General features: G+C 37.7%; 1 pseudogene; it reads right to left on the reverse strand.

Annotated features, from left to right (window-relative positions):
• Positions 1 to 5,839: 5,839 nt before the first annotated feature.
• Positions 5,840 to 21,727, reverse strand: LOC144256104 (solute carrier family 35 member E1 pseudogene; annotated as a pseudogene).
• Positions 21,728 to 72,089: the final 50,362 nt, after the last annotated feature.

A 72,089-nucleotide genomic window follows, 5' to 3' on the forward strand; every position in this document is an offset into this window, starting at 1 on the left:
CCATCACATATTTAGTGAACAGAACTGCTGCAGTCCAGCTGCAGCAAAATAACCGGGAGGGGGGTGGGTGGATGACGAACAACATGTGTAGGTTGATACAGCAGGAGTGGGAGCAGTTTATTGTAGGACCAGAGCGGTATTTATACATTCCACATAGTTTATCTTAATTAGCATAAACTAGATACATCGGTCAACCAATAAGAAATCTCCACACTTAATGGCTCCCTGGCCTTACTTCACAAACCACTCCCTCTGGCATTTTGCCAGGCGCCATCCAGACTTGTTTACAGACTCTAATATTCCCCTGGCAAAATGCCAGGCACCATCCTGACTTGTTTACAGACTCTAACATTTGTTTACAGACTCTAACACAGAACACCATACTCAAATGTATGATTTAAATTACTCTGTGATCAGGAGAAATATGATTTCATTGATAATGCAAAATAAATTCTGGAAAGGACAGCAAAACTACCAATGGCACTTAGTGGAGACAATTCTTACATTACAGATGAATGGCAGAGGCAGAAGAAACATTTTTAATTTGGGAAATGTGAAAAGGATTCTGATTTTCCTCCACTGAGTCACTCAGTGGAGGAAAATCAGAATCCTTTTGGGAGAAAGAGGAATGATTGTTACTCACATAAATCTATGTTTACAGGGAAGAGTCTATTTTAGTTATTGGACTTAAATGCTGAGTAGCCATTATCATTTCTTTCCAATATAGGGCATTGGATTCAGGAACACTTTATTACTGATCTATATCCTTAGTCCTTTTTAATTTTATTTTTTCTTTAATTTTGAGAAAGTGTCTTGCCAAGTTGCTGAAGATCTTGCAGACATAATAAGACTGGCCATGAATTTGCAACCCTCCTGGCTCAGCCCCATTAAATTACTAAGCATCATTGAACTCAGCAGCTATTATCATTATTATTGTATGAACAAATGTATCCATTTGGTTATGTATTAGTGCTTGCTGTATGCTTCTTTTTTTCCTCACCATGAGACACTAACAAACAGAATACATTGAAGTCTCTCTGTGTCCTCACATAATTCTATCCTAGCTGAGGTACAAAGAAAATAAATAAATGTGTCAGGTAATGATAAGTGATGTTCCAAAAAACAAAACTAGAGAAAAGGATAGAGAATAAGATAGAGTAATGCTTTATTTTGGATTAGATACTCAGCAAGGATATCATGGAAACTCAATGTGAATATAAATCTAAATGTATAAGTGAGTGTAATATATGAATACCTCTATAAAATCCTAGCTGAGGGAGAAGCAAGTGCTGAAAATGTGAGAGGTATTTGCATAACAAAAAGATTGATATGACCAGAGCAGATTGATCAAAGGAAAACAAGATAGAAAATCAAGTTGCAGTGGAAGGGTATCGCTTTTGCTAGCAAATGAAAATAGAAAGAAAAATGTCAAAGTCAGTTTTAAAACATGTAACAGTTGCACAGCAACAATGGTTATGTTGAAAGCATGGAATGAACTGTTACAGATACAAATTCTACAAAGTGAATGACAGGAAATGTAAAGACTACTGTCAGTTAATAGTCCCATCTGATAGGAGAAATGAAAACTAGATTCCAACTTGTCTTCCCCATAATCTCAAATGCTGGTTTTGAAGGGTGAATTTCTTGTGGTTTTTCAGTCTTGCTCTGTGCAGTCCTTTTTACTCAACATCTTCAGCCTGTAGATTCTTTAAGTTAGTCTTCAGGTAAGAAATTTCAATATAAAAATAGCCATTGGGTTTCTAACTCTGGTAGATAAGACTGTATTATTGCCTTCCTATTCTTCCTGCAAAACAGTGAAGATCTGTGTAAATATATCTAAACTGAGCAAAGCTATAATACAGAAAGGACTCTGATATGTGCAGAAACTCAGGCAGGCAGGAAACTGAAAAGCAGGACACCCATTAGCACCATAATATCCATTTACTTCAGTTTTAAAATCATTTTTATGTATTAATTTTATAACAATAGCAAAAGCAGTTCAAAATTTTAAAATGCAAATTAAATGTAATACAGAATATCCCAATGAAATAAAATTTATCTAAAGAGATGGTAGTAAGAGTAACAGATGTGTGCATTTTAGCCTTAAAATGTGTTAATAAATTTATAAATTTAAGGAGAGATAGGTTAAGGTGTTAGTTCTCAGTAGTTTAAATATAAAATGTTAACAGAAAGAACAGATGTTGCTAATATTTCATAGATAATATTGTAGACAAGTTTGCAATGCACATAAAATAAGTCAACAGACAACACACCTCAAAACATTTTAAAATTTTAATAATTTTTGTAAGAACAGAATAACTCGGGGCTAGGGTTATGGCTCAGTGGTAGGACGCTCGCCTAGCACATGCAAGGCCCTGGTTCCGATTCTCAGTACCACATAAAAATAAGTAAGCAAAATAAAGGTATTGTCCAACCACAATTAAAAAATAAATTATAAATTAAAAAAGAACAGAACATCTCTAACTTTCTACTTTTCTTTATAAATTTATATATCAAAATCTATTTTATATCTTGGGTTTTGTAATATTTGATTTATTACTAGCACTAAGATTTTCCTATAAAAATAACAATAACAAAAACAAGCCACCCAAGGAGGTAAAGTTAGAAAGAGCTCTCAAAGTGCCCTGTAATCTTATTATGTCCTCCATGATATAGCCATGAATCCAAGATGTAGACATCCTGACCATTTCAGCATATCCTTTTCTGTTTGAAATTCCATCTGCTCTCACCTCTTACAGGCATCTCTTCTCATATTCTCTTTTTTTAAATTGAGCACTGAGGAGATCATCTCTTTTCTTTTGACCCCCCCTCCCCGCAATTAGTATCAAGCATACCCTATATTATTTAATTCAATATGTAAAATATCTTTCCTTCAATATTTAAAACACAATGCTTATATCTATAATCATAGACACCTGACATAGGATGAGAATACTCCTTGGACAGGGATGTGTAGAATTGTTTGAATGGAGCCTCAGACAGCCATTTTTTTAGTGTCACATCTAGTTTATAAATGATTGAACTGAGGCTTAATGAGTTAAAGACAAATGGCCAAGATCTGATAACTAGGTAATGGTAACTCTCAAGTTTGTGTATCTCACTATGAAGTTAAGCTTCCTTTTATATCACTTGAAAAATATATGTGCACTACTTGGGAGAGATAATTACAATATCCTCACTTAACAAAATATTTGTAGTTACATAGAAATGATGCTAACATCTAAAAGCCTTCCTGAATAAATTACTCTCAAATGAGTATATTAATGATTCAAATATAAAACCTGCTGTAAAAGAAAGATCAATTTATAAACAATTTTTCAAAGGTAAAATCATCATTCTTAATAGAGTATTAAATTTTAAAATTCTCATTAAACATTTAAAAGTTATAAAGTGAAAATAATTCTCTCTTAGAAAATTGAAAATATATATCAGAGATAACTTGCAGAATCAAATAAAATGAGAAATTATAAAGAGTTAACTAATTCATTAACAGATAAACATTTTTTTAAAATTTCACATTTTTTTACAGAATTAAATATCCCATTTGTTAATTTATAAACCATAATAAAACTAGACAGTCATTTCCTCTCACCAGCATGTCTTGCTTTGGAAAAGGAAAACATTTTAATAGGCAAATTTCAGTAACATCAGAAATTTCATTAAACCCAAACAGAGGCATAATTCATTTTGGAATTCAATGATATGTTTGAGGAATCACTTAACTATAACCATAAACTACCACCATACACCTTTGCAATGCAAAACTGCATTCACCAGTGAGAACAATTCAACCACAGATCCACAGCTTCTGGTGAAGGCACTCAGCAAGATCTTTTCATAAATAACACCATCAGGATTGTGTCTTCCTATTTTACCCAGCAATTGTCTCAAAACCTGGGATCAAAATACTATTAAGCAATGAACAACAGACGGACAAACAGGGATTCTCCTGAGGCTTCTGATGAGTAACCTCGGCAAGGAGCAAAGTGGCCCATTCATAAGCAGACGAAAACCAAACCCTTCAATACAAAATTCCAATTACCAAAGCAGAAAACAAAACAAAACAAAACCCGGAATGCAGCAGAAACAGTGTTGCTTCCTCTCAGAGTGGGGAAACACTGCATTCAACAGGAGATAAAGGGCAAACTGGTGTCCTATCTATGATTCACTGTCCCCACATGTAGCTGGAAGTTGAGGACAGTGCTGAAGAAACAAGAGCAGATATCACCAAAGACCCCAGAAGCCAAGCCAGTGGTCCCCTCCTTGAGGGAAAGGTCCCTTCACAATGCCAGAAGACTAAGGCCACAACTGGAACCCTGCCACCCTGGGGCCCTATAATTTTCCTGATATGATTCTACCCAAACCCAAACTTCTTTTTCTCTTTTTTTGAGGCAGGGTCTCACCTTGTTGCCCAGGATGGCCTTAAACTTCTGGGATTAGGGGATTCTCCTGCTTCAGCTTCCCCAGTAGCTGGGACCATCAGTATGTGCCACTGTGCCCAGCTCATAAACCATTATTGACCAAAGAATCTGATTTGGCAAACAAAATTTTAGCTTGGTGCTTCCCCTTCTTCCCTTATCCAGGAGACTATTCATCCTTACATGCAACACAAACTTCACAGACGCAAAACACTGGTGCTGTTGATTACACCAGACACTGAGATAATCTGGATTCCTTCCATTTTCAGTGATCGTGGTCATCAAGAGAAAAGCTTCAGAACTTCATTGCTTCTTACTTCTTACTTATTACCAAACTAGTCAGATAGGCATCACCAGTAGGAACTTTTCTTCTTTTTAAACATTTAGAAATGATGGTTTCTGATCCAAAGCCAATTTTGCTGTGTCCTCTAATGGGGACCATGGCATAAAAACACACATGACTATAAAATTCTCTAGAAAAATGCAAGATCCTCATAAAATCAAGATCTCCCCACCAAACAGCCTTCCAAGTCATCACTGAAGTGGCCAAGACTCATCTAAAAAGAATAAGTACTACAGAAAAACAGCTTGAACACAACATGATTTCCTACAGATCCTGTGTGCTGCCTACAGAGGGGACGTGCCCTGCTCTGGCAAGGGAAGAGAAAGGTGGACGAGGATTTCCCTTTTCCTGGACTTAGGTGGATGCCAACTCCAACCTGCAAGTCAAAGACACAAGCTCCAGGAGTCCAGTGCCAACTGCGAGGCTCGCTCTCTGCAGCGCATGCCAGTAACTGCAGACAGCCTCGGGACAGACTGGGAGACTGGGTCCACCTCTGTGGTTGCGGTGTCCCCAGCGACTCTCACAGGCTACTGGCCCACATGATGCCCACCTGGTCCTATGCATATCTGAGCAGTGAAATTAAAGCAGCTAGTCTGTCATTCTCAAGCACCACCCCACAATCCTCTCCTCGACCCCCCAGGAAATCAGCTCTTGATCACTCCAGGTCTGTATCCATAGGGATTCCCCTTCTCTGGTCTGGGATGTCACCTGGAAAGCTGAGTAAGAAGTGTGACATACACTGCTTGAGGAAGAACTCCACATGGAAAGGTGTAATTTGGTCAAGAGCTCCATAGGGTCATGGCCCCTGACGATGGACTCCGGGAAGAAAGAGCTTGCCTGGTCTCCATGTGGATCTCCCTCTGCCCAGAGCCCATCGCCATCCACGTGGCAGTCACACCCGCTTCTGCCCACTCGGGGCCAGGAGCCCCTGGGTCTTGCGGTGGTAAGTCACCCACCGTTCTCTGGCAGGGCTGTACATTCACTGCTTGTCAGAGTCTCTGACACTGCTGGGGGCTGAGGGAGGGAGTCCAGGGAGGCCCTGCCCTAGCTCTAGGCTCTATACATCATAGCACTTCAAAGTGTACGAGTTTGGGTGGCTCTGCCGGCTGTACTGAAAGTGGTCTGTCAGTGTGTTGTTGCGGCCATACTGATAGTCCCCATACTGGGGGAAGAGGATGTCATTGTGGGGCTTCTCCAGTGGGCTCCCATGGCGCTCCTTGCTGCTCACATCTGTGGTGCCGACTGGAAGGAGGTACTTCCTGGCTTGCTGGTTTGCATCATACTTGGTCTTGTTGTACAGGAAGACCCCCAGGATGGCCGTCATCATGCCCAGGACATTGGTGCTGGTGACTGGGTTGCGCAGCGTGATCAGGGACACTGTGATGACCATGATTCTCTTTGTGGCATTAGCCACAGAGTAGCTCAGGGGGCTGATGAAGTTGAGGATGCTGAAGGCAATGACATTCTGGGAAAGTTACAGAAGCCACTCACAGCCAGGAGCAGGTGTGTCCAGGGCCACTGGGAGACAGGTCAAGTCACTGCTGACCAGGAAAGCTGAGAGGTCCACCAGCACCCATGTGGGGATCATAAAGAAGACAGCGTGGCAGCCCAGGATGTTCAGCAGGCAGAGATGGTGGATCCGTGAATCTCTCAATACCTTTTTGGAGAATATGTTCTGAAGCGAGAAGCACAGAGTGGCAGCAAGGGCACTGACAAGTCCCCACATGTCAAATGACAATTCGATGACGGTGGCCATCAGGACGCCGCTGATGATAGGGATGAGTGACAAGTACACCTTGGTGCTCTGCTTCTCCTTCAGGATGATCCAGGACAGGAGGACCACCCAGATGGGCATGGTGGCCTTGACAGTGTGCGCCGTAGGACACCGTCACTTTCCAGATGCTGACGTGCGCTGACACGGATGCGAAATACTTGTCAAAGGCGAGTGGCAGCATGTAGCCAGGGTAGAAGCATGGCTGCAGCAGCGGGCCAGCCAATGGATGCAGGCCGGCCCGGGACCGAGACTGGCGGGGGAGGGGGGGGCGGGGCAGGCGCGCAGGAGCGGCGGGAGTCCGGCGCACAGTGCCAGGATGAGGCACAGCGACACAGTCACTGGGAAGGCGCTAAGAATAACCTTGTTGACCATGTTTCCGCCGGCACTCAAGGCGTACCACAGCAGGCTTTGTTGTTTTTTTTTTTTGTTGTTGTTATCTGTTTTGTTGTTTTTTTGTTGTTGTTATCTGCTAATGATTTTTATTGATTACATTTCACAATTGAAGAATTACTTTCAATTTTTTTCTTTTTAATTTATTTCTTACATGACAATACTGGAGTGCATTACATTCATAATTATCCATTCACAGCACAATTTTTGTAACTCTGTATATAAAGTATGTTCACGCCAAATTATGTCACTATACATGAGCTCTCTTATTTTTTGCATTCAATTCTTAATATATCTTTATACCACCATTTATCATATCTCTGTTTGTATATAAGGTATGCTGACACCAAATTTACATCATCATACATGTATTTTGTATAATGATGAGGGTCTCCTTCCATCATCCTAGCTATTCCCCTTCTTCCTCCTAATTGTGTAATGAATGAACTGTTGTTAATTTTGTAGAAACAGAAAAGTATTGGAAAATCTAGTGAACATTTTCAGTTTTCAATTTATACCAGGTATCAAGATATGAATATTAATTTATTAGGGATGCAATTGGCAAATAATATTTAATTTAAAAACTGTTCCATGATGTCAAGTCACTGTTCTTTTTCACAGAAAGCAAAACCAAATTGCATTTATATGAAAAAGCGCTCAAGTCATATCTAATAAATGATGTAGCAAGCCTGCAAAAATCAGCAGATTCTTATCTGAAAATTTTCTCCACCACTTTTTATGAAGACTACCTTGAGCATGTTGCCTCCCATCTCTGTGCCTTGGTTTGCTCATTAATTGAATAGATTTCAGTAATTATTAAAAGGATACCATGAAGATGTAATAATATAAGAAGTAGAAATCTTCTGGTGCAGGCTCCAAAACGTTGTTTTGGTTCAATAAATATCAGCTATGATACTCATAAAAATATAAAATTTATATAATCTTGTACTAGACAGTTAATTAAAACAAATAAATAAATAATAGTAAATATATTCAAACTTCTTGAAACAAAGTTATATCTGTTTCCAACATAGAAAATAATTCCTGGTGACTTTTTTATCTTAGGACAATGAATTTCCATTTTTGAGATGGTCCCTGTAGACTTAATTCAGAACAGTGATTTCTGGTTCTAGAGTTAACTGTGTAGTCCCTACCTTCATATTATTTAAACATTTTAGTCATTTTAGACAGAGTGCCGAGATAACAACTCTGCTATATTTCTTAAACATGCTTGATGCTCATAAAAATCATGACCTTGGACAAGCAAAACAAGCCATGGTAGTTTTTCTTTTTTACTTTAATTTTTATTTTTTAAAACAAATATAATATCAATAGGTGATTATACTGTAATAAATATGCTATTGCACAAGGTAGAAATGTATTTAATTCCATCCTGTTAGCCACAGTCATACATTTAGTTGGGCCAGTGTAATGGGAGATTGATGTCTTCCATTACCATGAAAAATGTAAAGCTTAAGCATTGGGGACACTCAATTGCCTGGACCTTCAGTTCACAGCCTTGAGATCTACTTCTGTAAATTTTCAAATCAGGTAAGATAATGAAATTTATTAAGACCATTAATTTTCCTTTTTTCTTTTGGGCTTTATTCCACATGGAAGAAAACAATTTTGAGGATTTCTCTTAAAGGAGAATTTCACTGAGTTAAATTTAGTTGTGGTTTGGAGGAAAGTAGCCATATGGTTTGCAGTCAATGACACTGTGATTGCTTTATTGCTAGCCTTATTACTTTAGAAATTCTCCTCTCTTTGCCTTCACTCTCTCAAACTCTGCCAACTCACATGGCATCATAGTAAAACTCTACCAACTCACAATTTTATTGCTAAAATAGTTTGAATACTGATACTTCTGCATCATATAACTCATGTAGAAAAAAATTACAGAAGCTTTCCAATTTGACAAAAAAACAGATTTATGACAAAAACAAAATTGTAAATTATTGAAAATTGGAATAAAAATCTTTCATTTATCTCTATAGAAAGCATGCAAAGAAATAATTTGAACAATTAATCAATGAATCTGTTCACTTTATGATCAAATGAAATCAGTACATTAAGCAATTCAATCTGTATCACCAATCAGTCTTATAAATTGAAGAACACACACAGCAAAACTTTTTATTTGAGGACACAAACATTACATGCACTTCATGAAAAATTATTTTAAGGAGAAAGGTAATGCAGTACTGGAAATGCTACATAGAATTTCTAATGCCTGAATTCATCCATCATAACATCATTTTCTTCTCCATTTTTATTCCAATTTCTTTCTTATCCCTTTTGTGGGGGGTAGTATAGTGTAATCTTACTGGGTTAGTGCTGCTATAACAAACCACCTGAGACTGTGTAATTAATTTTCAAAAGAAATTTATTTCTTCATAGTTCTAAAGGCTTGAACCCCAAGGTCAAGGTGCAAGCACGTTCAGTGTCTGCTGAAGGCCTATTCTCTGGTTCCAGGATGGTTCTTGAACACTGTCTTTACAAGTCAGAAGAGCAGAAGAGCAATGAAGGTCCGAGGTCATTGTTTAGAGCATTTTCATAAGGTGTTAACCTTTCCATAAACTGTAAATCTGTCATGGCATAATCACTTCCCCCAAAGTTGTAACTTCTCAATACCACCACACAGGGGATTGTGTTGCAACTGATTTAAGAGGCACACAATAAAATCATAGCAATAAGTGAGCTCAGTGGTTTTCAAAATAACCCTATCACTGTCATCTGATAATACATGTCTAAAATGCCAGGGCTGAATTTAAGAACTAGTGAGCTAGTATCTTTTCTAATACAGCCAAGAAAAAAAAATCTTTGAAAGAGAAATTGAGGGGTTTATTAGATAAAAATGTTTTGAAAACCAGTGACTTAAACAATGGTACATGTGAAGTGTAAGAGTCACAGGTATCCAATAGACACAAATTCTCCATAAAAGTTGTCATTTTGACATTGAGTAAAACTTTGAAAATCACTCAATAAATAGTTGGTCTAGAGAATGTTTGGATTAATGTCTTCAGTCATAGACAAATCGGCAAAAATTCTACCAAAGTAAAAAAAAAGAAACAAAAAACAAACTTTTAAAAACCAAGTATATCTATATCTATAATACAGATAACCTTAACATACCCAAAATAGAAATCTAAATTATATATACACACAAACACACACATGCACATTGCACATAAATATATATATATATATATATATATATATATATATCATTTATAATTTCTAATAAAGTAAATTACCATCATGCATGCCAGAATTTAGAAGCATAATCTGTCCCTGTATTTGACTATAAAGTTCAAAATTTATTTCCCAAGATAAGGAAATGAATATACAATATGTTTTAAGCAAATTGAACATTAGGTTTGAAATTATATTTTAAAATACACATGGAATCTTATATTTATAAATATGCATTTATGTCAAACTAGTTGTAGGAATAGTGGTAATATTGGTGTTAGTATTATATATTGAGTTGGTTAGAGTTAGGCTTACTAAAAGAATATGTGTATCAAATATGTACATTTATAAGAATGTACATGTGAAAACATGTATGAAAACACATGGACATATATGTTCTAAAACAGAAAATTAAATAAAGTGAATCATATGAATATAATTTTTTTCACTTGGGGAGAGTGGATGTATCATAAAGTGAATATATAATAATTTAAATGCTAATAAACCATTCCTAATTGAAAATATAAGTCAAAGAACACATCACATCTCATATGAATATACATGCACTTATCTTAAATTAGGTACAGTTAAAATAGTCACATTAAGGTTAATAATAAATACTGAAGGATTTAGGGTTAATGTGAGGGAATAAATGTATACATCAGGAAATATGAATATTTCTAAGATGTTCTTGCAGTCTCTCATACTTCCAGCACACATTTCTGTTTTCCCTCATGGTAGTCCAGGGAGGATATAAAACAAGTTAGCAACCATAACTCATAGAGATGATAGAACTCACTAAAACCAGATTTTATAGAAGAGCTTAAATCAATCAAATGTAAACAGTTTTGAATTGAACAAGTGTTTGTATTTTTAAGATGTCCCTCTATAAACTTCCACACAAGAATTCTGCCTGTATCCTCACCTCACCTACTCTTTAGCTTTTCTCCCCTCACCTTCTTCATCCTTCTCTTGTATACTCCCTTTTTGGGAGTGAAACATAAAATTTCTATAATTTTCTTATTATGGGAATAACCTCCTCTTTTTATAGACTACAGAAGCAAGCAGGAGTTTCCATCTTCATATCAAATAAAATAGACTCCAAGCTAAAGTTAATTAAAAGGGATAAAGAAGGACATTACATACTGCTCAAGGAAACCACACACTGACAAGACATAGCAATCATAAATATATACGCCCCAAACAATGATTCAGCTATGTTCATTAAACAAACTCTTCCCAAGTTCCAGAGTCAAATTGGCCACAACATAATAATTTAAGTTATGTAACATACCTCTTTCACCATTGGATAGATCTTTCAAACAAACCTGAACAAAAAACTATAGAACTCAATAACACAACTAATAACTTAGACTTAACTGAAATACATAGAATATTTCATCCTTCAATAAGAAAATATGCTTCTCAGTAGCACATGGATCCTTCTCTAAAAGAGACCATATATTGTTCCACAAAGCAACTCTTAGCAAATACAAAAAAGTAGAGACAATACCTTGCATTCTATCAGATAATAATGGAATAAAACTAGAAATCAATGATAAAATAAATAAAAGTGACTCCAACACCTGGAGACTAAATAATATGCTACTGAATGAATAATGGGTTGCAAAAACTTCAAGGAGAGAACTAAAAATTCTTTGAGATAAATGAGAACATTGATACAACATATTGAAATCTCTGGGACACTATGGCAGTATGAAGAAGAAGGTTCAACATTAAATTTTGATTTAATGATTAAGAGTAAGTTTAGTCAGTAAATATTGGTACTGGGAAACATGAATAATCATAAGAATGCGTGAAAATATATATGAAAACATATATAAGTATATAAGTTCTTAAACATATATAAATATATAAGTTCTGAAATATATAAGTTCTGAGCATAGGGTTCATAATTTGAATACATACTTTTTACCTCCAGAGTGCATGGATGTTTCATATAAATGAATATATGATGACACTTGCAAGTATACCATTGGTAATTGAATGTATAAGTCAAAATACTCTTAAATATGCATAGTATGTAGCCTTTCATTTTACTTTAGATTTAGGAATAAGACTGAGTTTAGGATTAGTATTAATTTTTTTCTTTTTGGCAATAGAGTTTGTGTTAAATAGTGAATATGAGTGTCAGCAAATATAAATATTCATAGGAATGTACTTATGTAAATATGCATAAAAATTAATATAAATATTTATGTTATGAGATAGAAATAGTATAATGTGAGTCATATGATTCCAAATACTTTTAATTTACGGATGAATATATAACTTTATGGACTCATAAAATATGTTTGCTGGGCCTGGGGTTGTTGCTCAGTTGCAGAATGCTTGCCTAGCATGTGTGAAGCACTGGGTTTGATTCTCAGCACCACACATAAATAAACAAAATAAAGGTCCATTGACAATTAAAAACTATTTAAAAAGACAACAAAAATATGTATGCAAAAATACTATTGAAAATGTAATGTAATAGTCAATGTATACACAAATCTTCATAATAATACATGCTTTTTAAACAATAAGGCTTAGGTATAAATGTAAGGTCAGGATTAGTATTAAATTTTGTATTCAGTAATGTTAGTTTTAGGAAATAAATATGTATGTTAAATAACATGAGTGTTTATTGCATAGTACTTGTGAAAACATTTATGAAAACCTATAAAGTAATGTTTATGAATAGAAAGACATATACCGTGAGTTTTATGAATACATATTTTTATCTTGGTGATGCATAAATATAGTATATAATGAAAATATAATAACTTTATGCAAAGTTAACTTTGAAGTTTGAAATTATATTTTAAAATACACATGGAATCTAACATTTATATACATACAGTTGTGTCAAACTTGGTATAGGTATAGCAGTAACATTAGAGTCAGTATTATATATTGAGATGGTTAGGGTCAGGCTTAGGGAATGAATATATACATTGAAAAGTATGTATGTTTATTAGAAAGATCATTTGAAAATGTGTATGAAAACAGATATGAATAAATATAATCTGAAATGGAAATGATATAATGTGAATCGTAGGAATAAAAGTTTTTTAACTAGAGGATGAATGGATATGACATGTAATGAATATGAACTAAGTTATACCTCAATACACCATTGATTATTGAAAATATAAATGAATATACACATAACATCTCATAGGAATATACAGGCATTTATCTTAAATTAGGTATAGTTAAGTGGTAATTTTAGGGTTAGTATTCTATATTGAATGGAGTTAACGTAGGTTGAGGTAATCAATGCATACATCTGAAAATATGAATTCCTGAAAATGTACTTGTGAACATTGTATGAAAATCCATATAAATGTAAATTTACAGACTGAAGTAAGAGTATAATGTGACTCATGTATTTTGTAATTGGGGGATGTAAGAATATACCATATACATGATATTTAGTAATATATGTGCAAATATGAAATTGATAATAAAATATATAATTCACAATACACACAAATATTCATTTAAATGTACATACTTTATGTAAAACTTTGTTTATCTATAGAGGTCACTTTAAGTTGAATTTTCAGTTCAGATATCATTTAGGGTTAGTGTTCTGTTTAGGGAATTAAATTTTATATTCTAAAATCCAGGTATTCATAAGAATGTACTTGTAACCGTCTATAAGACATTACATATTCATTTAAAAATACATGTTCTGAAACAGGGTTGATTGCAATGTGATTCATGTAATTATACCTTTCTAAAAGTTGGGGATTCATGGATATGTATGATAATGTATATATGACAAGTCATATAGCATATACCATTGATAATTGAAAATGCAAGTCAAAATACACACTATTCTAATTGCATTTACTTTATATTAGATTTAGATTTAGCATTAATATTAGGGATAGTAGTAAATATTGAGTAAGGTTTGATTTACAGTTAGATTAAATATGTAGATCAAGAAATATGAAAATTTACAGAATGTACCTGCAAATATATGTTGCCCTAAAATACTTACAAATACCATCATAACTAATATGATATAATTCCCTTCACAAAAATTAAAATAGACAATTCTAGAGAGAAGAGGAAGGATATCTGATGAGTTATCTGGCATTGGTAATGATCAGGAGCTCACAATGTTGCAGGTGGCATAGAGGACTATAAAAATAGGACCAAGGGAAAAATTTTCTAGTAGTCATGGAAGTGTGCTGACCTATTAGTTTTTTCACCAATGCCTCTAACCTTTTGGTGCCTGAAATTTATGTGGCTTCCAAGAATGTTGGCTCTCTTTGGAGTGAGACAATTGCAGAGGATGTCCATCTATGTGAACTGGAAGACATTGTTTAATACCCTTGGACATGCTTGCAGAAGCAAAGCTGAATCCTCTTCTTGGAGGTGGCCAAATGTCTCCCTGTGAGGGTTGTAAAGCCATTGAGCCATCCTCCAGGTTTCATGGCTGTTATTGCTCCATCACAGGGAATTTGGTATTATGCTGCAAGAAATACAAGAAGTAAAATAGGACATAGTGCTGGAGGCTGTTCTATCCTGGATGGTGATTCAAGGCCTCAGGAGAAAACTAATTTAGCCTCTCCAAAATTCTGAGTTGAAACCTGACTCTGAGCATATTCCCACCCCACTCCCCATAACAAGATGCCTTCCCATACTAGGGTCCATCGGCTGCATGATGTCAGTACCATGTGATTTGGAATATAAAAAGAGATTCTGGTGGCATTGGCAATGATTTCTCTGCACACACCTATAGTCATCTTTCCTAGGCCCCACCATCAGAAGGCTCAGATTCACTGGTATCTGTATTCTCCAGTATTTTAATGAGTTCTGGCCACTGAAGTTTATCTCTGATTCAGTCGTGGAGAGAAACAAGGAGTTCCTAAAGAGCTCCAGTTGTTCATGGTTCCAGAGATTTTAAAAATTTCTGGATAGAGATATAGCCATATTTCATCTGAGACCTCATGCAGGTGGGCTTTCCAAAGAGTGCAGAAGCAGGGAAAATGATTCTAAAATGTGAGGAACATGTGTGTTTCAGGCTCTTAACTTTGGCTGACAAGGCTCTACAGAGAAAATTGTGTGAAATCCTGGCCGAGATTTCTAATGTTGTGAAGAAATCCACACTGGGCCTAGGTCTAAGTTCCCAAAGACACCTCTGATGCTTGGATACCCAAAATCTCAACACAAATCACTGTGATCCTTCTATGAAGTAAGCCCCAAAACTCAGGCCACTGATCAGATTCACACAAGGGTAGAGCCTGTGGTTTATTCAGACATCCATTACAACAATCACACAAATACCCACATTTAAAACAGGAGTCCTCCCTTATGGCACAAAGTCCACTCATTTTTTTTTCCTTGTATGTACTTCTCTTCAACATTTGGTTGGAGGGTTCCATACTTAGAGAAATCCAGGATTGTGTCAAGTGAAGCATCCTGTTCCCCTCACCTGTCTAAAGACATGGTGCTCCTGACTCACTTCTTGAGAACAATGGAAACTAAGGTGGGCTTAGAGTTATGACTGTGCTAATTCCCAAATTATAGGCCAAGTTTCTGCCAATGGTAAGTTCTTTATGTGTATTTGACTCAAAAATAAACTCAATCACCTATATCCTAGCTCCCTCAGGTACAAAACAACCTTATTGCACTCAAAGTGTCCCTGTTCTTGCTACATGAAGGTCAGGAACCTTACCAGATGCAATCTACATACTCCATTCAAATTTTGAAACTTTTTCTTGGGTTTTTATAAGAAAAGAGGCCCATGGGGCCAGAAACATAGGGAAGACCATAGCCCCTCATAAACTTCTCCACAGGACCAAGGCTATGGTAAAGACTCCTACTGCTCATCCTATTTGGATTTCTAACCATCCAGGCAGGGTTCTACTCTGAAACCCTTACCTTCCACAGTGATTTATAAGTTTCAGAGTGATGCTCAGTATTCCCTTCACCTAGCCAATAGATGACCATTTCACAGGGCTTGTAGGTGGTATACAACTTTTACACAAAACCACCTGCACCTTCTGGGTACTGGTGAAATTTCAGGAGGAATACAAGAAGTCATGGACATAGGAGGTGTTCCCCATCTATAGGCAAGCAGCTGTCCATTCATAAATTTGCAGTCTGAGTGCCAGGAATGTTTCCACTACACAAGACATGTTCACTGAAGGATATTGGTTATTTTCTTTTTTAGGATGTGATATTAAAGATTGATATATCAACATGGAAGCAGTAGACATCTGCCTAGTGACTCACTGCTCTACATTTCATGTGAAAACTGAACAAATGATTTTCCTCCATATACTTAGGGGATATGGGACACACACACACACACACACACACACACACACACACACCTGGTAAGGGTCTTGGTGTACCCAAAGTGTCATCAAACATATGCAACAGTACAAAAAAGAAAACAATAAGTCCTCACTCTTTGCCTAATTATTCTTTCATTGATCATTCACCGTGGCCTTCTTTTAAAACTGAGATCAGACAGACATCCTATCAGTCTGAGAACTCTTTATCCATGCCACTTTAAGCAGGTCTCAGTGGTGCTAAATGTCGGGGGGGGGGGCTGGGTAGAATCTTTTTAAACAGGGGCCACTTTGCAGTAGTCTTCAGGGGTGGGCATATCATCTGTTGACTCTGGCATAATGTACAAGAATTAGTTTCTACCCACACTGAGGTGCAAAAAAGAACACAAAACACAACTCTACTGCATTCAATATTTTTACAGCACATCAGCCAGTCTCAATCAGCCCTGTTTATAGCTGTGAGTATTTTCTTAAAGAATCAAATAAATATTGGTATGGTGGCACAAGCCTGTAATCCCAGTGACTCAAGAAACTGAGGCAGGAAGACCTCAAGTCAAGACAAAACTTAGCAACTTAGATAGTCCCTATGAAACTCAGTGCAACCCTGTCTCTAAATAAAATAGAAAACTGGCTGTGGGGATGTGGCTCTGTGTTTGAGTACCTCTGGGTTCAATCCCCAGCCCCCTCCTCTATACACAATGTAATTATCTGGCTATTTCAGATGCCTGTAGTGAAAACATACAGGTGCACGAAAATTTGCACATTTCCAGGTGTCAATGTGAGAAGTGTATTAATAGACATTTTTCCTTAATGACTTTCTGGCTCCATTTTAGTAAAGACATTCTTTGGATAATATTGTTTTTGTTGATAATCTCCTTTTTTGGGCAAGGAGGACTGATAGCTGGGATTGAACTCAGGAACACTCAACCACTGAGTCACATCCCCAGTTTTATTTTGTATTTTATGTAGATACAGGGTCTCACTGAGTTGCTTAGCACCTCACAGTTGATGAGGCGACTTTGAACTCATGATCCTCCTGTCTCAGCCTCCCAAGCTGCCTCTTTTTTCATACCACCAAATGGAAACTTTGTGGAGGTAATCTCGCTCATATGTTAAATATAAACTATTAAGAGCACGTAAGACCCAAGTTCAAAGATGGATGAATAATCTGGTGCCTATGACCACTCAGTTGCTCAAAATAAGCCTGGAATATATTCTGATATGCTCCTATTTTAAAGTAATTTTCTATATTATTGGTTTCTTATCAAGGTCTAATCTTTCTACCTACAGTAAAAATCTTCCAACAGCCAAACTTTTCAATACACTCTATTTTTTTCACACCTAAAACACCAACCATAATTCTACCATTTCTTCTCCTCCATCCAATGTGTGCATGGTAGCTATAATATTATTTTAAAAACATAAGTCATTTAATTCTTTTCTGTAAACACTTTCAGTGCCTTCCCATTATACATAGACTACATGTCAGACTTTATCATATGGTCTACAAAGGCACTCATACACTTTTCTTGTTATAAATATCCAACTTTATCTCCAAGTTATCTTTAGTTATTTCCTTCTTGCTCACTATGCTAATAACCACTTTCTCTTTTGTGTTCTACAAGATGAGAAGTTGCTGACTCAACAAATTAGACCAAAAAATTCACTCTTGCAAAAGGAAGATAATTGGAGAAGTTGACAATAAAGCATGGTCTGACTCCACTTTGTAGGCTTTTATTCCTCTTCTCCCTGTTACTACAGTTTTGACTTCATAATTATTCTGCCAGTGATGTAAAAGTATATAGCCATGTGAAGTGATTTGAATAAAAGGAATTTATCTTTATTGCTAGATATCTGTATTTAGAAATGGCCCAAGCAAGAACCCTTGTGCTAGAATCTTGGCAGTGCAAGTCACTGAATGAAGTGAATTAAGATTCCTCCTCATTGTGAGTGAATTCAACATAAAATACTGGAGATGAATGTGTAAGGCCCTGAATGTGACCCTCAGCACTATATAAAAATAAATAAAATAAAGGTATTATATTCAACTACAACTAAAAATAAATATTTAAAAAATATATTTTTTTAAAAAATGATGATCCAGCATTTCTAGTACTGAATTCAAATACAAAGCAAATAAAATCAGTATATCCAAGAGACATTTGTAGGCCAATATTCCATTGCAGCACTATTCACGACAGATAAAAATGGAAAAAAAACCTATATTGACTGATGCAACAGTACTGCATCTATTATGTAAGACTTAGGAGGTATTAGTTTTTTTTTCCCTATTCTTGTCAAGTCTTAAACTTAAGGGATAGTCAGTAGATAAATCCTTAGGATTATTTTATTGGTCAGTATGTAATTAATTACTTCAGTAAATGTATAAAAAGTACAAAAAGTTACTTTGTCAACCTTTTCTTTCTCCCTTGCAGTGCTGGCGATTGAACCAGGACTCCATGTATGCTAGACAAGCATTCTACTATAGAGCTACATCTCCAACAAACGTTTTTTAATGATTCACACACATAGAACTCAGATAAAACTTGCAGCCTCTATTCAGCTGAATAAAATGGGGCTGCTCTAAGAAATGTCAAGTGTTAAAGTTACAGTGAATGATTACTTAGAACTAGGTCTCTCTCTCTCTCTCTCTCTCTCTCTCTCTCTCTCTCTCTCTCTGAAAATATGATGGGTTATTCACACAATTATCTTGAATTAAATATTTGTTATTTTGGTTATAGTATAAGAAACCAGTATTTTTGCAAATGAAATTTCACCAATTCCATATGGTTCATCCTAATACTTTGAACATTTGACTTTGTAGGCTCTTGTTAAATGATCTCATTTGATTCTTGCAAAAATCCTATCTGAAGGATGTGGTGTTTTCATTTCCATTTTATAGATGTTGAAACAAGGATCAAAATATCCAGGCCATGGGAACTCACACAGCTAGTGTCATCAGTGGGGATTCCTCCAAGGTTTTCTGAATTCAAAATCTCTTCTTTTGTCACTTTTCAAGCACTATTGTATATTTTTAATTCAATTGGTCTAATTTTAGGTGACAACTTGTAATTGGAAGATTAAAGGGAATCTAGGCATGTTCTATTCCAAGTAACTTTCTATTCCCTTCATAAGGGAGTCTGTGGACCTCCAATAGGGTTCACAGAACCCTAGGAAGCCTGGAATCATGTGTATAACTCTTTTTCCATGGTGTGCATATGTGCATTTATGTAGCATTAATATAATTTTAATAAGCACTTAATAACTGTTTCTATGAGGCAGAACTTACTGGATTAACCCCACAGTATACAATTCAGAATTGAACTTCCCTGACATTCTTTGAAACAGTCAGCACTAGGATTAAACTCAGGAACCCTAAATTCAGGTTTCAAGCTTCTTTTCCCGACCTACACATGAAATCAGAAAATTTACCAAAAGTCTTATATTTGACAGCAACATTGATCTCCAGTTGTGCACTGCACACTTCAGTGTAGATGCTCTTTTTATCTTATTGTACTGTTTCTTGATTATTCCAAATAAGCCAAAGCAGTTAAGTATTGCCTCACCTCCCTTCCTGGTGAACAACCTCCAAATATGACCTACCTCTTCAGGATCATGAACAAGGAAAATGAAGAAATCACAAGACCAATGAATTCTAGTCATTGGTCAAGGTAAATGTTTAAATTTTCAATTTTATCATATGGATAAAAGTCTATTATACATTTTTAGTGTTTTAGAGAACCAAAAATTAAAACGTATTTTTTAAAAATAAAAAAAGAATAAGAATTATAGTATCAAAGACCTCTGCTATTACCCCTTAAATGACTCAGCTTTTATTAAGTAACTACTTTTTTTCCCAAAAAAACCCTGATCATCCTAGTGAGCATTAGGGTGGATGTCTCTTGAGGATAGGGATCATTTTTCTCAGGATTACTGTTGTCACTCTACAGCATAGGGTTTTGTACAGTATAAGTGTTCAATAAATCTGAGACAAAATCTTCATATCTACAGCTGTTGAATGAAGCAGCCCATATGGGAGGTGAGAGGGAGTGGTGGGGATTTTGGAGAATTGGAGAGCAAGATGTAGAGGGCATCTCCAGCTAATATATAAGGGAGAGACTGAAATAATTTTACTTCCTGCTACTGCAAGGAGGTGATGACTTCACCTAATATGAATGAAGGTCATAGAAATGAGACTTTATATTCTTGGGTAACAAAACTTAGATGAAACTTAATAAAATCTAAAAAAAATACCTGCAAAGGGTGTGGTGCAGTGCCTTGCTCCCCAAAGTGTGGTCTAGTGACCAGAATCACCAGCATCACTTCAAGCCCCTCCCAGATCTATGCACAGGAGTCTGCATTTTATGATCTGCAGGTGATGCATGTATGAACAATACTATGAAAAACACTGTTCCCTTTTGCCTCTGAGTGCCTATTAGTGCAATTCAATGTGGCATGAGACAGAATACTTCAATAAAGTGAGTGTGATAATATCAGGTTGAATCCTACAAAATTGCTGTAATACCACTATTTCGTGACCTACAAAAGTGACAATTTTAAATGAAAGTCCAATTATAACCCAATCTGTATCCTGTTCTGCACAAAGTACATGCTTCAAAATGCTCTGGTTAGAATCTATAAATAACAGCCCAGAGGAATAAAGTTGAGTTTTGTTGGGTTAACACTATTAAAAAAGAATTTTCTTTTTCTCTAAATTGGTTACTGCCATTTAAAAACTGGAGATTTCACTTAAGATATAAATTTCTGACTTTTGGGAAACAGTAACAGATTTACTCATATGGGGCCTGTATGCCTGAATGTTAGCAACAGCTGCTCCTGAGGTGGAGTCTGTGATCTTCAGGTCCCCTCAGCCACCATCAGCATTCCTGGATCTTTGTTTTTTGCTGGGACCCTGGACTCTCGCTAGGTACATATTTGTTAAAGGAAACTCAACTCTGGAAGTGCTCGATGAAGGGGTAAGCAGTGCTCAGTACTGCGGCCTGGTTTTAGGATCCAAACATTTAATAGGATCTCAGAACTGACAGCAGCTGTCCCAGCTTGTGTCTCATGGCTGAGACTCCACCTTGACCTCTATATTCCCTGGGTAAACTCTGCTGAGAATGAAGACATCATCCTTGACTCCCCATCTGCTTCTTCTCTTACCTTGGTGGGGCACCAAAATGCTTCCCAAAATGAGGACTCTATAAATGCAGTTTTTTCTGGAGATGTCAATCAGTCCTGGCCTGCTGAAGAGTTGAGCTGAATCCATGCTTCACTCCATTCAGAGAGGACACACAATCTTGGGTCCCATAGGCTTGCCTTCAAAACCCCATCTTCAGGTGGTGCAACCTGGTTTGATCTTTATTTCCTCTTACATCATGCATCTGCTGAGCCCTTGGCAGACACCCCCAACCTTGGCTCCAAGTAACTATTCCCACTCCACTGAGCCTCACTCATCAGAGCTCTGTAATCTCCAGCCCTCAACAAAATCACAGAACAATGAAAATGACGTCATGTCAGCCAATACCACAGAGGGGGCATTGAAGGCCAATGGTGGAATGTCATAATTGAGATCTCATGAATTTGGTTCACATTCTGCCCCTGCAAATGACCAGCTGTGTGGCCTTGGACAAGACCTTCAGTATCTCTGTATCTATGTTTCCCCATCTGTAAAATGGGGAACAATAATAGTATTTACTATTACTATTAGAAACTGACAATATCCAAGAGGGTTCTTGTGAAGATCACATGAGCCAAGGCCATGACCTCAAGCTGGTCTTACCACTTCTGTGTTCTTGCACCATCTATCACCTATGAAATTACTACTTAATATCTTTCCTTAAAGTCAATGCACTTTTTACTTTAAATACTTACTATGGCCTTGTCCTAAAGAGTAATATACACAAAGTCATGTATAAAAGCCCTAGCTACATTTCCCAATTATCGACAGAGAAAGCTATTAGATTAGTAAAAATTTTGAAACAGGTTCCAGCTTGCTCTCATCATGAGAAAACCAAGCAAACTTAAACTGAAGGACATTGTACAAAATAAATGAACAGTAATGTTCAGGCATGTGAAGCACAGGAGTGACAAGGGAAGTCTGATGACTGTCACAAATCAGAGGAGAAAAAATCCCTAGGAGTAATGCTGAACCCTAGATAGGACCCTCTTCAAGGTTCACCTTTGTTCTTGCAGGTGCCAGAGTTCCATTTTTTAAATGGTTGCATCATATTCCATAGTATGGAGGGACCACATCTGCTCATTCATTGATCCATGATTGGGATCATTTCCATGTATAGGCTATAGTGGAATGTGCTTCAGTGAACATTATTGCACAGGATTCCATTTGGACACATGGGTCTTGAGATTCCTGTTGGGTGATGAAAATGTTTTAGAATTGTACAGAGGTGGGGGCTGCACAGCAGTGGGAATTTACTAAATACCACTTTAAAATGGTTCCCTTTATCTGGGTGTGCTGACATGCATCTGTCACAGTGACTCAGAAGGTTGATGCAGGAGAATCACAAGTTTGAGACCAGCTTCAGAAGCTTAGCGAGGCCCTAAGCAACTTAGCAAGACCCTGTCTCAAAATAAAAAAACAAAAGAGCTGGGAAAGTTGTTAAGTGGTTAAATGCCCCTAGGCTCAGTTCACAGAAGAAAAGAAAGAAAGAAAGAAAGAAAGAAAGAAAGAAAGAAAGAAAGAAAGAAAGAAAGAAAGAAAGGTTCCTTTAACTATATTATGTGAACTTCACCTTCATCAAATACAACAATGATAAAAGAGGTACCACTAATGCAGTATCCATTCTGTTTTGGAAACCTCAATGTATGTGCTTCTAGGGAACAAGGGAAATGGATTGAATGGGAGACTCCAAAGTGTAGGGGTGTCTGTGGCAAACTGGAGCGCATGTTTGCCTAAAGGCATTCATACTCATATGCTTCCAAGGAAGTGTTCCACCAAATTAAACCACTTGACCCTTCACTATGAGAGCTCTGACCAAGGAAATGAATTTCAGCTTCAGTGAGTGGTGTCACTTGAGTGGTAAGAGGTATCTTACTCAGAATGACCTGTAATGGCAGGTGTAAAAGAATTCTCCATGAAAGGTAATCCAAGTCCTGAATGCTGTCTCCAAAGATTTGGAATCTATTGATTTAGAGTGGTTGCATTTTCAGGAAACTATCCAGGGGAAATGGGAACAGGGGCCTTCTGGTCCCAAGTTGTCAGCTCTGTGCTTGTAAAATTATTCCAGTGATTTGAGTTGGATCTTCATTCTCATCTGCAGATACTTTAAGTTCAATGACCTGGCTCCCCTTCCATGTGCCAAAGTGGAGATCTCTTAGGATCCTTCCTCTCTCCACCACATCAAAGACACATACAGAAAAGTAAGTGACCAAAAATAGCTAAAGCAATCCTTAGCAAGAAGAGTGAAGCAGGTGGCATCACTATACCAGATCTTAAACTATACTACAGAGCAATAGTAACAAAAAACATGGTATTGGCACCAAAACAGACTGGTAGACCAATGGTACAGAATAGAGGACACAGAGACAAACCCACATAAATATACAGTTATCTTATATTAGACAAAGATGCCAAAAACAAACATTGGAGAAAAGATTGCCTCTTCAACAAATGGTGCTGGGGAAACTGGAAATCCATATGCAAAAAAAATGAAAGTAAACCCCTCTCTCCTCCTATGCACAAAACTCAACTCAAAGTGGATCAAGAACCTAGGAATTAAACAGAGACACTGTATCTATTAGAAGAAAAAGTAGGCTCAAATCTTCATTAGATTAGGCCCCAACTTCCTTAAGAAGACTGCTATAGTGCAAGAGTTAAAATCAAGAATCAACAAATGGGATGATTTCAAACAAGAAAGCTTCTTCTCAGAAAAAAAAAAATTAATCAGTGAGGTGAATAGAGAGCCTACATTTGGGAGGACAATTTTTACTGTACAAACATCAGATAGATGTTTAATCTCTAGGTTGTATAAAGAATTAAAAATCTTAACTCAAAAAAAATAACCCAATCAAGAGATGGGCCAAATAACTGAAAGACGCTTCTCAGAAGATGATATACAAAAATCAACAAATATATGAAAAATATTCAACATCTCTACCAATTAGAGAAATGCAAATCAAAACAACTTTATTTCACTCCAGTCAGAATGGCAACTATGAAGACTACAAATAATAATAAGTGTTAATGAGGATGTGGGGGAAAAGACACACTCATACATTGCTGGTGGGACTTCAAATTGGTGCAGCCAATATAGAAAGCAGTATGGAGACTCCTTGGAATTCTGAGAATGGAACCACCATTTGACCCAGCTAATCAACTCCTTGGTCTGTACCCAAAGGACTTAAAAAAGCATACTACAGGAAGACAGCCACATCAATGTTTTTAGCAGCACAATTCACAATAGCTAAGTGGTTGAACCAACCAATTTATGAAAAGATAAAGAAAATGTGGTATATATTCACAATGGGATACTATTCAGCATTAAAGGAGAATAAAATCATGGCATTTGCAGGTAAATAGATGGTGGTGGAGAAGATAATGCTATGTGAAGTTAGCCAATCCCCCAAAAACAAATGATGAATGTTTTCTCTGATATAAGGATGCTGATTCATCATGGGTATGGGGTGTGCATGGGAGGATTAGACAACTCTAGATAGAGAAAAGTGGAGTGAGGGGAAACAAAGGGGCATGGGGATAAGAAAGCCGGTGGAATGAGATGAACATTATTACCCTAAGCACATGTATAAAGTCATGAATTGTGTGACTCTACTTTGTATACAACTAGAGACATGAAAAATTGTATTCTATATGTATAATATGAAATGTAATACATTCTATTGTCATATATAACAAATTAGAGTGAAAAATATGACACAATGTTGGTTTATTCTTAAGAATCATGAAAATTCTGAGACCAGTCTCCAGGAGATGGCAAAGCAGATGTATTGTCAAGGGAGGGGTAGGAAAATTCCAGCTTGGTATTTGGGAAATCTTTGAAACCAGAATCCCAAAACTTGACTTTTCTTTGGCTCTGTCTTCCATCTGCTCTCTGACCTTGAGCAAGGCTGCTGCCTCTCTGGAACTATGTTTTCCCATATTTAGAAAAATAAAGGGTTGCACAAGAGCCCAGTTCCAGTTCCTCCACTTTTCTAGGTTGCTTTGGGTTCTTCAGTGGCTTCCTGGGGGTTGAGAGGCAAGGCTCGGATATGGTGTGTTTGTTTCTGAATGTCTCCTGCCACTCATGGCTACTCTGCTTTTTGTGGGGGATCTGCCTTCCTCAGTTTACATAGCTTATCTGGGACTTCTCTGTGGCATTTTCTATCATCCTTTTAACTACTCACACCCTTACTTCCTTCTGGTGGACCTTATGCCTAGCATAGTGATTGGGGCTGGGGCAGCAGACATGCCCTGGCAGGATTCTTGCTCCTAGAACAACAAGGCTTAATGGTGTTGTCAACCAGGTTTACAATCCATAAGTAGTGACGCAAGCTTTGCTGTCTACACCACCTGAAGCTGTGGAAATGGGTACTGATGGCCTCACCCTGACTGTTCAAACTTCAATGAGAAATCCAAAGAATTCCCCACAGCCTGACAGCCCAGAGCTCTGCTAATTTCATATGCTCTGATACTTGATTTATTCAGACAGACACTTGAGCAAACTGTCTTTTACTCTTCTCTTATTGTGTGAAAGTGGGGAGGAAATGAGGTACACTATGTGATGTAAAAGCTTAGGAAGGGACCTGGGCTCTGCTGCTTGCTAGGTATGACCTTAGATAAGTTAATTATTCTTTCTGAGCCTCATCTTCTACTTCATAAGACTATGCCAATTATATGAGATCATGCACATGAAGCTCATGGCAGAATATTTGGTCCACAGAAGATGTTCAACCAAGGCTAACTCCTTCTCCTAATATTGCTATTATATTTGGGGGAATTCTTCTTTCTATTTTGAGATTATAAGCCAGGTCTGAATCTATATCAATGTTCTCCAATACGTGTAGCCATTTGTTAGTACATTGCTGCGATTCAATAATTAATTATTCAATAATTAATTAATCCAATTGAATGGAAATATAAACTAGGGCAATTTACACTAGTTGTTCTTAAAATGTGGTCCCCAGAATAGCAGCACCAACAGCATTGGGAGATTTGTTACAAATGCAAATATCATGCACCTTTCCTAAGTCTACTGAATCAGTAACTCAAAGGTGAAGCCTGGCAAATTGGGCTTTAAGATGCCTCCAATGATTCTTATGCACTTTCAAATTTCAGAATCACTTCTCCACACCAGTGAAGACCAAATTAAGGATTTTCAATGATTTCCAAGGGTACTCAATGCAAAATTGTTGTTTAAAGTAGGTGAAAGAGGAGCTATGAATGAACCATAATGAAGAGGATGAGAGGCCTCCCTGCCTGTTCTATTCTTCCCCAGGAGAACCTGGAACACTTTGAACTCTGAGGAATACAAGTAGAAAGCATTGCCTCTCCACATTTAATCCTCTGATACCCCTATCCAGCAACCCATCCAGCCATTCGTCAGCTCAGCTGTCCATCCATCATTCCTCCTTCCATCTACCAGCTCATCTGTCTGTCCATCCATCCATTCATCCAAACATCCATTCCTCCCTCCATCTACCAGCCCATCTGTCCAGCTCTCCCTCCCTCCCTCCACCTACCAGCTTGTCCATCCATCCATTCACCTACCAACCTACCTGCCCACCCACTAATCTGTCCATATATATCTGTAGGAAGACCCCATGTCTTTTGCATTTCTGTGTGTCTTGCTGGTGATAGCACTGCTTGCCTTTCTCGAATCCTATCTTTTCAAGGCTGTTTGAAAGAAAATAATTTTGGAAGATAGAAATACTGCATCCATTTAGAGTAAAGGGTAGGCATAGTTATTGTCCAGTATAATAAAGATACTAACAACTTATGAAACATTATAAGAAATTTAGTTTCTCAAGGTTTGGGATTCCCCTTTCTATAATCCAACTCATGTTTTATTTGACCTGTGGGAATCAGGGCTTAGGGAACTGGAAAAATACTTTTGCTGGTAAAAATAAAATCCTGTTATCTCTGATCCAGGAATCATGTGTCTTCTACAAGTATCCATAAAGCTGTGGCAGGCTAAATTGTGAGCTCACAAACAGCGTGAAGATTCCAACCTGTACCATTTCTTGCCTGTTCAGTCCCACTCCACTCTCCCATTTCTTCAGCTTCCTGTGATGGCAATGTCATGGCATGTAAAATGAACTTGAGGTCCTATCCAGGCCTCATAGAGCCAAGAGTTGGCTAATTAAGGAGAGGGATAGGAACCCTGGGGGACTACGGCTGTGCTGTAAGACTGGTTGGAGTTGGGAGCTTTGGGAAGAGTAAGAAATATGGGCAGAACAACTGTCCATCGTGTCATCCTAGGACCTGACATCCTCAACAAGACTCCCAAAGCAAAAGAAGTCAAGGCTCAATAAATGTAATAGCAAATTAAAAAGCTTATTTATAACAAATGAAACAGTCAAGAACATGAAGAGAAAGCCTTCAGAATGGGAGAAAATCCTTGCTACTTGTACCTCAGACAGAGTATTAATCTACAGGATATACAAATAACTAAAAAAATAACAAAACAAAACCAAAACAATCAATAATTTGGCAAAGGACCTAAACAGACATGTTGCAAAGGAGAAATATGATTGTCAACAAATATAGAAAAAAAATGTTCAACATCTCTATTAATTAGGCAAATACAAATTAAAACTAGACTGGGATTCTATCTCATTCCATTCAGAATGGCAATAATTAAGAATATAAGTAACAATAACTGTTGGTGAGAATGCTGTGAGAAAGGTAGTCTCATACATTGCTGGTGAGACTGCAAATTGGTGTAAGCACTCTGGGAAGTAGTATGGAGATTCTTCAGAAAACTTGGAATAGAACCATTATTTGACCCAGTTATCCCACCCTGTGGTATATACATAAAGAACTTGAAATCAGTGTACTACAGTGACACAGCCACATCAGTGTTTATAGAAGCTCAATTTACAATAGCCATGCTATAGAACCAGTATAGGTGCTCTTCAACACATGACTGGACAAATAAAATGTGGTATATATACACAATGGAATACTACTTAGTGATAAAGAGTAGTATTACTAGCATTTATCAGTAAATGAATGAAAATTGAGATTATCATGCTAATTGAAATAAGCCAGTCTCCCTCCCCCCAAAAAAGAATACAAATCTTCTCTCTGATATGCAGATGCTAACACAAAAAAATGGGAGGTAAGAACAGGAGTTCATTGGATTACACAAATGAGAATGAAAGGAAGGGCAAGGAGATAGGAACAGAAAAGACAATAGAATGAATAAGACATAGGTTTCCTATGCTAATATGTGAATACATGACCAGTGAAACTTCACATCATGTATAGCCTCAAAAATGGCATCCTAATTAGAATGAGTTATACTCCATGTATGTGTAATATGTCAGAATACACTCTACTGTCATGTATATCTAAAAATAAGAAATAAGAAATTAAAATCCTTTATTTTATTTTAACCCTTCTAAATTTGGAAAAAAAAAATACCTGGGCAGAGGAGACAGCAGAGGCCTCAAGATGGCATGTCCTGAATGGACCTTCTGGCCTCTTCCCTGTATGTAAAAACAATACATTTCAGTCCCTGTCACCACCCGAGGGCTGGTCAGCCTGCGGTGTATTCACCCCCTTTGGGGCAGGGACCCTGTTTTCTCCAGCACTCCATGCAGTAATTGGCACACAGTGGGTATTTAATAAATGTTTTCGGATGTAAAGAAGAAATTTTAGGTAATATAAATGATGCTAATGACAACAAATATGGTGAGCTAAACAGTTGGGTAAATAGGAACACTTCACCACTATGGCATGCCAAGCATAGTGCCAGCCTTGCCCAACTTGATCAATAGTATACCAGTTAAATGTCCCCAATATGAAAATTCAAAATGCTCCAAAATCTAAAACTTTTGAGCACTGAATTAATGCCACAAGTAAAAATTTCACACTTTATGTGAGGTCCTAAAGCAGGTGCACCAAAAATATAATATGCACTTATTTGGGGTCTATGCATAAAATGAGTATATGAAATAAAAAATAATTTTAAATGAGTTTTTAAAGTAAACATCTTATTTTAATTAAGTACAGATGACAAAAGAATGCATTTTGATTCATTGTACACAACTGCAGCACAACTTTTTATTTCTCTAGTTGTACATGATGTAGAGTTACACCATATGTGCAGTCATACATGTACTTAGGATAATGATGTCCATCTCATTCCACCATCTTTCCTGCCCCCATGCCCTCTCCCCACATCTACCTCCCCTTTACCCCATCAAAGTTCCTCCATTTTTCCCATGAATCTCCCCCCTTATGTATCAGTATTCACTTATCAGAGAGAACATTTGGCCTTTGCTTTTTGGGGATTGGCTTACTTTGCCTTGCATAATACTCTCCACCTCCATCCATTTACCTGAAAATACCATATTTGGAATCTCATTGTGTACATGCTAATATTCCAAAATCTGAAATGCAAAACATTTCTGGTCCTAACATTTTGAATATAAGAAACAGCCCATGTTAGTAGATTGCGATATTAGTTTTCACCTACTTGTAAATGGTAGAGCCAGGACTTAAGCTCAGGAAGACAATTCCTGAGAGTCTAAGTGCCTAAACACTACATGATGACTGCTGATGCTAAGAGGAGAATGGTTGGAGGGGGCAGTTTTGGGAACAGGAAAATCGGGTAGCAACTTATAAGCTAAGCATGATTCCATTAGGATCATCATGGTGACCACTTCTTGAGGACCTACTATGTATCACCATCTTCTTCCTTATTGCTTACAGCTATCCTGTGAGTTGCTTGGCATTGGCTAACTTTTTTGGGGGAAAATTAAGTACAGAGAAACAGACCAAATTTGCTTAAGATCACATGGCTAAGTAGTGGATCTTCAGAATTTGTACTCAGATCTGTTAGACCTCAATGTCCTGAAATCTTAAAGGAAACTATGGTTGAGGTGGAGTTCTAAGAGTTTGGGGTGACCTCAGGGCAAAGGGTTCCATAGGCTTGACTTTGGGACAAGGTTGGGAAGACTCAGGCCTTACACCAGGGAGGAGACAGTAGGATAAGAAGGATGAACCAGAAAAGTAGGTGCCTTTCCTGAACTTTCCAGCCAAGGGTATCCACCCCACTCTTGTGTCCCATCAGTTAATATTACAAAACAGAGAGATGGTGAGCATTGAAGCCAGATGAGACTTAGCCCAAATCCAGACACTGCTTCTTGCTGGCTTCTTACCAAACCTCTCTGAGCCCTGTATCTTCCGTCCTTTCAAAATCTTTGAAATTCACATAGACTTAATAGCTACATGGCACCTGGTATGTAGCAGTCCCTTGAACAACATTCATTTATTTATTCATTTCCTATTTACTGAAGCACCACCCTGTGGTGTCCCACCCCTATGACCTTGTCACCTACTGCTCCCCTATTTGCTGACCTGTAGCTCTCAGCATCTGTAATTTGCATCACTCCCAAACAATGCTTGGCAAAGTTTGAGGCACAAGTATCCCAAATCCCTTGCCCCTGTAGCAGGACAATGAGGTGTGTGTTCAAACTGGTTCCCTTGGTCTACCCCAGGACTGGGCTCCACCTGCACACCGGGCTAACCTACTGATGGCACATCCTTTCCTCCACTACCCTACTTCCCTACCTCACTCCCAGAATTTTCAGGAATCACCTAATCATGTTCCCTGCATTCCAGCTCTCTTCTCAGGGTCCGGTTCTAAAAGATGTAGACTCTACCATGTGCCATCCTGGAATTCATTCTGTGCCTACATTTTAGACAGATGTGGATCCTGCTGTTGGGGCACATAGAATAAGGCTATTTGAAGAGACAGAGGAATTTTTAAAAAGTCCAAAAGAATAAACCAGAGCATCTGAGGCCCCTCCTTCTCATTTTCTTGGCTTTTCAGAGGAACTTAAGGCTGGTCTCTTAGACACAGTTCTGGAAAGAACTGGATGTAACAAAGTTTCCCAAATCTTTCCTTGACCACTCAATGAATTATTTTTTAAAATAACTTTTTAGTAGTCCATGGACCATTAACTAATTAATTAATTTGTATGTGGTGCTGACAATCAAACCTAGTACCTCACACATGCTAGATGAGCACTCTACCAGTGAGCCACAATCCCAGCTCCATGTTCACTTTTGAAGCTCAAATTGCATATATATATATGCCAAGCCCTTAGCTTTGTTTCTATTTATCTGGTAAATATTCATTGAGCAATTGAGCATCCACTGTATGTTCTGGGCCACAAAGAGAGCAGCAAACAGATGCAGCTTCCGCCTTCATGGAGCTCGCATTCTGGTCTTCGAGGGAGATCAGACACAAGTAAAGACACATACAATAGAAATATAAGCGACAGAAAAGTTCACAAGTGCTGCTTGATGACAACTATGACAAAAAGAGTAGGATAAGTGAATACAGTCTGGACTGTGACTGATTTTAGGTAACATGTCTGGGAAGTCTTCTTGGGATGATGTTCATACATTTGGTGCTCAATAACAGATTGTTAAACACAGGAAGTAAACTCCTTATTCAGCCAGTGAATAATAGAACAGACAAGCAAGCATCATCAATTAAAAAGAAAGCCCATGAAGACTTTTCTAGAACTTTAAGATTTAACTTTCTAACTTGGTGCCACTGTGGAAAGGTATCCCTTGCTTTATTCATAAATCTGTTGGGTCCCCAACCCCCATATGTTTTGGGCCAATTGACAGCTCCAAGAGAAAGCCAGCATTAATATTTTATCAATACCAGTAGGACAACTGCCTGAATCATTGGGGTGCTATCTGAGGTCTCTGAAAATCACAGGTGTGGGCAAAATTAGGTCTCTAACAGATTCTGCAATGAGCCTCAAAACCAAGAATTCCAGCATGAGCTAATACTTCCTGCCTGCTCATTCTGTCAAAGGCACCAAGCCGAGGATGTTATAAGGGCCACACCATCAAGTGCACATTGACATTCTTATGTGGCTGCTATTATAACCTTATTCTTCAGAGAAGGAAATGGAAGTTCAGAGAAGGTTAAATAACATGTTCATGGTCAAACAGTGTCCACACAGTATGTTGAAGATGATGATGGAGCATGGCCATAAAGATGGGAGCACAGAGGAGGCATGCCTACCCAGCCCAGAGCATGTAAGCTACACCTACTGTTGGCTGTGGGGAAGGCTGAATAAATGTTAGTTTCAGGGTAAACTGAATACCCAGCCCCCACCCTTCCTTAGCCCTTGCTTTCTTGCCTGGTAGGCTGAACATCCAACCCCACCCTTCCTTTTAACAGTTTCACACCCTTTTGAACTCTCTATTTTGAAGCCCACTCCTGGCTCCTGTTCAGTCTTCCTGAAGGCAAAAGATGACATCCTTAGCTACTACTGCATGATCAAATCACTGTACACCAACAAGGAAGCTTACAGACCCAGAGACCTTGTTAGATTTAAACAGCATAGCAAAGAGATATAAAAACCTTCTCCTGTGATACATCCCAGATCATTTTCCTGGTCAATCAGACACCACCACAATAAAGATCTCTTGGTCACTCTGAGTGTTGTGGTTATTTTACTTTCACCTACCTCTGTGGGCATGACTTTTGAGCTGAGGCTGGAGAATGATGATGGGGAACTCAGAGATGGTGGCCAGGGAGGAAGGAGAGGGGATCTTTCCAGAAATGAAAGGCCTTGCAATTTGCTACAAATTAAAGAACTTCCTGGAGCTTCTGTTTTTCTGCAGGTGATATTGACCTAAATTTTTGTGTGGCTCAGGGGTCTTCATGTCAGCTCCTGACAAGGTAGGATGAGAGAAATAAAAATCTGTAGGAAGAAGATATAAAAGGGATGACAAGAAGATAAAATATTAAAGTTTTGTGTACTTTTCTGGGACTGTCACACCCCAAGCCATTTCCTTCCAGGTCTGTCTCTTTTAAATAACTGGGAAATCTCTCAATTTACAAATTACCAATAAATGGATTAAGAGAGAATATTTCAGGAAACCTATAATTTAGGGTATTTTTCAAGGTGATTTATCTGTTGGATAATGGAGATCATGTCACCTAAGGATCCTGAGAATGACTAGGCCAATATCATCCTTACACTCATCCCATGCCCACCCTTCACCAAATTCCTCTAACAGAGGTTCCAGGAATACCCAAGAGTCTCTCACTCTTGAGATGGTCCATTTGCACATGTATTTATTCCTTTCCTAAATAAATATCTTTGCCTCTACTGATGCATGCTGATATTCTTTTCTTCTTTGTACATCAAGGACACCATTTGTACTGACTTGAGTTTCCCCATTCTCCAGAAACTCCTTGGGACCCTCTTGCAGTGATAGCTCTCCTCCAGTGGTGGATTAGCTTGGACTGGCACTGCAGAGTCCATGGCTATGGAAGATTAGGGGTTGATAGCATCAATGAGGTGGCCAGCACACACTGATGCTGATACTGGCATCCAGAGCACTTTACCTGACTAAGTTGTACCCCCATGCTGGCCCTCGGGAGGGTTATGAGCTGTGGTTAGCATCTGAGTCAACTGCCACATGTATATAGTCCCAAGGACTGGCTATGTCCGGGCACGGTGGCACACACCTATAATCCCAGTGGCTTGGGAGACTGAGGCAGGAGAATCATGAGTTCAAAGCCAGTCTCAGCAAATTAGGGAGGCACTAAGAAACTCAAAAAAACCCTGTCACTAAATAAAATATTTTTAAAAAGTGCTGGATATGTGGCTCAGTGGTTAAGCACCCCTGGGGCTGCCTGTGTCCTCACCCCCTAAATTGCTTGGTTATCCCATCTTTCCTTCCCTTCAACTCTCCAGTTTGAGCGGCCACTTCTTCACTTGGGACCATATGTCTGCTCCCAAAGGCACCCCTCCTCTCTCTGCAAACCAACTCCCTACCCAAGTCAGAGAGATCTTTCTGAGGTTCAGCTTGACTATGTCAAGTTCTGAGTTCAAAGCACTTCAAAGTATCCAGTGTCTTCTGGATGAAGCCTAAGTTCTTTGGCATTGCTTGGCTCATTGATTCTCCAACCACAAATATTGATTGAGCACCCATAGTTGGTAGTGATGAGAGCAGATGACATGTTAGCTTCTCAGTGCACTTAGTTTTATTTTCTTTTTGGCTATGGTGAGTCTGGTGGACATGTCTATTAGTTGTATGGGTTCATCATTTACACCCTTCTTCTCACAACCACAGCCCAACTAGCTCTGGGGAACTTCCCTCCCCATTTATGTAACATCCTGGGGCTCTGTTTCCTGCCTGCCAGGCCCAGTTATTTAACTTTTTCTCAAAATCCTGGGGAACCTTTCCTTGAATTCTGCATTTTGCCAAAGTAAATTTATAATGCTTAAAACCAAAGGCACCTCATGGTGAGGCCATCTATCTCATATTTCAGCCTGAACTGAATCTGTTGATCTCTCTAGGTGCATTCACCTGCTTCTGCAGCCCACTAGGAGTGCATGGAGGTGGCCCCAGTCAATAGATCTCCCATTCTTTGATATTCAGCCAGTAGAGGCCATTGGCAGGGCAAAGGAGATGGGAGGACAGTGAGGGTGGGCTTATTCCTTCCTGAGTCTCTGCTAGCTAAGAAGAGCAGCTCCTTCTCTCCAGCTCTGCTTGCTGCTACCTTTCGTGACTCTTTGAGATTCTACATGGTCCCCAGTCTTGCACTTTTCTTTACTGTGTCCCTTGACCCTGACCACACTTGTGTAAACTGACCCTACATTAATTTCTCCTTGATGACACAGGTGAAGTTTGCATCCATCTCTTTCCAGGCCCCTAAATGCTACAGGGGGGACTCTCCCATAATCAATACTTGCTCAGAAGCAGTAGGGAGCTCTCCTGAGGCTCCCAGACTCCTGGGAGATAGGAGTGGGATGAAAGATCTCCTAAAGTGGCCCCAATGGGAACACTAACAAAAGACCTGCTAGAAAAAGTACTGAGCTATATGTGAGAAGACTGGGGTACACCATCTCCTAGGTTAGAGGACTGGAGTTCACCACTTCCTTTTTGTGTAATCTTTGGGGAAAATCATATCCTGTCTCTGAACCTCATCTTCTCATTTGTAATATGGGAATCATGATACAGGCTACCACACTGACTTCTGGAAGAGAGTTAATCACACCATGTCATTCATTCATCCACAGAGTACATTTCCCAGTGACCTTTGTACCTGGGTGAGGTCATGTGACTGGTTCTCACTAATGAAATGAAGGCAGAGGTGATGATATTAGAATAGACTTCTATTATAATAAGCCACTGAGATTACAGTGTCCACCAGTTACAGCAACTAGTACTACCTTAACTAACCTATGGCTAGAACAATGAAAGGAATCAGCAGGATTTTGTGACCAATGTGCTGTTGTGGAAAACAAGACGGAGATCTACAGTAACCTCACTGTACCCCATAAACCTGTATAATCATTATATGTTAGAAAATAAAGGAAATAAATTTGAAGGAAATCAGAAGAAAGATAAATCAGGATCATTTTTAATAAATAGATGTTCTAATCTCTAGAAGTCAATGGCACTAGGGAATAATGGAAGAACCCAGAGCCAGATGTTGTTCTACCCCTGCTTTAGGCAGATGACCTTACCTATCAAGCTTCTCTGTTTACTCATTCCTAGAGCAACAATGCCTGATATGTCTTGTTTTCTACATGAATCCCAGAGGAAGGAGAGAGGAGTCTCTCATTTGTAATCCTTTCTGGATGCAGAGAACAAGTTTTTTAGGTCCAGGGGATTGAACCCATGGGGGTTTAACCATTGAGCCACATCCCCAGCCACTTTTCTATATTATGTAGAGACAGGATCTCACTGCGTTGCTTGGTGCCTCATTATTGCTGAGGATGATTTTGAACTCGTGATCCTCCTGCCTCAGTCTCCTGAGCCACTGGGATTACAGGCATGTGCCACTGTACCCAACAGGAGAGAACACGTTTATATCTACTGTCTGATTATTCAGTTACCTTCAGGAGGGTAAATTATATTTAATCAGTATTTTTCAGTTAGATGACTTTTCCTTTTATTGAATCATGTTGACTCCTCATGATCTGGCACAATAAAGTATATTGGAGATCAAGAGGACTATCCCAAAGTGCCTGGGCTTCCAGGGCTTCTCTGATAAGTTACAGATATTCCCATTTTTACCCCGTATACATATTGCAGATTCACATCAGTTCCACATCCACTTTTTTACATATTGCCATACTAGTGTCTGTTGTATTCTGCTGCCCTTCCTATCCTCTACTATCTGCTTGAATCAAATGTATGAAATATAATATGTCAAGAGCTTTGTAATGTATTGAACAACTGATAATAAAAAATAAAAAAGTTACAGATATTCCAAGTATAATTTCTTCTTAACAACTATGGTGATATCTATTGTTTATTGACTTTTTCCTAGGGTTGCTGCCAAGTGTTTCACCTGCATTATCTTAGTTGACCCACTTATTATTTCACCAACACAGGGGCCATGTATTTCTGTGCATGTTTATATGTTCCCTGTCAAATGTCATGGCCAATATTATATTACTGAGGCTCATCCACTGAGTCTCAGAAATGAGAAAACATAAATTCAGGATGAGACCAGAAGCCTTCTTACTGCATGGAGTACTAACCACAGAGGCTTACTTAGTGGTTACAGATTACAGACTTTCTTGTCCACTTGTCCCATATTATTCCATATACCCTCCAGTCATTTCTCTTTCTGCCAACATATGTATCTTTCCCCTTGCTGTGTATGCACATGCAAATACTTTACAAATTTATAATTTGTTTTAAAAATATTTTTCCTCTTATTTAACTTCTAAGTTTTAGCTTGTGCAATTATGCAGGTGGAGTCCTTGTTTCCTGAGCTAGGAAAGATGTCAGATCTTTATTTTGGGGAGTGTGGGGTTGAGTGTAGAACATGAATGTTTGCAGTGCCCAGGAGACATCTGAGTGCACAGAGCAAGAAGAAATTTAAACATAAGGATTCAGGAGAAATCAGAGCTGGAAATGGAGTTTGGGGATTGATGGTCTAGAAGATGGTGTCTGAAGTACACAGTAGGTACTCAATAAATATTATTTCAGTGGGCACATGAATTGCCTCTCCCTTGCTCCTATGTAGTCTTTGAAAGTAGGCAGGTATAAGTTACCCTCAAGTGAGGCAATGTGCTGAAGAACCATCTATTTCTTCTTTTTTGCTCACTTTCACATTGAAGAGCCTTTCCACGCTCAGAGAAGCCTGAGAATTATATTATTCACTAGCTGAATAATGTAATTCTGATGGTTCTTAAAACTGCCTTCCTGCCTTGCTGGGGAAAACATGCCCTTGTTTACCATGCAGTAAGGACCACTTGAACACCTGCCTTTTATTCCTTCCAGAAGCTTCATCTAATAAGCTGGGCTTGAAAACAGTGTAAAAAAGGCAAACCTGGGCCTCACTTGCCTTTGGATGAGAAATCTTGTCTCCCTCTCTTGTCTTTAGTTTTGTTTTTGTTTTGTTTTGTTTGTTTAATCTGAGGAGTGTTTTGGAGAGGCTGCTGAAGAAGGTTCTGGGCATCATCTTGGCCAGGGGGAGATCAATGACCTCTAATCCTGGGATGTCTGAAGGACGCAACCAATTAACAAATCACAGAGTACTAGGAACATGCAACTGTTTTAGAAATGCACAGTTCTCTACAGGTGTCAGGTACTATTATAATACTATCATTCGCACCATCATACTAAAATCCCATCTCAGGCCAGGCCTGAATAACACCCCATATAGAGAGCTCACATTCTCTTAGATGGTTCTTTCTATCTCTGATTATTGCAAAATATCTTTCACATTCCAAGTTGAGATATTTACTGCTTGGACTTGTGTTTATTCATTCCATCTCACCCCGTGGGGTTTCTTCATCCCTCCCTTCTTCTTTCCTTCCTCCTCTACTTTTTTTCCTTTGCTTCCTTCTGTGATAAATGTTGAATATAAATAGAGAACCAACAACACACATGTCTACAGTAGTTTCCACAACCTATACAATCCACTTCCACACAGCACTCAATGATTTTCTTGAAACACAAGTATAATGGTGTCATCTGCTTTACTTCAATCCAAGTGTCTGTTTCCCTCATGATGGAATGAAATATGAGCCTCTGTCTGACTCTGTTATCCTCTCTCCAGCCTCCTCACCCCATGACCTATGCTCCAGCCAAATAAAATGACTCATTGTTGCTGGCTTGGGCCCCATCCACCCCTTCCCCAGGGCCTTTGGACAAACTCCTCTTCATGCTTGGAATACCTTCTCACTAGGTCTTTCCTTAAGTACTTCCCCTTAAGACACTGGAGTACATTGTTTCTTAGAGAAGGCATGGTCCCCCTAGTCTCCTGACTTCTCAGACAAGCAAAATGATCCAGCTGTGTTTCCAGAGTCCCTGATCTCACCTTCAAACCAGGATAGCTCATGCTCCTCATGAATCCCTGGTGTTCTGTTTATGACTTTTTTCATACTCCACAGAGATTCAACACCAGGAACTGTGGAGGGCACTGAAGGAGTACTGGGGAGAGTCTGGTCCTGGGTAAAAGTATACAAGTGGAGGGGAAGAGGAAGTTCTGTTGTCCCATGCCCAGTGGGGAGACTGCAGCTGACCACAGGATATTGTAGATTTCTAAGTACCTGAAAGGATGGTTTTGGAATGCTCTCACCACAAAGGAATAACTATATGAGGTGGTGGGTTTGCTCATTACCCTGGTTTCAAAATCACCAGGTGTTATGCATGGAAGAGTACTTGGTACACCTGAATTAAAGCAGGAAATCTAAACAGGAAAAAGCAGTTTCCAATACATAATAAATAATAAACACCACCTCTCCTGTCACTATGCCTCCAGTAATCTGCCTCTATCTCAGGACCCTGAGAGTTACAAACAACTAATGACTCCCCAGCTGAAGAAGGGAAAGGCTGGGAGGGGCCCCTGTGCACCCCAGCTCTGCTTCCCATGGTGCCTTGAATGCTGCCATGAAAACATCATTGTCCAAGAGAAGTATGGCCACTTCTGTGGGGTGCTCAGGCAGAGACCCCAGAAAGAGTCAAAGGGATGACTGTGGTATGTGTGTCTGTCATGTGTTCTGTGGATGCTTCTCACTGCAGGGTCCCAAACTCATGCTTGTCAGTAATGACACTGCCAGTGATGGAGGGCAGGGGCCGCCTGTAGGAGGCAGTGTGGTACAGTGGTCACCTAACTTATATGTCCCATCAAAATTCCCCAGATTTGAATTCTGATTTGACCATTTCTCAGTCGGCTGCCATGAGTCAAGTCATTGAACTTATCCATGCCTTAGTTTTTCTTTGTATAAAATGGTCCTGTTACATAAAAGTACCAGCTTTTGGAATAAGAATAGGACTTTGGTGATAAAAGGGGTATGTTCCATGCAGTGTCAGGTGTGGTAAGAAAGAGTTTGATAGACCTCAATTATTATCATTGTGCTGCTTTAAATTTCAGTTTAAAATTTTCTGCTCCCTACTCTGCTTCCAACCCTCTTGCTGGTCCTGGGAAGGTCCTTTCCCTTGCTAGGCCTCCCTTTCTGTTCTTGGATTCTCTTGCTGAGACCAGATGGGCAGGCTCTGGACAGGGTGTGTTACCTCTCAATGTTTTACACCACTTTATAATAAACTCTTTGCCTTACTTAATTTTTTTGAAAATGGTAAATAATTTTCTAAAAACTGTCCTCTTATTTCCAAGATGGATGAGTTCCTTTTTCCTGTATCTCTATAACTGTGTGAAATTATCTTTGTCATTTTCTGGTTCTATAATTGAACTGGGGAAAAATAAATGGCCTGGATTGCCTGTTCTTAGTGTTCAGTACAGTGCCTAGTAGCTAGAAACTGTGTAATAAATGTTTTGTATTCATTCTCAATTATTATTTAGGCTAGTATTATTTAGTCACAGGACATGCATTTCACTGTTGTACCTACCACATTCTGAGTCAACAAAATTTGTGTTGTTTTGTTTTTATTTTGTCCCTTGATTTTAAAGTTTGGTTCACTGGTTCTGTCTCTGATAAAACTGTTAAGTGATGAATCTTGCACAATCTAGTTCATTCCTAACAACATATGAACATCACAGACTCTCTGTAGATCCCTCCACCCCTCAAAAGATATGCCACATCTATTGATCCTGTTGTCAAAATAATAAAAGGGATGACAGAGACATTATTATTATTGAAAGGACTTGATGGATTAGAAAATAACAAAGGTAGTGACAGTTATTTTGCCACACAGATCCCAAGGCTTAGGTCACTCAAACGCTCAGTCCTGACCTCAATTCTCTGGCAATACAATGCATTTTATTTGGATGAAATGTATTAAGTGCAAGAGGCTTCTGCAGACCATCCACACCACATGCTGGTGCTGACCTCTCATTGATCATCGGGGCATCCATATGGTATTTATTTTAATCACGATAAAAATTGTATAAACCATGCATGATAGATAGCTTAGGAAAAGGTGTAGTCAAATATGCAAATAACTGTGCACTCAGTCATGAAAACCAGTTGTGAACACAGGATTATTTAAATGATTTTTTAAATAGAAAAACTAGAGAACTGACTATCACAGAAATTGTCTTTGCTACAGAAGTTGAAATGTTCCAGTAGGATATATCTTCACCACAGTAAAAGTTTTTGCTGGAATATATAAACAATAGACTATATTATTCAGCCTTAAAGAAGAATAAAATTATGGTATCTGCAGGTAAAAGGATGGAGTTGGATAATATCATGCTAAGTGAAGTAAACATTTCCCAAATATAAAGGCCAAAAGTTTTCTCTGATATGTGGATGCTGATCCATAATAGTGTGTGTGTGTGTGTGTGTGTGTGTGTGTGTGTGTGTGTGTGTGTTGGGGGGATGGCTAGGGAAGAATGAAGGAACTTTAGATTGGGCAGAGGGGAGTGAGAGGAGGGGAGGGGGTGGAAGGGTGAGAACAATGGTGGAATGAGAGGGACGTTATTACCTTATGTACATGTATGATTTCATGAGTGATATAACTATGCATTGCATACAGCCAGAGAAATAAGAAGCTGTGATCCACTTGTGTACAATGAGTTAAAATGCATTCTACTGTCATGTTCTAATAGTTAAAACAAATTAAAAATTAAAAACAAGAAAATAACTATTGTTGTTCCAAAGAAAAAAATGGGAAGGTAAAACTCTAAAGAATGTTTATGCAGTCTTAACTAATCTGAAGAAATAAAGGGATATTTTAGTATTCCCCTGCCCAAGGAAGAAAGACAATAAAGCATATTCATACATTCCTCTAAACTTTAAAGCAAATTTATAAATAAGTTTTAATGTGGGCTTAATACAAAATACCCTATTATGACACTTCTACTTTCTCTGAATCTTAACCAATTCCACATGTTCCTGTCAGCAAATTAAACTTTTGACTTATGGTAATAGCCAAAAAATTCTTTTAAGTCTGCTTTTTATCCCTGAATCCCTTCCACCTATCAAGCCCATTTTAAATATTATTCACCATTACTGAAAAAAAGCACATAAAATCATGATCACTATTTTCATAGTATGCTCCATGTCATACCACCAGGCCTAGAGAATCCATCTAAATCAGACCTACAAAAAAATTATTTTTCAATTAGTAATGTAATCTGAAATTATCTCTCCATATGCGAACCCCTTCAAAAATAGTATGTCTTGTAGCTGCATAACCACTAATTATAAAAAAAGGAAAATCACTAAGTATATGTTCACCTAATTGAGTTGAACCATATAAAGAAAACCAAAAGACAGGCTATTTAGTTTTGGGAACCATGTACATGGGCACCTCACACTATTGGCTTCTGTTACAAGAGGGTGCACTAAACACCATGTCTATTCCATGGCATTTGAAACAGAAAGTAGTTGATTTTTTTCTATGTAGCCACAACAATTCTGCCTGCATGTATGTATACTTTCTACATTCCTAATCCTCCCTTCTGAAAAGTACATACTTATGCATGAACTGTTTCTGAAGCAAATAGAAGGGTAATGTTGAAAACACAGGAACTGGTGATGAATGGTTCAAGGAATATAATGATCTCAAAATATGTAATTATTTGGACTACATAATTAGGAACCAAGATGTTTTTTTTTCCCAATAGTAACCCTGAAGAAAGGCAAAAACAGGGTAAGGCATAGATTAATTGTCCTGTTGGAACTCACAAGTCGAGGGTAAAAGGAAAGGCCTGTGCAAAGCACACAGGAAAATAATCAGAGTGCTTAACAACAAAATTTCTCTGAAGAAAACATTTTTCTCCCAAGTTATCCTTCCATTCACATTGCAAACATGATCAGTGGCATGAGGTAGGGGCACATATCTTCACAGATTTCTAACAGATTCATACAACACTTGTATACAAATGAAGGTTTTCATGTTTGATATCTGTCCATATGGATGCAATACCCAAATGCCTGCTTTCTCTTCACTTCCAACCTGCATGCAAGAAGAGCTGCACATATGCATGAGCATGTAGATCAAGGTCACAATTCCAACTTGCACCCAACCAAGTAGACAAGTGTAATCTGCTCCAGTAAATCTTCCCCTTCAAGCCTCTGCCCTTTAAAAACAAGCAGAATTTAGCCCTGTTGTAAGGAGGCTGTTCCTGTAGAGGATTCCAGAGGAGATCTGGTGCAACTCAGTAGCCATCACTAAGCCAGTATAGACTGGATGGGTGAGTAAAGAAGCACACCTTGGCTAAGTACCTTCAGCTACTTTATTTTAAGAGCAACATTTTACATCATTGATCCCTTAAGTTAATTCTAGGAAGCACCTCCTCTAGGAGGCTTGAGAAGGTGCGGTCACAAACACCCTATGAAATCAAACTAGGGCCATACCTGGCACTCTGTACATAAGCTTGCACATGATTACACACACACACACACACACACACACACACACACACACACACACACATACTAGAAGCTCCTCCAGGCTTGGTACCTTGGATCCTCATAAGAGGGAGAGAAAATCAAATGAAAGTAAGCTGGGTGGGTTGACCCCAGCTTGCTCCTGGCCACTTCTCACCTCATTAACGTCCCATTCCACCTGGGTGGCAATGTGGCATATCCCCCCATCAGTCCAGTTGCTCCAACTATCAAGCAGATAGCTCTCTCCAGGTTCAAGCCTCACCCCAGCCCCAAATTGTCAGAATAACCTTTTGTGTTCCCTCCACAGTTCCTTCTTTTAACTCCTCTAGTAAAAACATTTTGTACTAGAGCAGAAAACATTTTACTATTTTAGCAAAAAGATAAGCCACAAAACCATGTCATCTGCTACTGCCACCTTCTTTGCTGAGTTCCAAGTGGTGAGAGCAGTCTTACCTGGCAGCTGAGCTCCAATGGACATCCCAAGCCAGTCCTCATGCCTTCCCAAAAGCTGGGGTCTTGTGATTCACTGGTTCTTGGTCTTCTGCCTCTTGGTGGCTTTTAGGTAGCCATTGACCTTAAGCTACATTCCCTGCCCAGAGCAGAACTTCTATTCTTTGCCTGTCTTTCCAGAATTGGGATCCTGGATGGCACTGACTTCTCCTCTGTTGTTAACTCCTGGCTCCAAGTGCCCTCCACCCATGGGCAGCTTCCACTGTGTGTCATATGCTGCAGTGGCAGCCACACCTTCTCACATGGTAGCCCTCTGGGCTGTGAAGAGTCACCCCCAGCACTTCTGGTTCCCCGGCATGCTCTGGCCCTTTCTGGTCACCCCCCTCCCCCACACACTTTTTTCCTTCTTCTTCTTTTCTCCTTGTTTTCAGATTCCCCTTTTCCAAAAGCAGACAGAAGACACTCCAAGTTGTAAGAGGGTGTGTCCCATCCCAAGAACTCTTCCTCTCCCACTCCACTTTCCCTCCTCCTCCTAGCGCTGCTGGCACTGATGTTATGCACAAGATTCCTGTTTGACACAAAGCCTGCCTGGCTTCTGAACATGCCCAGTTGCATTGCTGGCACTTTTATTGCCTTCTTGGTTTGGGTTTTCTGACTGACAGGGGAGGGGGAAGACAGTTGGGGGATCCTTGGTTCCTTTTAATCAAAGTTCATATTTTTGCTCACTCTAGCTGGAAAAAATGAAAAAGTTTTCTGTAAGAACATAACCATTATTTAAATCGTGCATTGCTGGTGGAAATGCAAATTGGTGCAAACACTCTAGAAAGCAGTATGAAAACTCCTTAGAAAACTTGGAATGAAAACACTATATGACCCAGCTATCATCCTAATTTATGTCCAAGAGACTTAAAATCGACATACTACAGTGACAAGCCAAATGAATGTTTAGACCAGCTTAATTTACAATAGCTAAATTTTGGAACTAACATAGATGCTCTTCATCAGATAAATTAACAATAAATATATGGTATATATTTACAATGGAATATTACTCAGCCTTATAGAAGAATTAAAATATTATATCTGCAGGTTAATAGAAATGGAAGCTATCATACTGAGTGAAATAATCCAAAACCAAAAAACCAAAGTCCATTTTTTTTCTCAGATATTTGGAAGCTGATCCATAATGAGGTGGGGCTAGGGAAGAAAGAAGAAACTTTAGATTGGGCCAAGGAGATTGGGAGGAGGGAAGGAATGTGGGTGTGGGAAGAGTGGCGGAATAAGAGGGACATTAACACCCTATGAGTGAGTGCATAAAGGATATGTTTCTGCATCATGTACAGCCAGAGAAATGTGAAGTTGTGCTCTATTTGTGTACATTGAGTTGAAATGCATTCTTTTCTCATGTATGAATAATCAGAACAAAAAGAAAAAAGGAAAATAACCATTGTTCTTCCAAAGAAACAAATGGGAACCTAACACTCTAAAGAATGTTTATGCAGCCTTAACTCATCTTAAGGAATACAATGATACATAATATTCCCCCTCTATAGGAAGAAAGAGGGTAATGCATATTCATACATTTCTCTAAACTTTAAAGGAACATTTCCTAAATAAGTTTTAATGTAGGCTTAATAGAAAACTCTTATTATAACAGTATTTTTTTCTTTCTCTAAATCTTAACCAATTGCACATGTTCCTATTCCCAAATTACACTTTTACCTCACAGTGATTTTCCCTGCTCAAGACTTTTTAAGTCTACTCTTTATCTCAGAATCCTTTCCACCTGTCAAGCCCATTTGTAATACTATACAATGTTACTGAAAAATAAAACAAATTTTTCACCATTATTTTCATGTTATGTTTACTCTAATGTGTATGGGCTAGCAAAGCTTCAATCTGCACAACCTTATGGAACTTCAACGGAAAATAGATAAATCAACTATCATAGCTAGAGATTGCAACATCCCTCTATCAAAAGTCAACAGTTCCAATAAGCAGAAAATCGATAAGAATATATTTAAATTGAACATCATGGTCAATCAATTGGATATATTCATAACTAAAAATTAATTTATCCAACAGCAAAAATTCTCTTTTCTATCTCTACAGGATCACTCACCATGTTTGACAATTCTAGACAACAAAACACACTGTATCTCATTTAAAATAATGAAAATATTACAATCTCTTATCTCAGATGATAATGCCAACTAACTAGAGATAGATAATTAACAGAAAGCTAAACTGCAATTTTCAAAACATACAGACACTAAATAACACAAGGATCAAAGAAAAATCTTAATTTCAGAAATTTTATGAAATAAAGCCAAAATGCAAATATAAAGCTTAGTGAAACTTATGGAATGCATCAAAGGCATTTGTAAGAGGAAAAATCCATGCATTATATTATTGTATCAGAAGAGAAGAATAAGTCTAAAATTTATTAATCTTCATTTCTGCCTTAGAAACTAGGGAAAGAAGAGAAATTTAAATACATAATAACTAAAACTAGAGAAAAAAATTAATGAAATAAAAAGCAGAAAGACAATAAAGGAAAAGCAACAGAACCCAAAACTGAGTTATTTGAAAACAAAAATCACTAATTTTCTATCCAGAATAACAAAGAAAAAAATGAGAAAGACATAAATTACTAACATAAGAAATGATGAAGGCAACATCACTGCAGATCTCACATACATCAAAAGGGTAATAAAGAGCACCATGACCAACTGTGTTGAATATCCATGATGCAAAACACTAGTGAAACCCAGCACTGGCTATGATGTGGAGTAGCAGAAGCCGGCATTCTGTGCTGGGGGGATTGTGAAATGACACGCCCACTCTGGAAGACAGTTTTGGTGTTTCTCATAGAACTAAATCTATATTCCCCATATTAGAGAGCTCCTCAGTGTTTACCTAAAGTTTTCAAACTTTATGTCCACACTGAAACTTCCCTATGAATGTTCTTAACAGCTTTATCTGTAATACCCAAACTTGGAAGCAGGCAATATGTTGTTCAAGTTGGTGAATGGATAACAAATTGTATCACCCATATGATGGACTATTATCCAACAATAAAGTGAATTGACCTCTTACATCATGACAAAACACACATTGCATATGCTCTTAAGTGAAACATCCCTCTGCAATGACTGCACCATTTATGATTCCAACTGTATGGTTTCCTGGAAAAAGAACACAATAAAAATATCAGGGTGCATACTCCTGAAACTTTGCTCACTAGCACACCCTTCCACAGAAATCAAGTTTGCCTTCTCAAGCTTTAATAAAATGTCTGTAATTCCTGGGCGAGGATTTTTGGGTAGAAGTTTCTTATAGGTGAAGCGTAAGATTTTTAAGACCATGAAACTGTTCAGTATGATATTGCAATGGTGGTATCAATATACATATGGCAAAAAAGGAATATTGCCAAGAGTGAACGCTAATGCGAATCCACTTAATAATAATTTATCAAAATTGGCACATTGATTGTAACAAAGGCACCACATTTGGGGTTCATAATAAGGGACACTGTTTATAGTGCAGGGTTGGGGGTGTAAGGGATCTTTGCACTTTCTGTTCATTTTCTCTGTTGATCTATAACTGATTTAAAACCTAAGGACTATTACTCTCTCTCTCTCTCTCTCTCTCTCTCTCTCTATATATATATATATATATATATATATATATATATATATTAATATACTATAACACAGGAGACTTTCATATTATCAATAGTCTGTAGTTGCTGAAGAGGAAAGAAATGCCTTACTACTTAGAGCAGATTTTTGCAGTTCAACTGGGCTTCATAATTTAGTTGTGTTTTGAGCCAGAATTTTGAACAAGGGATGCATGAGTAGCCTAGAGAGCACAAACTGTAATAAAAAAAAAAGTTTGTCTAAAAACAAACATAGTATCATCCTTGTTCTTTACTGTAGGTAAATAAATTAAATATAAGATACTGTGAAGTTATTCAATGATTCCCTATTCCAATGATAGTTTTCTCTGAACCGTCCTTAACTAACATTCTCCTACTCCTACTAAATTCTTTTGTAGGATTGGTATATAGAGATGCTCAGCAGCTGGTGCACTATGTCAGGATACAAAAGCAGCTTTACAACCCATTCTCCCAATAAATAAATACAAACTCTGTATTATAGAATCTTCAACTCTCACATCAGGGGCATGTACTGGGAATGCTGTAATGACTATCACCTGGTATATGCAGAGGAAAGACATATGGAAACAACTGCTTTCCTGAACATGTAATGTCTCCAGGTGCAGGTGAAACCTGTCAACTTGAGAGATACCAGCAAGGAGAGGAATATATGCATGTTCCTATTTGGGCCAAGAAGCAATAATGTGTCTTACAAGAGTTACTACTTCTATTCAAACTAGATACAGATATTAATAGCATAACACAGGAGTTAGGATCAAGGGCTCCAGGCCAGCTTCAAAGCAGCATGGACATTCACTTCCCATCTCAACCTTCTCTAATTCAGTTCAATTGGGGACTCCTGTTCATTTTAGAGATGTGTAATCCTCAGGATAAATATTTAAACACATACAAAAAACCCTACATTGAAATTGGTCACCAATCCAAATTCTTATTAGATGGCAGTAACTGAATATTGTTCTCTGTGCCCCCAATGCCTGCTTGTGCTCCAGTGTGCCACTTAAAGTTAGCTGGCTCTCCACCCCTCAGAGTAGACCATAGCTATAGTTAAGACCTGTGCCCTCAGGGCAGGCCAGAGCCAAATGACAGCTGAATGGAGCTATAGAGAAAACTCAGTCTGCAAGGAACTGGACCAGAATGATAACCATTCATTAGCCATTTTCATAGTTGTCAACTTAGAAAGTTTGGAAGAGGGTTGCTCTTTCCTTGGAAACTGCAAATAAAGTTAATGGTATTGCTTTGAGGCCATAAGCAATTTAGCAAACCATGTGTCAAAATAAAACATAAAAGTCCTGGGGATTGTGGCTCCATTTTTAGGCTTACCTAGCTTCAATCTGTGGAACAACAACAACAAAAGATAACAAATATACTCAGCTATATAGTACTTCCAGTTTCTGGTCAAAAATGTAAATTGCTTGGAGGCCATAACTTCAAGGGTGCCCAATCTTACCAAATCATATTCCAGGAAGGCAAAAGAAATGAAGAAAAAATTAAAAGAGCTGATATGTGGGGGATGAATTCAGGTTCAAAAATAAAAGTGACCCATGCAGATACATGATGTCATATCTAAAACAGCATGATGACACCTCCCCCACACATATGCAGATCTAATAATTTCCATTCTGCCTCAGGATACAAAGGCAACATATGAAAATAAGTAGCACTTCTACAAACCAATAATTAACACTTATTTCATCTATAAAAGACATCAAAGATGTCTTCCTTTGATGTCATTTAATAGATATAAAATTATTTTATTGTAGCTATAAAATTATTTTTAAAATATCCACAAAATTGCAGTGACAATATTCAAATACTGTCCTAAAATTGTGTGCAATAAGACTTCAAATATCTAAAACAATCTTGAGAGGGAAAAAACACAATAATTACAGCAATCTGTCCCCCTTATTGATCAACACTTCGTTCATTTCCTTCTGCTCTAAGAAAAAAATATGAATCTGTTAGTTTTCTTAGATCTTGTTAATGATGTGGCCATTTCCAATATGGTTTATTTTAATAAGGAAAAAAAAACACCAAACCAATGAATCCATGAACTAATCTCAAGTATGGACTCTATCCTAAACCCTACTGAATGATTTTTTGGGATTCAATGAAAAGTGGACTCTGGCATCACTTTTAAACTTCATTATTTAACCTTCCATATCAACAAATCTTATGTCTATTGATACAAATATATAAGTCCACATACTTTGCTAAAAAGTCACAATAGTGAAAGTAGCGTTTCTTACTTGGACTTGCAGGAGTGTGGATTCCATGAAAGCAGCAGGCTTCTGCAGCCAAGCAGCTCTTAATTCTGGCAGAATACAGAAGCCACAGCTAGTTTTCTTTTATAGGTCTGGAGTGCTCTGAATCCAAAGACACAAGGAAACTTCAAAAACTCCATAGCAGTTTGACACTAGAGTGTACTCAGCTAGGGTGATATATACCCCTTGGATCAATGCTATTGGTCCAGATTTATGCTAATCAAGACTTGGAAAATGTTATCAATGCTATTGGTCCAAATTTCCAAATTTATGCTAATGAAGGTTTGGAAAAGTACAAAAGCTTTTTTTTAGCACTTAAGTCTGGACTTGAGTCTGGCTCTGTGCTTACATTCAACTTCCCCAGCAGGGAGCATGGTGGTGGACACTGATCCTGTGTCTGGACTCCACTGGGCCCTAGCCTGAACCTGTATGGTGGGTTGGGCCACATGACACACCCCCACCCTTTCCACTCCAGCCCACCTCAAAATTAATCCTTAAATCAAGAATTAAATTTAAAGTATAATTGGGTGTGTCCACCAGGCAGACAAGGGTATAGGAGTGAATGATGCTGATTCAGTTTTCTCCACATCTTGTTGTGTCATGCAGCTGAGATCCACTCTGAGTCCCCCATTCCTCCTAAATCCCTGCTACTGATGGCCTCTGGCTCTGGGAAGGACTCTGGTACTGCCTGTTCCAGGGGTGGTAGGCTTCTGTTTCCCCACATCTCCAAGATCTAGCAAGAGTGCCAAGAAAGACATCAAGGAGTCTCCACTCCAGCTACATCTTCATCTGGCTACAGCTTGAACTGTGCACCATGGCAGTACCGGAAAAAAATGTATGCTGCCACACACACACACACACAAACACATGTGCTAATAAATAGTAGTCAGTAGTTATAAAGTGTTGGGGGAGAGGACTGTAAATTTGTAGATCTTGGAGTTCTTAAAAGGGAGGAAGAAGGAAGGACAGTAGAAAGAAAAAGATGGAAAGAAGGGAAGGAAGGAGGGAAATGGGCAAGAAAGATGGATGAAGGGAGGAAAATAAGAACCTCACAATATCTTTAGGCACAAAGGAGGAGAAAGAGAAGTAAAGAAAACTCCAGAATTGAAAGGCAAATGAAAAGTCTATAGATGGAGCCTGAAAGAGCAAAATGCCTTCTAGAAAAGGCTACATACCATTTTACCACAATGTACATGGTTGCCAGCTCAGGATGCAATAGCCAACATATTTAATGATATGCAATTAAGTTTTAACAATAGATTTAGTAATTAAAGAAATGATTAAGAATCATATAAATGTGTATATGCATGCATTTTAATTCATCACATAATTATTACACTTCACTTATAGTTTAGCATTGTTCATGGCTGCATATCTTGGATAGTAAATCCAGGGTAATAAGGACCCACAATTACACTGTGTGGTGCTTCTTCCAAATGATAGTAATTAGTAACATTTTTTTTGACACACAGGGTCTTTGAGTAAAACTTTAAAGGGGTATCTGAATCTAAATTAATAATACATGACTATTTCCCATTGTCTTAAAGGGCCACATCAGCTCCATGTGTTTGGGTCACTGTGGCTATGACATTGCTCAAAGATTTCAAGAAATCACTAGATTGAAATGCCATTAATTGAACTAATGATCCTCATTAGCATCATTAGCACAAAGACATGTATCTAAACCAAAAAGAACAGGTATTACTATCCTTTCAAAAGGTTTCCTAATCTCTTATTATTCTTTCTGTTTTGCTCCATTATTGTTTCTTTAATCAACTGATTACTTATTAAATCTTCATTTAATTATCTTATATGTAGGTACTGGTTATACTAAGAGCCTTTTAAGGTTTTATTCTGACAGTCAAAGAAAATTATCATTGTAGTGACTTTGATTCAAGCACCACATGAATGAAAACATAATATTCATAATAAAACTATTTAGATATGTAAACAATTATACCATACTAAAGTGTGAATACAAGTGCACTAGCAAATATGAAAAATAAAATGGTGTTAGGGTTTAGATTGTTGCAACTTGAGCAAGGACCCTTGCTTCTTGAACATTAGAGTGTGGGAGAATGACTGGAAGATGTTGTTAAAATGCAAATTTTGATTGAATTGTTCTCAGAGCACACTTTGAGAAGCAAGAAAGTAGACTGCAGAGTCCAGAAAAATAATCATTCAGGAAGTCAGCTTCTTCTTCTTGATAGTAAGTACTAGTGTCAAATAACTGAAGACTTCTGAGTCTATGAATTTTTATTTGTAGAAAAAATATCCTACTATTTATTATACAAAATTATTCAATTATGTAATATTTGCCTACATCCCTCTACTGTGTATGACCATTTGGAGTACAGGAAGAGGTGGGGAGAGGGAGATGGAGAGAGAAAAGAGTATGTATATGTGTGTTTATGTAGGAGAGGAGAAAACTATATCTCATGAAGGAGAGTATATAAATTATTCTGGCTAGACCAACATATTGTTTATAATGAATCAGTCAAAATGTCATCAGACAAGTTATAATCAATTCAAAAATATTATCAAACTACTTAGACATATAATAATGTGAAGATTAGGAACATGAAAAAATACATAGTACATAGAGTTCTGTTAAATAGAGAAGTATTTGTTGATTGGGTTTAATTGTACTTGAAAATTCAAAAGAAGATGATTGTAAGTCATTTTTATAAAATTTTTATTTTTTTTAGTTATGTATGACAGTAGAATCCATTTTGATATGTTTATTAAAGCTTGGAATATATCTTATTCTAATTAGAATCCCAGTCTGATAATTGTAAATCATGGTAAGATTTAATGTGTTGTATTCATATATGTACACAGTAAAGTTATGTCAGATTCATTCCTCCATAAAATTTGTGATTATTAGTAAAAGTGAAATATGCAAAAATAAAACAACATGAATGAGAAGATACAGTCTTTAATGTGACCTTGAGGAAAATGGTATCAAATATAATTTCAATATATAAAAAAAATATATGTTACTGGGTGGACAGAGAAAGTGGCAGGTGAATTTTACATGTGTTTTCCAGAGCCAAATATGTCCATCAAGGAAAAATGGAGACATGATCAAATTTATGAGATTAATATAGAAAAAGATAGAAGCATTTAGAGGTTAATGGTTGGTGAAAGTGAAAAAGTAAACACTGAATTCTTATTTCACAGATCTTTAATATTATGGATGGAGTCCTATGTTTATGGTCTTTGGTTTACTTTCAAAGACTACATTAAATATCTAACTGTGGAGTGGCCAGTAGATTAACCATAGGAGAGTTTACAACAATCACTTGATTTTCACCCTGGAGAAAAGAGAGTGAAATAAAGTGCAATGTTCACTTCACTAAATGGGACCCAAACGTAACATCTGGCAGCTTCAGAGAGAGGCAGACAAAGCATTCATAGTCCACTTTTTTTTTTGTCTGTGCTTAAATAAAGCAAATGCTGAAGAATGTAATATTTGCAATGTGGAAATTTATCTAGAACCAATTCTCCATAAGAGAGTCTACAGAATCACAGTAAAACTTTCATCACTAAGACTTGAATTGGAGGAGTAAAATAAGAAACATGACCTATGTTATTTCTGAATTTATAACATATAATAATGTCATAATTAAAGATATGATAAACTAATAATGTTTAATGACATTTAATTTTTAAAGCAGATGTTTGGAAACCAAAGAATTTGTCAGTATTCTCCACACAATTCATGTGAGAAAATAATTTTGATTCTAAATGACAAATGCCAAAAATTTAAAATTTATCACAGTTTAATAATGATAAAATTCCTTTCCTTAATATGTCCAATAAGAATATTATTCCTTTCCTATTTTAAGATCCAGTGAATGTTTATATGTTTCTTTCTGACTTTATAATTATCTTATATATTCTGGAATGTCTAATATACTTTTACTAATTTCAATGTCATAAATAAGACACATGCAGATACATGTTCATAGGAAATGCACATCAAAACATTTAGAGGTCTTGATATCTTTAAATTACCCTCAATGCTTCAGGGGAAAAAAGTTAGTATATATGTGTATGTGTGTATTTGTACATGTATTTTTAATAGAGAATAAATCCAGTGTGACAGAATATTAATTGATTATGAGTCAAGGACATACAAAAGTTTCTTATATTCATTTTACAATTTTGCTAATGACTGAAATTATTTCAAAATAAAAAATAGTTGAAACATTTTTAAAAATCATATTGGACCATTTGGGCTATTAACACCTCCAGGAGTTTTGAATCTAAATGAAAGTGTGACACTAGAATCTACATTTCAAAACAAGACTTTTCCAGAAAGGAAAATTCTTGTCATTAAATAGCTTTAATCGATTTCACTGAGTACATGAACAGCACAAAATTATATGAATAAATTATTCTTGGGAAACTAGTGCACTGTTCTTAGTCAGAGATTTGTGATCATAAGAAACTTATGAATTATTGTATTTACTTCTGTTCATCAAGACACCTTAAAGACAGAAAAGACACAATAAAAGTAGGAGAAGAAATTATAAAAGCTATGGAAATCACAATAGACAAATATTAATGATATTTAAACCTACTTATAAATCAATAACAAAATCTAATAAAAATGGGCAAGTGACATTAAGTGACAAAAACAAGGCAATTCTTGTAGTTAAAAAAAACATTTTTTTAAATTTTTTTTATTGGTTGTTCAAAACATTACAAAGCTCATGACATATCATAAAAAAAAAACTTTTGAAGAGCTGTTTGAAGTCATTAGTTGTCAGAGAAAAACTGATGGAGACCACATGAGATACCATTTATGTACATATTATTATTATAAAGGAAGAAGACTTATGCCACCAAGTGTTGTAGAACATATGGACTAGTAATAACTTATTTAATTTTGGAACTTTTTGAAAATACAAAAGCAACATCTTACAAAGTTAAATAGTTATATACTCCATGATCTAACAACCTCATTTTAGGTAAATAATCAATATAAATTCTTGTATGCATATATAAGGAGATTTGTGCAATACTGTCCACACCAACACTGTCAACAAAAAAATTAAATCAATGAAACTCAAGTGCAAATATGCAGAGTCAGCTTCTAACATGGTCCCCATGGTCATAGGGTCTTCTCCATCTCTTTGGGCAGTCCCCTCTGTGTAACCAACAGAACAGATTAAAGTCAAAGAGATTATATATAACTTTCAAGGTTAAGTTATTGAACAGATTGCAACCTTAGTCTTCATCTTTATGTATCTTGCTAAAGGACAAATCCTCTACCATGTGTATAAGAACACTCAAATATCTCCATTTTGAAATGTGAACAGGGAGCAATAAATTTTCCAGCATCCATTTATCAAACACATGAGTAATCCACATTGAAAGTGTACTTTCCAACCTCAGTCGAACTTTCAAATGATCACAACACAGATGACATCCAACAAGCTCATGACAGTCACAGCCTGGCTTTCCAACTGAGATTTCTAATGGTTGGTCCACAGAAATCAGAAGAATGATGACTCTTTTAAGCCAAGTTTTAGAATAACTTGATAAGCAGAAACATATTTGTTCACTGCAAAATACATTAGAGTAAATTTTGTAAGTTTCAAAATATACTTAAATAAACAGAACATTGCTATCATACACACCATTTCTACTTAACTTTTAAAAGCAATGGAATGAGTCACATGAAATTAAGGACAAAGTTTACGATGTGTGATTAAAGCAAAGGGACTGAATGGTAGAGAACTGAATGGTAGACAATTGTTAGTGACTTTCTCATGGTTGGGTTGAGTGTATTTACATGGGTTATCATTAAATTGTTAATAATTGCATTTATTTTTTTAAAAAAATTACATATTTGTTACCTGGAGTAAAGATTATAGTGTTTCATGATCTAGGGAATATGATTTATTGCACATTATGGACCTAATATTCACTGAGAGTTTTTGAAGAGTTCTTGGGGAAAAGCATTCATTGCTGTAGAGCCATAATGCCTTTCCAGATTTTTTAAGCTATCATCTCTCAGAGTTGGGTTATTGAAGAAGGGAAAATGAACACAGGAAATTATGATCTCTTAATTTTCCCTAAGACATAAACTTGTTGAATTATTTGGAAGATGGTATGATCCATCATATGGCACATATTGTCAGCCTTCTAATACCTATTAGATCACATAATAAATAGGACAGACATATTTCCTGAGGAAGAGGGACATGTTTCTCAGGAAGAGGGATGGTGATGAAGAAATGAAAAGAATACTGAAATTTATCTAGAGGAACAGGAAGAGTAAAGTGAATAGAAGTCCCAGGATCAATCAAAAGTAGGAAGTTGGCCATAGAAACTCAACTAAAGTCAGATTTAACAGTATTTGTTTTTAGCCTCTGAATATGGTACAGCATACAGATTTTGTTTTTAAATATTTTAACCTTAAATTAACTATGCTTAATATTTCAATTATCTCTGTTTCATTATGAAAACTGGTGTCATGCTTTTGTTTTGTTATAGTAAATTACATTCAGTGGACTGAATTTTTCTTTTGGAACTGATTAATTCTATAACATACCTAGAAGAAAGTTGAAAGAAAAAGCCAACTTTTGAAGTTAAAATATTCAGTAAACAAATTGTCTATTGACAAAGTTAGAATAAGAAAAAATAGTATATCATCTTGAAACAAAGACACAAGGTAATTAGTTTTAAATAGAGTTTCTTCTTCATTCTATAGATGTGTAATATGGAACTAAATTGCCATATAAGACTAAAAGATTCAATCAGCCATTTGCAATAGTGTTACCAGCATAATACCATCATTAAAAAGACAATTGACTGAATTTGCTGCCCCCAACTCTAAAAAGTTGTATTTTGAAGAAACATGAACACAAATAAATGCTTCTTCTCCTTATAAAATATCATTTTAGCCAGGCATGGTGCAACATTCCTGTAATCCCAGTGACTCAGGAGACTGAAGCAGGAGGATCTCAAGTTTGAGGCCAGCATTAGCAATTTAAAGATATCCTTAGGAACTTAGGGAGACCCTGTCTCAAAATTAAGATAACAAGACTGGGGATATAGCTCTGTGGTAAAGTTCCACTGAGTCCCATCCATAGTATCTAATACACACACACACACACACACACACACACACATATATATATATATATATATATATATGGATTATTCCTACTCATTTTAATAACATATAGGGTGAATTGTTGATATATACTTGAATAACTGGTGAGACACTTGGGTAACCATTTTTAAAATATCCCTCTAACATTGATATAATCAGCAAATAATTTCACCCATTATAACCCAATTTGATTATCCATAAAATAAGAAGCTGGCTTAAATCATTGTTTATAATGCAGTCATAAACAAAACTTTAAGATCTATGATTTATGCAAATACTTTTTGAGTACTTCCTTAGTATAAGGTAATTTAGAGGAATTGCTGTAATAAATATAATCTATCATTTAAATGAAGAAAATGAGATTTCATTAAATGGACTTTTTATGTGAATAGAAAGTGTGAATTCCTGCCAAGCACACCACTGTCTACATGGTGAATTATAAGTTGGGTTTCTGGGATTGTTTTTTTCTTTCCACTTTTAGCTTTTTGTTTGTGTGTTTGTTTTGGTCTTGTATCCCTCTGTGGTCTAATGTTTCTTTCTTCTACATTTGTGAACCCAAACTTCAAAATAATACATCTCTCAGCACAACCAAAACACTTTGCAGATATAAAGGAATGAACCATGTGAAACCTCATAAATAAGTCTAATTCTACAACAAAAAAATTAAGCGGTATGCAAAAGTAAAAATCACGTGTGATCTGGTTAGGAAACGATGAGGGCTTTTAGGTAAATTTCTGACATGATCATAGTAAACCTTATAACAACAAGCAGAAATACCTTTTTTAAGGATACTATCCATGAATCCTAACCTGTATTCATCAATGTGTATTATAAATTTAATGTCATGCATTTTTCCAATGCAGATCTGAGAGTTCATGCCATTGACTAAATCTTCCATAAGTCTCAAAAAATAAAAAGTAAAATATTTGGCTATTGAGATAGGGTCTCACTAAGTTGCCTGGCTGGTCTTGAACTTGAGATCCTTCTGCCTCAGCCTCCTGAGAAGGTGGGATTAATGGCATGTATTCTACTACCTCCGGGACAAAATGGTATCTTATGTACTCTAGAAACAAAATGAGCATAAATATCTTATCTCAAGGATGGTTGTTTAATTGCTTACAAAGCACACAATAGATAAATATATAAACAATATATATATATATATATATATATATATATATATATATATATATAAACAAAACATGTTCTACAGTGTAATTTATTGGGGTTTTGTAATTTTAATTTCAAATGTTTTTACAATTCATTGTTAATGCATGCAATTTGAAGTCTTGTGATCACAGAAATTTGAAATAAATAAATGGATGAATTCAAGCTATACTGGCAAAGCTAAACAATAATATAAAAGGCAAAAATAAAATCACTTCATAATTTTCTGATATTTGACTATAATACATATAATACATAGTAAAGGACTATTAATGAATATTTTTAATAGTATCTAAAGCCAACCAACAAGAAATATAGGTAATAAACACTCATAAAGTATCATTTTATTGTGTTTTTCTCAAATTAAATCTTTTTTAAATGTTATCAAAATATATCAAAATATATATTCAAAATACACATATATATTTAACAAGACAAATATTACAAACAAGATAGTTTACAACTTAATAGGACATTAAGTTGATTTTTCCTGTATCTGAGTTTATTACTTTCTTTAAATAATTTGAATTAAATTGAATTGAATGGGGGATATGTTTGTCTACAGAAAAGTGAACAATGAGAACATTTTCTATAAACTTTCATTCTAGTAAAATTAATCAAAATTCTTTAATATTTTGTAAAAGAAATCACTGGTAGCTTATAATACTCAATGCCAGGCCTCTCTAAATAAACTAAAGAAAATTGTCTATGAAAAATTAAATAAGTCTTCAATTATGAGGTAAATTGGGGAATATTTAATGGATTATGTCATTACTTATTTATTCTATTTAATCTATTAATTTAAAATGTATCATCATGCAGGAAAAATTATTTTATGGGCAATAATACAAATTGTATATTCAAATTTGTAAATAAATTATTAGCAGACCAGCACATAACTCATTCCAAAGATGAAAGTGAAGTATAGGGCTGGAGATTTGTCTCAAGTGGTAATGCGCTCGCCTGGCATGTGCAGGGTGCTGGGTTCAATCCTCAGCACCACATAAAAAATAAAATAAAGATGTTGTGTCCACCAAAAACTAAAAAGTAAATAAAAAAAGAAAGAAAGTGAAGTATAGCTGGGTACTTTTGACCAATATAAATAATGAGAGGAAAAGGGAAAAGGTTAGTGAAATGATTATGAATTGATGCCACATGTGCAAGTTGAACATTCTGTAATGATCATTGTAATATTTAAGTAAAAGATTTTTGTCATATTTCCTTGATTGTGATGCTGTATTTTGATTATTCTAGATGTACCCTGTAGTTAACTTTTGCATTGATTCTAAGGATTTTGCAAATCAGGAAGATTTTATTATATCCAAATAACATATCTATGAATTAATTTACATAGCATTCAATTGTTATTCTTTGCTGGATTAATTATTAAACAATGAAAATAAAAACAAACTATTATCATAAGAAAACAACATAATTTTTAAATCCTTCAGAAAAGTAGTACATTTTTATCAGGACACCAAGAATTGACTTAACAATGAGTGGTAAATAATTTATCTACATACATATTTGAAATATATTGCAAAGAAAATGCATGCCAGTACTCATCCCCGTCCCCATATACACACTTAAAACACAAAGTTCAAACTGAGGAACATTTCACATATTTAGACCTTTTGTTATTTACATATAAGTGAGGGATATATAAAGTGTCTAGTATAAATGAGGAAAGAAATAAATATGTAATTTATAAATAGGAAATGCCAACATGAGCTTACAATGAAGCTCCATTCAACAATATACAACAGTGGCATCATATGAATAAAATGGAGTTGAACAATGGCTATCATCTATTGGCATGACAGCCCTACCAACGTCAGAGCACAATGCATGACTGAGGTGATGCTGGTTCATACAAACCCATTGTGCAGCCAGTCACATTAGAGTATAGCACATGTAATTCTGTACAGTACACGGTACTGATTATGATATTAATATCTATGAAATTGGTCTATTGTTTGTATGTATTATGTGATTTTTCATTATTTTACAGTGTACTCCTTCTAACTCAAAAAAAGGAGTTCACTATAAAGCAGTGTTCCATGTTAAACTGGCAGCAGTTTTCTTACCTCCTGTTCTTGATGTCTCTTCATCATCTGGTGTGCCCTCTGACTGATCTATGCCAACAGTTTGATGTAAGCACTTTCCATGAATGATACTTACACAAGGAAAATATCACCAAGTGTCAGATCTCTCAGTTATTAAGTAGAATGTGACTGCAAATAATCAATGATGCTATGAAATAATGCACAGCCTTAATGAAAATGAACAAAATCTGGATTGAAACAAGTGTTTCTCATATACTATTTTGGCAGAGATTGAATAAAATGATAATCCCAGTATTTCTTTTGATGTGACTGCTATCAGGAAATAATTGCATACTTCACAAGTTTATGCCCTTTGACACATTACTTCTACTTTCAGAATATTTCAAATAAAAATTATGTTTGCCATTATTAGACACAAAGTTATGCTGGATGTTTTAATAATAAAAAGTATAATTATTAAATATTCACTTACCAGGAATGCTAAATTACATGTATTCAAATAATAAGATAATTCCTTTAATAGGATTCTATAAATAAATTATATATTTATAAATTAATATCTTTGTATACATTATATATATTTGTATGCATATATATATATATATATATATATATATACAAATTTATACAAATGCATATATATTTGTACATATATACAGTTGTCCCTCAGTATTGGTTCCAGAAACTTCCTCTCAGGGTATTAAAATATGTAGATTTTCAAATCCTATATACAAAATGGTACAGTATTTACATATACCATAATAAAAAGGGACTCTGTGGGCTATCGTTCCCTACTCCCTGCCAACACCACATGTTTCCACATCCTTTTAGAAGTTCCAGTTCCCAGAAGGAAAGAGGGCAAGGAATTTGGGATGGAGAAAAAAGAATAATGTGGTTGTAGCATTTTTGAGGGCTATAATCCCAAGGTCAAGGCTTTAGGGATAAGAGAGAGAGAAGGAGATCTTCATAGCAGTACCTAATGAGGGCGATTCTCCTGCATCTCATCTGTGCAACCCATCAACAAGCCAGGAACTGGGAAATAGGAGACCAGAAAGGTACATGAGCAGAGTAATGGTTTGGGTCTTTGTCCCTCCCTTCATTCAATCTCCATTTTATAGATTTTTATGGTGAGGTTCTAAGTAAGATTCCCCCCCCGGGGGAAAAAGAAAAAAAAGTTCTGCTGAAAACCATGACATTTTTTCCTGCTGGACATTTGAAATTGGACCCTAAGCTAGTCCAGCTGCCTGATCACCTGCTGAATTCATGAGAAGTGGTGCTGGGAGATCCATCCACACAGCTGCCCCAGGAGTTCTATCTTTGTGCAGAATCCAGTGGGGTGCAGGAACCTGACAAGGGACAACTAAAACCCTAGTGAGGAATACAGGGAGACATACACCTTGGAAATTTAGAGGAAGACTATAACAATGAAAATTACACAGGGCATGTTAGGGTTTAGATGTAGTGTCCCCCAGATCTCATGTGTGAGACAATGAAAGGTTTGGAGGAGAAATGATTGGGTTATAGCCTTAACCTAATCATCGAATTAACCTCTCATGGAATTAACTGGTAACTACAGGCAGGTTGGTTGTGGCTAGAGGAAGTGGTTCATTGAGGACATGGCTATGGAGTATATATTTTGAATCTGGCAAGTGGAGTCTCTCTTTCTCTGCTTCTTGACCATGTTGTATGCTGGTTCCCTCTGCCACACTCTTCTGTCATGATGTTCTGCCTCACCTTGAGCCCAAAGATTGGAGCTGGCCTTCTATGGACTACAACCTCTAAAACCGTGAGCTCTCAAATAAACTTTTCCTCCTCTACAATTTATGCTGGTCAGGTCTTTAAGTCACAGCGGTGAAAAAGTCGACCAAAACAGGGCAAAACCCAGAAGAAAATTTTAGAAAACCACCTGGCAACTTTTAATAACCATCACTTTCATGAAATGAAGCCATGAGAAGAAAATAAGGTGAGATAAAAAGGAATATAAGGAGGGAAAGGAAACTCATGTAATAATGTTAAGATTAAGATCATCGAGTTGGAAGCAATAAAAAACTAGATGAATGCCCTGAAAATTAAATCTTTGATATAGAGGATAAAACTTAGCAGTCTTTACAAAATAGAGAGGAAATGGGAAAAGCAATAAAGATTATGAGATTATAAGGAAATGATCCACTTGGAGGATAAATAATGGAGACAAATTCCAAGAAGTGTAGGCTATCCTAAAAAAGAATCAAAGTAACAGTGTAAAACCAATTAAGCATAACTGAATAAAACATTGCAGAATATTTTTTTGGAAATTATGAGTACATAAATCAAAAATAAAACTGCAAAAAATGAAAAAGAAAATATAGATATCGTTTACATGATATCAGGAGGGACAAAAACTCTCTAAACAGACAAATAACACCAATGAGAGCAAATTACATATACACATGATGTATGATTGGATAGATATATTTTTAAGTTTTTTAAAGAGCTTCAGAAAATTGAAGTAAACTGCAAATTCAGAAAAATGTCTGTGTCATGTTTTTAGGTCTAAGGTGTCCTCCAAAGCTCATATGTGAGTCAATATAAGAAAGTTTAGAGGTGAACTGTTTGGGTCATGAGTGTCTTAACCTAATCAGTGAATAGGTGCTAACTATAGACACGTGGGTGTGGCTGGAGAAGGTGAGTCATTGGGGACATGCCTTTGGGGTATCTAGTTTGTCAGTAGTGAGGGCACTCTCCATTTCTCTACTTCCTGGTGGACTTGTCCTGAGCCCCTTTTTTCTGCCTCATTCTTCCACCATGTTCTGCCTAACCTCGAACCCCGAGGAATGGAGTCAGCCATCCATGGCCTGAGACCTCTGAAACCATGAGTCCCCAGGTAAACTTTTCCTCCTCTAAACTTGTTCTTAGCAGGTCTTTTGGTCACAGCAGTCAAAAAAGTTGGCTAAAACAGTCTATAATAATTATGAAACAGGGTTAATATATGTAATATATAAAGAACATTTTTAAATAACGAAGAATAAAACAGATATCTCCCATAAGAAACTTGAACAAAAATTATAAATCAAATAATTAAATATGTGAAAACATAATTTAACTTCATTGTTATTCCAAGTATGAAATAACACTATAACATGTTTGCTTTTTTTTTAATAATTTTTAGACTTTTTTAAAAAAGTTACAACACTTGGAGCTGAGATAGATGGTTTTTGAAGCCCAGTTTGAATAGAACTAACTGCCTCCTCCCTCTCAACAGATTCTCCTTATCTCCTGGGTTTTGTTTTACCTTTACTTCCTCCAGGGAGTTTTCTCTGACCTCCTAGACTATTTATTACCTCTTATTGCAATTTTTTATTGCACCTCACACTTGGTGCCATTCATCTTGATTACCTTGTGACGATTTATGGGTTTATTTATTTACTGTATGGCATCCCAGTGAAACTGTAATAATAATTAAACTTGTATTTAAAATGTGCTTTGTGTGGGGTCATATTTAAGTGCTTTCACTTCACTGACTCCTCCCAATAACCTTATGATACAGTCTTGAACCGGAGCTTGGAGACAGAGCACCCTTCCTAGGGAACAGGGCTGGCCCTTTACCATCCAGATTGCTCCATCAGAAGCAGAGCCCCTTCTCTGAAGGAAAGGACTGGATCCTTCATTTTCTGGGTTTCCCACAGCACCACAACACCTTCTGAGGCTACAATGCCAATTGCTGTTGTATCCAAAGGTGTGAAGCAAGTAGCAAAAAATTATCATTAGAAAACGCCTTCATGTGTTTGTTGACTTCATTAAGATAAAGTTTTCTCCATGGTAATCATCTCTTAATTTCAAGAGGTCACATTCTGCCATAAAGATACAAAGCAAAAGTGGGGCTTCTGAGGAATTCACTCTCAAGTGTCCAAACTTGCTTTCTTGGTTGTTCAAAGGAAATTATGTTGCCAATCCATATACTGTTTTGTAAATGCCAAATAGATAGTGGTGGGAACAAGATTTAGTGAAGTTACCAGCGCACTGGAATTATTTAAAATGAAGTCCAGCAAAGACAGGGTTATCTCCCTTTTTTCACAAAGAGATGGACGGAAGTTGTCAGGGTGAGGGCAGCTGGTACCAGGCAAGGGTTTCTAGTTTGGAGAAAGAGATGGGAGTAGGCAGCTGGAACAAGATGGTTTTCTATTGTGCATCTGCATCTAGTGGGCATCAGAAGAATTCAGCATGCTGTTTTATAGAATAGAGACGCTTCTATACTCCTCTAATTGGCCACAAGTCCCATCATACAGGATTCACTTGCATGCCTGCATGCATGCACACACGCACACCGCAGTTAGGGCAATTGTCTGAGAACCTGAGCTGTGGTCTTAGGTCTGAGTTTGAGCCTTCCTTTCTTCCCTATTCTCTCCCCTTTTTTTGTCTATTTCTTTCTTCCTGGTGTTTGGTAATAGAAACTTTGTTGTTGATTGATTAAATGTCCCTCAATATATTAAGCAGATAAATGAGGGATGATTTTGATGAAGTGGAGAAGAATCTAAGTGCTGACCACTTGGACTCAGTCATCTAGCAAAAGCATGGGGTGGACAAGTAGGGTGAGCCCTTTAAGCCAGATAGATAGGTGGGCAAACACTTCCTCATGGATCCAGGATGTAGCTCAGTGGTCAAGTGCCCCTATCTGGGATACTCAATTCCTAGTACCCTGCCTCCCACCACCACCCCAAAAAAAATAAGAAAGAAAGAAATGTGCTATTAATATATACAGGATTCTGGAAACAAGGGGCATATACAAGGCATCGGGTGTCTGTTTTTTTTCTTCTTGCTAATTTGTGCTGTAGATGAAAAATTCCAGGTTAACTCCCAGTTTCTGTTATCTGGCAGGACTTTGGATTCAAAGCCTTGTGGTTCCTCCTGAAAATCCAGACTTAACCCAAGGGCAAACCTGCAAGGGCCTCTCAGATACTGCTCACTCCCCAGAAGCTGATGGTGTTGAATGTTTTGCCAGATCCCCTTCCCACTCTTGGCAAAAGCTCTGAGCCAAAATCATGGGGTGGCTGTCTTTCCACCCCTTCCCTCCTCTGCCTGCAGGATTACTGTCTTACATCCACACTGCTACTCCCTTTCTTCTCTTCCCTCCCAGACCCAAACTTCTAGGGGACCTTTTGCCCTGAATTTCAGCAGGAAATACAAACAGCAACCAGATGTCTGACTTTTTCACCCCATTGGCTGGGATTAGCCATCTTTCCTGTAAACTTCCGGCCCTTCCTCTCTGTTAGATATTTCGGCCTCTTCACCCTCCATCTCCTTGAACTCAGACACATGAAACCCTCCAGAGAAGGAACAAAAGGTAGTCTGCAAAGTGCAGTGGATGTGTGCAGGATCCATAAGTCCTACACGACCAGTCAATGGCTGGGGACTTTGGAGGGCTGGGCTAGGGGAAGGTGGCAACTCAACATGTAGATGGATTTGTTCTATCACACAATTTAAATCCAATGGAGGCTACAGGCTGTAATCAAAGACCAGATAATTAAATAAATTTATAGTTTCACACACCAGGAAAGTAAATTCAGGTTCTATTACCATAAAAATATTTGAGTGTTTAAAAAAATAATAAGTAAGGCAGCTCCTTCAGCCTCAGGAATAACGAGACCCAGATCTTCTCTGACAAAAGTTCAGAACTGGGAGAGACCCAAGAAGGCAACTTGTGAGATACCTTCACTTTCCAGATAGAGAAACTGAGGCTCTACTAAAGCTGAAAGGACTTTCCCATGTTCTTGGCTGGATGGCAGATAGGGCCACTCTTGTCTCTACAGGATGGTGGTTACAGGCCCAGCTTGGCTCCTCTGCTCTCTCAGCCTCCTGTTCTTCTGCTGTTGGGATGGCTGGCTAGGCTCTTCTCATCTGATCTAGTGTCTGACCATGAAGTAGCTACCACTAGGAAATGGTCTCTCCTGTGCCCACTAGCCATTTAATAAGAACCAAAAAGGGGAGAAGCAGAAGCTGCCCCCCTCCTGCCCTTTTAATAAAAATATTTTTTTAGTTATTGATGGACCTTTATTTTAATTATTTGTATGTGGTGCTGAGAATCAAACCCAGTGCCTCACACATGCTAGGCAAGCGCTCTATCACTGAGCCACAACCCCAGCCCCCTGCCCTTTTTTTAATAAGAGGAAACATACTCAGAAACAACTCCTCAAGTCAGTACTCTGGGCCAATCAGAAAGCTACTGTTTCTCAAGGAAATTCATGAAAAGCAAATGAACTGTCACAAGAAGCCTTGAAAATGGAATTTAGGAAATGGTCACTCAATTGCACAAAGTCCAGTACCTCTCTCCCTCACTTCTTCCCTTCCAGTGTTCCCACGTCCATTGGTCTCCATGGTGTAAATCTCCATCCCATCATTTCTAGATGTATGGCTTTGGTTAATTTGCTGTCCCTCTGTGTGCCTCTGTTTCCTCACCTGTAAAGCAGTAATAATAGTTCTTACCTGATATTGTTGTCCTAGAGATGAGGTGAAATGAGAGTGATCACACTTAGCATATGGTAGGTATTTTAAAAAACTTTAGTGCCCTTCCAATTCTTCAATAATGGAAGGCACACATGTCCCTTAATCAGTAGGTCTCCACAGAATAGGAGGGTCCCTCTTCAGCAAGCCCCATGGCACCTTGCCTCCTCACCACTTGACTGTCCTGCAGCTGCAGCTGCTGCTATGAAGGAAGATTGATCTGGGCTTGAAGCATGTATTGAATTTGTCCAGACTGAGAAGGCACCTGATCCTGTGCTGTGGTTTGAATGTATGCCCCAAAGGTTCATGTGTTGGAAGCTTGCTCCCCAGTGTGGCGATGTGGGAGGAGATTGGTCTTCAAGTGGGAAGTCCTTAGGTCATTGGGGGGCTGCCCTCAGAAGGGATGAATGTGGCTTTCATTGGACCTCTGAGCTCTTAAGAGAGCAAATTCTTAGACGAGGGAACATGGCCACTGAATCACTTTGTGGTTTTCTGATTGTCTAGGTGCTTTCTTCTAACCATATGTGCTCCTGCAGGTGCAATGGCCATTACCAGAGGCTAGACCAATGAGGCACTGGATCTTGAACTTGCAGCCTTCAAAACTGTCAGCTAAATGAACCTTTTTTCTTCAAGAGAAGCCTACCTCAGTTATGTTGTGCCAGTAACAAAAAATGCACCTGTCACCATAAAGTGTGTGTACGTCTGTCCCAGGCACACAACCAGGAGCTCTAGCTCTATCACAAACCTCAATTTTTCTTCTAAACAAATAAAGAAAGGAAACAGTAAAAAAAGGAACCAGGGTCTCAACCTTAATGCAAATGAATCCTAAGGGGAACTTGTTAGCTTTGGGCTCAGAACAATGAGTTAATTGAAAGTGGTAATGAGAAAAAGCAGCTGACGCTCATAAACCCACAGGCCAAGGAGCAGTTCAATTCCTGGGCAGCAGGAGAGCCAAGCTCCCTAGCCAACCAAGATGTCAATGGCTTCTGAAAATAATTGCCCAAGGAACACCAAGCCATAGGCAGAGATGAAGCTTGTTGCAGATCGGTCATCTGGCTGGGAGCCACCTGTGCTGGCCCAGTGCCCAGTGCTTCGAGCCTCAAGAAAGTCCCATGCTTTTAGGACATGCATACCACCTTAGGACACATATCCAAGATGCTCAACTCGGGTGTCATGTGAAAGCCCAAGCTAAGGGACTTGCTTCATGTTCCAGCCACACCAATCCAGTGGGGGTAGGGCTTGAGGGGAAAGCACACTTCCAGGACTCAGTTTGCTTACCTGTCAAATGAGTATATTATTAATACCTATACTCCATGGTTCCTGGCATTGGCTTTGAGCATCAAATGAGATGATTTATTTGGAATGTGAAAATAGCAGCATTCAGCAGAGTACACTGAGGAACCAAACTGTCTGCTTAACTCAGGTTAGACTCAGAAAGTAACTCATACCTCCTAAGATTGATAAGAGAATTAAGTAAAATGATAGATACATAAAGTATTTGGATGGTAAGCACATATGCTAAGCACTGAGTAAATGTAAACTATTACTAATTTATTATCAGGGCTATTCTCAGGGTGGTTTTACCCCAACACACACTTCTTTCTGAGATGCTGGGGATCACACCCAGGGCCTTGCAAATGCTCTACCACTGACCTGCATTCTCAGACCCATGGACGTCCTTGTCTTGCAGTGTCTAATCTAAGCTTATCCCCAGAGGCTTCTGCTTTGCTTCTTTTGGGCTTCTTCTTTGCTTCTTTTGCTAGTCACTTCTGGTCACCTGAATAGAACACCCATTCTGCTCATAGCAGTCTTGCATTATACAAAAAGAATTAGGCTGAGTTGTCAGAGCAGTGGAGGATTTTAAAGACAAAATGAATGACAATGCAGCTGAGATGCCATTTTCAATAGACCTAAAAATCACACCACACTGGGGGCCCATGGCCTGCATGTTCATTCCCTGCAGGGCCAAGGAGGGCTGTAATGACATTTTCATTGAGCAGGACTTCAGCTGCACAACTGATGAGTCCCTAGCACAGGAAACTGGAGAGTGTGAGTGAGTGTGTATGTGTGTGTGTTAGAGAAGGGACGTGGAACATCCAGTAGAAAAAGATGACATGCTCCTTTGTAAGGCAAAGGATGCTTTGCACAGTGGTCTTCCTGGCTATCTGTCTACCCACCTCCTTCCTGCCTCTGCCCATGTTATGTCTTAGGGCTTCTCCAAAAGCCCTTCTCAAAAAGTGCCTTTAGATCATATCATTATTCTTGTGAGGCCTAAGTGGAACTTTCTGGCAGATGCAGAGTGATGTCAACTATCCTTGGTTGAGCCTAAATCCCACAGCAAGTGCAGGGACAGAGTCTTAGCAAGTCCTTCAATAAAAGCCAAGGACAACATGAAAGCACAACTGAGTGACTCACACAGTGCCATTAGAAGTGAACACTGGTATGAGCCTTTGAGAGCACATTTGGCAGCAATTTTCAAAACTCAAGATGCATCCACCTTTTAACCCAGCCTTTACTTCAAGCACTCTGTCCTGCAGAAACATGCATGTGCATGTACGGAGGCCCTCACACAAGCCTGCTGATTGCAGCATGCCCGTAATAGGAGAGAACTGGAAGCAACCCAAGTGCTCATCCAAATGCACAAAGATGTGAGGATGCTGAAGACGCCAGGTTTTTAATAGCAAAACAGAGAGCGAGACAATGCAAAACTCATGTATGGGAGCTGGTTAAACATTGAGGCGATTTAGTACGTAGTCTTCTTTGGCATGGAAAGGCTCCAAATATATATTAAGTGGAAAAAGTAGACTGCAAAATGTCAAGTGTAGTGAAATCCTTTTTGATAGTAAAAGCATAGAGATGAGCTCTGGATGACTAGACAAAGAACTATTAATAGTTATATTGGTGAGGAAGTGAAGGGAGACTACAGGACTCTTTCTTTTTCTACATTATTTATTTCTATAATGCTAAACTTTTTTTGATGAGGATATAATAATTTTGAAATATATATATATATATATATATATATATATATATATATATATATATATATATATATTTAAATAGGGTGATTAAGAAACTACACATGAACAAAACAGAGTAAAGAAACTGAGGGCTGGGACTACATTGGCACATGTGTAGCCCTAGGGGCATAGAGCTGGGTTAGAACAAAGTTTTAAGGGTCTTTGGAGGAGACTGAATTGATGCTCTTTTGTAGATCTTTTGTGGGCAGTGACCATGGTTTGCCAGGACCTGGGGCACAGGCACAAGGATCTGGTCCCCACTGAGGGCTACAACTGGGCATTTTTCGTTGTTCACCTGTAAGGGAACTCTAAGCTCCAGAGCAGAGCAGAGGGCTTGCTGGTCAGGTGATACCTCTGGATGCAGGGACAGCTCCCTTCTTTTTCCTTCCTGTTGGGATGGAATGCAGGGATACTATGGTCCAAGCCTAGTTCCTGATGGGAACTGATTAGGGTCTGAGCGAGCAAGGGAGAAAAGGTTTCTACAGTGGCCTCCACCCCTCTCCCAGACTGGGAACACCACACAGCAAGTTCTTCCTTCTTCCCTTCCACCCAGAGTTCCTAGAAAAACTGTTTCCCCTTACGACCCTCTAATTCTTGACGATTTGATGTAGGATGAACTATACAAGAAGAATTTAATTGCACACCAGGGGCCATCAATTCTGAGAAGCAGATGGGTGAGCAGACTAGTCACAGCTCCTGGTGTTTCCTTGTCTCAGGGCATCCCAGCTGCAGTAACAAAATACCTTTAGAGTGACTGGTTTAGAAATTCATTGCTAGCAATTCTGGGACCTGGAGAAGTCCATGTTCTAGGCCCTAGAAGATTTAGCATCTGGTGAGGGTCTATTGCTCATCAAGGTGCTTCCTCTGTGTCCTCATGCAGCAAAAGGAATAAACAAGTTCTCTTGGGCCCCTTTGTTAAAACCATTAATCCTGTTCATGAGGGTGGAGCTCGAAAGACCTAAGCACCTCCCAGAGGCCCCACCTCTGAATAACATTACCAGGGAAGGTAGGAATAAACCAGGATTTTGTAGGGACACAAACATTCTGCCTATAGATGGGTGGTGGGGTGAAGTCCTGCTCCCCAGAAACAACATCTGTAACTTTGGACCATCACTGTGTCTTGAGTTTGAGTAACAAACGTGCCTCTCTTGATTTAGGAAGGGCACTTGGGCCTATGACAAAAGTGGTATTGGGTGGGAAGTGTCTGGTTCCCTTAACCCTTTCTCAACTGAGAGCTTCTTCCAACAGTAATGTTGTTTCTGAAAATAGGTCCCGGACACTCACTGGAGGCCTTCCAACATGGTTAGGACCTAGAAGATGTTGAACAAAACATTCTTGAATATATTTTAACTAAAAATTCATGGGAAAAAAAAGCATCAGAACTAGCCTGTGGATTGCCAGAGAATATGCAGCCCAGTCAATAATGGGTGTGAGTTACAGGGGAAAGGAGGACATTTTTTAGTTGCAATAAGGAATTGCCTACTTAAGAAACTGAGTCAAGAAAGTAATCATTTCCTACAGCAATGAGCTCCCTGTTAGAGGAAGTGTGTAACCAGAGAGCTGATGGTTGTTTGCCAGACTTTTTAGAGGTTGGTGGAGACTACCTAGAGAGTGCTGCTCCCTCCCAGAATTACATTAGAATGTGGACTTCATGAGGCTAAGTACTACATCTGCCTGTTCATGGCCATACAACAAGTACCTTGGCAGTGTTATGCAGGGGATGACCCTTACATGTGTTTTTTTTTTTAATAGGATAGTAAAAGGATGAGAGTAGGAAGGAAATTGAATGTATGATTTGCCAAGCACACATCCTGTTTCAGAGCCACAGAACTCTCAGAGTATCTACTTGAACCATCAGGATTATTTTTATTTTCCATAAGTCAAGCTAACATTTCAACCATCTAGAAATTTAAATCCTCTGTGATCCTCAGAGTCATTCAAATCTGTCTGACTTCCAGAAATGACTCTTTGACCTATGGATAAACTAGGCCTTATAAAAAATCAGATCTGGGCTGTTTTGGGGACAAATAGCAGCATAATAAGGAATTAAAGTTCTGGGCTTTGGAATTTGACAGATGACTCTAATTTAAAAAGATGACCTTAGATGGGAATGATGGCACATGCCTATAATTCCAGTGGCTTAGGAGGCTGAGGCAGGAGGAATGCAAGTTCAAAGCCAGCCTCAGCAACTCAACAAGCAACATAGCAAGACCCTGTTTCAAAATTAAAAGGAGGAGGAGGAGGAGGAGGAGGAGGAGGAGGAGGAGGAGAACTGGAGAGGTGGCTCAGTGGTTAACCACCCCTGGATTCAATCCTCAATACAAAAAAAAAAAGTGTGGCCTTAGCCAAGAGTAGTCCCGGAGACTTGGGAGATTGAGGCAGGAGAAT

The sequence above is a fragment of the Urocitellus parryii genome, chromosome 7 (genome assembly GCF_045843805.1).
Source record: "Urocitellus parryii isolate mUroPar1 chromosome 7, mUroPar1.hap1, whole genome shotgun sequence".
Taxonomy (NCBI): Eukaryota; Metazoa; Chordata; class Mammalia; order Rodentia; family Sciuridae; genus Urocitellus; species Urocitellus parryii.